The sequence below is a fragment of the Schistocerca piceifrons genome, chromosome 11 (genome assembly GCF_021461385.2).
Source record: "Schistocerca piceifrons isolate TAMUIC-IGC-003096 chromosome 11, iqSchPice1.1, whole genome shotgun sequence".
In the NCBI taxonomy this organism is placed as follows: domain Eukaryota; kingdom Metazoa; phylum Arthropoda; class Insecta; order Orthoptera; family Acrididae; genus Schistocerca; species Schistocerca piceifrons.
Genome location: NC_060148.1, coordinates 44,717,261 through 44,789,349, shown reverse-complemented (window position 1 = coordinate 44,789,349; position 72,089 = coordinate 44,717,261). Strand labels below are relative to the sequence as shown.

The 72,089-nt window shown below is 42.7% G+C and overlaps 1 protein-coding gene across 1 annotated transcript; it reads left to right on the top strand.

Moving 5' to 3' along the window:
* The first annotated feature begins 11,652 nt into the window (after nt 1–11,652).
* Nucleotides 11,653–65,017, top strand: LOC124720311 (ankyrin-3-like). The gene is made up of 4 exons (XM_047245618.1): nt 11,653–11,740; nt 52,097–52,670; nt 55,747–55,893; nt 64,609–65,017. Exons 2-4 carry the CDS (start codon nt 52,108–52,110, stop codon nt 64,994–64,996), a joined length of 1,098 nt encoding a protein of 365 aa, XP_047101574.1. The 5' UTR covers nt 11,653–11,740; nt 52,097–52,107; the 3' UTR covers nt 64,997–65,017.
* Nucleotides 65,018–72,089: the final 7,072 nt, after the last annotated feature.

Genomic DNA, 72,089 nt, shown 5'->3' with positions numbered 1-72,089 from the left:
TCTATCGCCACGAACTGTGACCTCTCTCGCAGAGGAAATCACGAATCCAATCACCCAACTGAGACGATACTCCATATGCACGCAATTTGATTAATACTCGCTTGTGAGGAACGGTATCAAGCCTTCTGGAAATCTAGGAATATGGAATCGATCTGACATCCCTTGTCGGCAGCACTCATTACTTCATCGGAATAAAGAGCTAGCTGTGTTGCACAAGAACTATATTATCAATAAGTCATTTTCTTCAAGGTGAGTCATAATGTTAAAGTACAGTATGTGCTCCAGAATCCTCCTGCAAATTGAGGTCAGTGATATGGGTCTGTAATTAAATGGATTACTCCTATTTCCTTCCTTGAGTATTGGTGTGACCTGTGCTACTTTCCAGTCTTCAGGAACAGACCTTTCGTCAAGTGAGCAGTTGTATGTGATTGCCAAGAAAGGCGGTATTGTATCTGCATACTCTGAAAGGAACCTGATTGGTATACCATCTGGACCGGAAGAATTGCCTTTAAGTGATTTGAGTTGTGTCGCAACACCTGCCGCTGGTGTACTTTACATGCGACCAGAATCTCTTTGGGTTTTCTACCATATTTTGAGACAGTATTTCATTGTGGAAACTATTAAAAGCATCTCGCATTGACGTCCGCACTAAATTTCGAGCTTCCGTGAAACTTAGCCAGTCTTGGGGATTTTGCGTTCTTCTGAATTTGGCATGCTTTTTTCGTTGCTTCTGCAACAGTGTTCTGATGTGTTTTGTGTACCATGATGGATCAGTCCCGTCTCTTATTAACTTAGACGGTATGAATCTATTGCTGTCGATACCTTATCTTTGAATTTGAGCCATATCTGGTCTACACTTACATAATTAGCTTGGGAGGAATGGAGACACTCTTAGGAAGGCATCAAGCGAATTTTTATCTGCTGTTTTAAATAGATATATTTTGCGTTTATTTTTAGTGGTTTTGGTTGAAATGGTTTTGAGCCATATATGGCAATTAAATTGTGCATCACCAATTTTAAGAAAAAATGCACATCTTGTAGTTTACAATTACATATCACACGAAAATTTCTGGTTTTCATTGCAAGTATACATTCTTAATTACAGATACATTATAAAAGATTGCAGAAGATGGTTGAAGATAAAACATTACGTGATTTAATTTTTTGGAGAAAAATTAAAAAGTACTCTGTTTGAATATGCCCATTGTTTTGTAGGACAGATGTGGTCTCACATGAGCCAGAGTGATAAATGTCGCAGAAAGATGGAAGACAATTTTCACGGCGTCGAGCACGCTGTACAAATGGATTATTTTTAGAGTTGTGGTCGTAACACTGCAGTCTGAACCCGGCAGAATTGATATGGAGCCAAGTTAAGGGATTTGTCGCGAGGAATAACAAGACACTACGCTGTCAAACGTACTGCAACTAATGCGCGAAGCTTTGTGACACGTCGCTGCCAAACGATGGCGAACTGCAGAACAGCACGTCACGAAAGAGTAGGAGGAGGAGGAAATGTGGACATTTTTCTGGCTTGGGGTTCTGTCTCTGATAGACTCGTCGTCAACGTAGCGGTACTGAAGTGTGTTCAGCGGTGTCCGATGTGGTAGGAGTTCAGAGATTACCAGACAACTGACTCCGATACCTTCAGTGGCTTAAGTATTTTACTACATTGCGCTACTACAGTGCGCTTTTACGCCACACGCAGCTCATGTAGAAAAATTACCCTCGTTAGTCACGAATTTTCATCACTCCTGCTTTTAATTAAAATACTATGTTCGCTAATATCGATGGCATGTTATACTTTCCGTCCGGTCACCTAAGGAGAAAATCACCCGAGTTTTACCATGTATTATTTCCTTCTGTTTAAAAATTCACATCCAAAGCAGTGTTGTCGTCTGCTCGTCTCTTTTTACGTCTGAACTGCCACTGCTGCACGTTAGCTGGACCACTTGCCCGGCCAACGCTGTCAAAGGTAAATGTGCCGGTAAAGCTGTTGCCCCGTATTACAGCGCAAGTCGATAGGCACAGCATAAAAGGAACCCTCATCATCGTACTTGATTGCACTTGTGACCGCTTGGTTTCCGCTCCACCTGAAACTAAATCCAATGAGGTTCCAGCAAACGCGGAAGAGTACATAGTGTAATGTTTACATGAAGTTTAATGTGATGAACGGACTATAGTCCGATTTCCACATTTGCGATATATTCAACGCACTTTGCCGTATATATCATGCCTTCCAAATTAAAATCTTAAACTGCTAGGGCACAACCACGTACCGTAAAACAAGACTCCCCACCGAGTGTCCTAGCTATGCCACACACTGGCTTTGACCTGTGCCGTAATTTCACGGGACTCTCTCTCTACTCCCAGTAAAGAGGCAGAACACAGCACTGACGTTTGTTTCCATCCCACATTGTTGCTTCAAAGGCAGGGTGTGCTGACACTTTTCCGCAGCTTAGACTGAAACGGGAGAGTTTGTGATCTGCGAACCGTATGAATGTGTTGTGATGGAAACAAATTAAATAGTCCTTGTTACTACACGTATTTTACGCATACTGCGTTTTCGTGAGTGGTTTATCCGGCACCTTCGTCGTCGGTCAAAGAAGATGGGCAGCGGTAGCAACAGGTGCGGTACTTTCTTATTCCTAGTGTGGTCACATCTTGTAGAGTACTGGTCCGTATTTCCTTTCACGAAATTCGTGCAGCAAGAATCGTCATGTGCTGTTAAATGTGCATTCACTCTGCGTCGGAAAACAATATCTTTACTATTCACTCATTAGGTGTTTCTTCTGATCATGTGATCTTCTGATGCAAACCTGTAAAGTGTTATATGGAACCGAGAATTCAAATGATGGTTCACTCACCAGTATAAAAATGAACAAACAGAAATAAATTTGTCATCTGGATGGAAATTTCATTTTTAGCTACGTAATGCATACGAAGTTGTACGGAGAATTTTCCCGTCATTTTCAATTAGCGGGAAGTCAGTGAATTCTCCCATGACTTCAGTTGTGTCGTGTTGTGGTTGGTGGGAAACAGCAGCCGCAGTAGACGCCAGGTTACATTCAGTTTCCGCGAAGCTTAAGTGGTGCATTTCGTAGTCCTTACTTACTAAATTGCACGCCACGAAACTCTTAGTGATACATTTTAGGGTACATAGGTATTGGAAAACGGAAACGTCCTTCGCAATTGTGCAGTCCAGGCATGCAGTACGGAGCATTGGACAGCGTCTCCAGTACTTGGAGCTGGAACAACGGTTCTGCTCGCTTGGTCGGCTGTGTTCCTGTGAAGACAAAGGAAATGGCGGAAGACCAGACTTGATGTGGGCCGTCAAGAATGGTTAAAAAAAGAAACTTATCACACTGTTACCCCGTGAGTTGACGACATTTGCACGTGACTGTTATAATTATTTATCCATCAAAAAAGTAGTCATTTGTCATGGCTGCTACTGGATATGAGGTCCTAAATTCCGTATTATGAAACCACACCGTTTCAGGGCAACTGTACATAACTGTACATGGAAGATTTTTTAAAACACGACACTTTCTTTCTGATGTGTTATAATCAGACGTCATGTAAGGACGGATCGGCTGCTAAAGCCTTCATTACTTTCAGTTTACGGTACGGAGGCTGATCTTCCAGCGGTTGATTGTGAGGCAGCGGTTGTAAGCGTTGAGTCACAGAGCAGAGGGTGGCTGCGGAGGTGACTCGCGTCCTACCATCTCACCTTCACGTTTGCAAAGGTTCTGGGACTTCTTTATTAAGTTAATTGCAGTTAGTTCTTAAATATTCGATATTGTGTACATATAGTAGTTCACTTTCTCTGCCGGCCGGAGTGGCCGTGCGGTTCTAGGCGCTTCAGTCTGGAACCGCGTGACCGCTGTGGTCGCAGGTTCGAATCCTGCCTCGGGCATGGGTGTCTGTGATGTCCTTAGGTTTGTTAGGTTTAAGTAGTTCTAAGTTATAGGGAACTGATGACCTCAGCAGTTAAGTCCCATAGTGCTCAGAGCCATTTGAATCATTCCCCCCTCTCTCCGGGCGTGTGCGTATCAGGTCTGCGTTGTCATTGTCAATAATTTACAAGCCTACATATTAAGTGTGAAACTCGGAAATGCGAATAAATATTCACACGTTGATCATCTGGCAAAGCTAATTACCATTCAAAATAAGCATAGAACTGACTGACACATTTGCAACAGAATAAAAAGGTGGCGTAGTCTCAGCTATACATAAAATGTAGCCATATGTGAAGTGTACAAAATACAATTTACGGGCTAGTTTTTCTAGGCCACTTCTTTCCCAGACAAAAATCTCCCATTAAAGTACCTCTTCAACCACTTATATTACGCTTTTCTTGATTTTATTACACCAAATGCTACAGATAGTGATGTGTTTTCGAGAGATGCTAGCTGTGTTGTTTCGAAACGGCTTTACTTACTGGACACAAGGTAAGTGAGCTGATGGTTTACCTCACTTGTTAGAATGGCTGCCCCCCCCCCCCCTTTTTTTTCTGACTACGGACCAACTCCACACATCAGTTTTCAGGTGTTTTAAAAATAAGTTTATTTTCTTGAGAAACTTGAATGAGCAGAATATTGGAATCTGTGCAGGCTGGCTTAAGATTCTTTTTGCTTGTAAATCAGTTATTGGTCTCACTTTTGGTGTTGATGAAGGCGTATTAGCAAAGGCAGTTGGCACAACTTTTTCAGTAAGTTTCGGAGCTAATTCTTGCCAACATTGTAATCTCTCCCTTATCCACAGCCCGGTCCACATGAATGCAAAACTTCTGTCGTCAAAATAACGTCACATTTGCAGAAACTCCTGTGAACTGTAGGTTGCCCTTAACACAGCTGCAAGACCACACTCTACGGAAGACGAAATACACTACTGGCCATTAAAATTGCTACACCAAGAAGAAATGCAGATGATAAACGGTTATTCATTGGACAAATATATTATACTACAACTGCTATGTGCTTATATTTTCACGCAATTTGGGTGCATAGATTCTGAGAAATCAGTACCCAGAACGACCACCTCTGGCCGTAATAACGGCCTTGATACGCCTGGGCATTGCATCAAACAGAGCTTGGATGGCGTGTACAGGTACAGCTGCCCATGCAGCTTCAACACGATACCACAGTTCATCAAGAGTAGTGACTGGCGTACTGTGACGAGCCAGTTGCTCGGCCACCATTGACCAGACCTTTTCAATTGGTGACAGATCTGGAGAATGTGCTGGCCAGTGCAGCAGTCGAACATTTTCTGTATGCAGAAAGGCCCGTAGAGGACCTGCAACATGCGGTCGTGCATTATCCTGCTGAAATGTAGGGTTTCACAGGGATCGAATGAAGGGTAGAGCCACGGGTCATAACACATCTAAAATGTAACGTCCACTGTTGAAAGTGCCGTCAATGCGAACATGGGGTGACAGACGTGTAACCGATGGCACCCCATACCATCACGCCGGGTGATACGACAGTACGGCTATAACGAATACACGCTTCCAATGTGCGTTCACCGCTATGTCGCTAAACACAAATGCTGTAAACAGAAACTGGATTCATCCGAAAAAATGTTCTGCCATTTGTGCATCCAGGTTCGTCGTTGAGTACACCATCGCAGGCGCTCCTGTCTGTGATGCAGCGTCAAGGGTAACTGCAGCCATGGTCTTCGAGCTGATAGTTCGTGCTGCTGCAAACGTCGTCGAACTGTTCGTGCAGATGGTTGTCTTGCAAACGTCCCCATCTGTTGACTCAGGGATCGAGACGTGGCTGCACGACCCGTTACAGCCGTGCGGATAAGATGCCTGTCACCTCGACTGCTAGTGATACGAGGCCGTTGGGATCCAGCACGGCGTTCCGTATTACCTAACTGAACCCACCGATTCCATTTTCTGCTAACAGTCATTAGATTTCGACCAACGCGAGCAGCAATGTCGCGATAGGATAAACCGCAATCGTGATAGGCTACAATCCGACCTTTATCAAAGTCGGAAACGTGACGGTACGCATTTCTCCTCCTTACACGAGGCATCACAACAACGTTTCACCAGGCAACGCCGGTCAACTGCTTTTTGTGTATGAGAAATCGGTTGGAAACTTCCCTCATGTCAGCACGTTGCAGGTGTCGCCACCGGCGCCAACCTTGTGTGAATGGTCTGAAAAACTAATTGTTTGCATATCACAGCATATTCCTGTTGGTTAAATTTCGCATCTGTAGCACGTCATCTTCGTGGTGTAGCAATTTTAATGGTCAGTAGTGTATTAATAATAATAGTAACCTCAGAGTTTTTCAGATGATCCAGTTATCTGTAATGTATTGTCTGCAAGAAGCTGCATAAATATTCAGTCAGATCTTGATAAGAATTCAAAGCGGTGGAAAAACGGCAAATTGATTTAAATGTTCATAAATGTAAGACTGCCTCCACAAAACGAAAAAAATTGTATTCTATGACTATAATATCAACGAGTCACTGTTGGAATCGTCCGACACATAAGAAGTATCTGGTATGGGATGGAATGAAGACATACGCTTAGTTGTGGGTAAAGCTGGTGACAGACTTCCGTTTACTGGAAGAATACTGGCGGAGATCAGTCAGCCTGCAAAGGACTTTGCTTACAAACCACTCGTACCACCGGTTCTAGAATGTTGCTCAAGTATGTGGGACCCGCACCAAATAACACTAACAAGGGATACTGAACGTATACAGAGAAGGGCAGCACGAATTGTCATGGATTTGTTTGACCCATGGGAGTGTAACCGAAGTACCCAAGTAACTGAATTTCCAGACTCAGACAGACCCAAACTATCCCGAGAAAGTCTATTAACAAAGTTTCAAAAACCGCCTTTAGATGGTAATGCTAGGAATATACTTACAACCCTCTACATAGCGCTCACATAGAGATCGTGAGGATAAGATTACAATAAGTACTAAGCGTACAAAGGCATTCAGTCATTCTTCCCGCGCTCCATACGTGAATGGAACAGGAAGAAACCCTGACAACTGGTACTGTGGGACGCACTCTCTGCCACGGTCGTTTGCAGAGCATGTAGATGTAGATGCAGATGCAGATGTAGATGTAGATGCAGATGTAGATGTAGATGCAGATGCAGATGCAAATGTAGAAGATGCTGTTTAGCATCGTATTATCACAGCGTCTTCCGAAGTTTCGGGCAATTCGCGTTGTCATTTTCTTTTCTTTTTTCATCGCAGTGCCTCTTATTTTTCGTTTCATCACAGACACAGGAATTCTGCTGTAGATTTCTTCTGCACTTTCTCGAGCTGGCCTATTCATCCACAGTTGTTCCTACGTGTACTTCGGTCGATTACAAGTTGAGCTCCCATTTTCTCTTTCAAAATTACCTAATGTTGTTTCTCATTTCAGCTCGCAAATACTGTGGATTCCTATAAAATGTTAAAGATTCCAGTGTAAGTGGATTGGCTGTAGCTATTTGTTATGATTTGCCTAAGGCTTCTGTGCATCTACTGTATCTGCAACATCGAGCGTTTCCTCAGCTGTACTTTCCAGTTGCAAAACTCCTGCTGTTTGTTCGCTCCCAAGTGTCTCGATAATGTCCGTACTTGGCTTACATACAGGGTGGCGCACGAAATGTTACCATTTTGTTTTTGAATATAAACTGTGTCAATACAGTCTGAAAGGAACATATACTACAATGACGAACCGTCCATGGAGATTTGTTCTGAGCACATGCTCAATATGTCCGCCATTGGGGAGCCAATTTTGTCCGTAATTGAAGCGACCTGGAAGCCTGAGTGAAATGGTCTGCACGTCGAAATGCTCGTGTAAAAACTCATAGTCCAGACCTCAATCCATGTGACTTTCTTCTTTCTGGGTACCTAAAGGAAAAAATTTCCCCGAAACGTCCACTTGATTTAATGGAGCTCAGAAAACTTATTTTTCAAGCTTGCAGTGAAATTACGGACGACATGTGCCGTAGGGTAATCACTAACTTCAGTATTCGTTTGAAGGAAGGTCAGAAACGAAATGGCGGACATATTCAGTATGCGCTGAGTTAGAACAAATCTCCATGGGCGGCTCTTCATTGTAGTATATGTTCCTGTCAGATCGTATTGACAGTAAAGTTCACATTCAAAAACAAAATGGTAGCACATTTCGTGCGCCACCCTGTATGTTGCCAGTGAACATCGGCATTCGTTTTAGTAGATTAAAGAATTCCCTATGATCACCATTAGTCACATCCCCCATGCTCCTGTTCTAGCCACCTGGCAACCAGCCTTTCCCGCTCACTCTTTCCTGTTCTCCTTCTATCCCACTTAACCTGTTTCCTGCCTCTCCAAGTGCCGCGAGGTTTGAGGCGCCGTGTCACGGATTGCGCGGCCCCACCCGCCGGAGGCTCGAGTCTTCCCACGGGCATGGGTGTGTGTGTGTGTTGTTCTTAGCATAAATTAGTTTACATTAGTTTAAGTAGTGTGTAAGTCTAGAGATCGATGACCTTAGCTTCTTCAAATTGCGCAGTGTCGTCCTTGATTTTAAGTTCTGAACTTTTCTTGCATATCATCATCAATTTCTGAGCTCAGTGATTCTACTGTAGTCGTTAAGGGGCCATATTCGGCAACTAAATCTCAGTTTAGCTCCTCCTTTGACGCCAGCAAGTCTGCAGTCTGCCTTTAACTCTTCGCTGTGTGCTTATTTTTTTTATCAGCGTGGCCAAATTGGCCAATCATGTTCTGCTCAGAGCTACATGCACTGCAGCCCTCTGTTCACTTCTCGTTGCTTCAGCCTCGCCCGCACTCACTTTGTAAATTCTGCACTCGACCTGAAACACTGCTAGCTGTGATGGAACAGGCTGTGCACACCCTAAATCTAAACATCTCCGCTGCACCCCTGAAGTCTGGCTCACTCATTTGTCTCGAATCGGAGGAACCTACTGTTTCATTTTGCACATTTTCGTGGCTAAAAGTGGGGAGAATATGTCCCTACACTTCTCTGTACCTTCGAAGTCTCTTTTCTAGGCATTTCGTCTACTCACCACTTTTTTCTTTTCTCCTCGTACTGCTTTTGGAGCGACTACACGTAACTATTTTCGAATAACGCAAATGAAAATCTTATACAGAAAAAACACTATCTGAAACACTCACTTAAATAACATGCTAAATTTTTACTAAGTTCATCACACTGGCTAAACAAGAGTATTCATCACAAGCAACCTAGTAGAATGAAAATGAGCTTCACACGCAATTCCCAACGCAAAATTATCGTCACGCGAGCATTAATTACATTTAAAAAACTCCCCAATGAAAAGGATTACGACGAAAAGCTCCCAAAGTACCATAAACACACTTCACACAAAATTCAAAACAGACATCAAAGACGACACTGTTTCATAAAGCAAGCAACAACGCTGATCAACCACAATGAAGAAATTGTGTGAGATCTGTAGAAAATAAAATTTACATGTTAGTACACCCTAACAATGTCACAACATCAACATAAGATCCCTGGGGTGACCGAAATCCTGTGCAAAAGGGTCTCGCCATTATGAAGGCTACCTGTTCTCCGCAAAATTCAGATTTAATGGCAATGTCGGTGTTCCGAATGAAACCTGTTCCTGACTTCAAATACCAACAGCCACCAGGCAAACAGAGGTTGTTTTCGTTTTATTGAGCACGCACCAGACACACAAACTTAGATTGTGGCTGAAATTCGTTCATGTACTGGAAAAATAGCAGAGAAAACCACCACCTGTCAGGCTGTTGTATGAGCTAAGGAATGAAATATCCTCGTACTGGATACACAAGACAACATATTACAATTTTATAGATCGCTATTAAGGGAGGATAAGAACTGAATGATTTTAGGGAGCTTGACTAGGAAGCAGAGTGGCTCTATGAGGTGGTATGTAAAGAGCCACTCGACATTTATGTCTGAATTAAAACACACGAAAATATTAAATGGTGCTTAAACTTCGACATATGGTACGTGTCTCTCGAATGCAGCCTCCAAATGTGGAACCCAATCTGCCAAATATGGGGTAGGATTTACTTGATGCAGACACTGACCATCCATACATTATATAGTTTTGAAGAATGCTTGCTTATTCTGCTTTTAAGTACACTGGGACAGAGAGCAACTACTTTCGGCAGTCAACTTCCGAGGACAAAGGCCCGTTGCAAGAATTCACTATAAATCCAATAATTAGACAGTACAGTTACCGAGTAAGAGCACCTCTACTCTGTACATGACAAAGAATTTTATGTTCGTTTTTGGCCTCTAATATGAGACACACAACACCTGTGGGGGAATGAAGTGGTTTTGGCGCTACACATTCCACCCTCCAAAGGGACTTCACAGTTGAAAATATTCTTTCCACAACAATATTTGTGTATAGTACAGCAGGAGCAAAACTCACAAGCGTGTCTATATTTTTACATGAAGTACCTGTACTTTTAAGTTTATTGAAGACATCGCACAGTCTCATCTGTTTCCAAATTAGCTTTTTCCAATTCCTCAAGTTTCTGGGATACAATGTTGTTCACGCATCCTTCTCGTCTGAAATATTGCACATGTCTACAGCCTTAAGAATTATCAGAAAATTTAAAAGTTCAGCCCAAGAAACAGTACTTTTTTTTTTTTTTTTGGTGTTATCCAAGGAGATGATTTCAGAGGTTGAGGTGGAGAACTGTACTCTTCCAAACAAGTCACAAAAGTGTAGAAGTGTCTTAGAATTGGTAAAAGGCTCGTATTTTGACCGAGTGAAAGTACCTTCCTTTCCCAAGTTAATTAAAATGGTATTGATTACTACTTGAAGCAAGCTGAAACCGTGGTTATTTCCAACTTCTGGATTGAATTAAAAAAAAAAAAAAATCTTCAATGGGCATTGTGTGAAATGAAGCCAAGAAGTGACTGTGGGTTCTCGAAAATTTGTTTCAGCAACGTGGGACATGTATTCTGAGATAGAAAACAAGATTTCAAAGGTTCATACATATCAATAACTTTTGTAACTCCTGGCAACAATGACAACCATCTAGTTTTAATACTACCAAGAACTTTCCCGTATCCAGTATCAACGAAATCACAGAATGATTTCAGTTGGTCCACACGATGAGGGTAAATGTGTGTCGTGCTCAGTGTAACTTATTTTAAGTTAAAGTAGTACGTGAGCCCAGGCACCGATGACCTCAGCATTGATATCCCTGTAACGTTCTTTAACGAAAACTTGTCACACTCGTCCGTCATTTCTGGAGTAGCAAATGATCGATACGAATCGCGAAGCTCGCGCGTAAGTCAGTGGCACTCAGCACGATGACGGAAGATGTTGTGTTCACACCTCTCCTCATCCCGTGACCAAAATGCAGCGTCTTTGTTCCATCTTTGCGTTCACCAAAAGCGGTGCTGGGAAATCGGTTGACGAAATCCGGTTTTTGGGGCGCCAGGCGAAGGGGGCGTGTGTTGCCAGCTGTATAGCGCGGTTCGAGATAACGGACTGTGGCGTGGATGGGACGCAGGCGGTCCGGCAGTGCCGACACCGACGTAGACGCCCCGCTGGCACTGCTGCAGCAGTTCCCTCGCCTGCCGCGGCAGCTGGCAACGCCGCCCCGTGACGTCAGCGCTGGGGGTGGGGGGGAGGGGGCAGCCGGCTGTCTGTGCGGCCCAGTTGTGACGCAGCAGCCTGGAGGGAAGCAGCGTGCCACGTTGTCCTGCCTACCCAGACAGAGCTTGTGTATCTTGTGTCTGCACGGGAATACCACAGAAAGGTAAGGCAGGCAGCTGGCGTCTACTGGAATTTATGGGAGCGGCGGGTGTTCTGCACCCTTTTGTGTGCCGTTTGTCGCGTAACACACTTACTGCTCTTGTCAAATACTTTGTCTTACTTTGAAAAATTACGACCGCTACGAACAAAGGGGGTGGCAAACAGTGTGTTAAATTACCGTCTTGAGTGTTCAGTGATTTATTGGTCGTTACTTATTGCCTTGCTCCAGTCTATGAAAAGTTGAGCGAGAAGAACGTGGAACGAATGGAAAATAACGCCACATTCAGTCGGCTAGTGTTTTGATGTGCCAGTGTATATTTCCACAGAATTCACGTACAACAGGCATTTAAAATGAAAACCTCGCGTTCTTGTTTATGTTCGTAGGACGCAAGTTTACGAAAACCATCAAACGCAGAACTTTGCAGTAAGCGAGTTTTAGTGAGACAAGGCGTGTAGCGGCTTGCAGGCGTGGCAGAAATTTATTTTTTAATGTTTCGCGTAATGTGGCCGAATTCAGACATCTAAAATGTTGTCGTGATGTACTCATTCAGAAGTATAATCTTAAATTACGGCTTTCACACAGTAAGAGAAGTACCGCAGTTGGAAACATTGCGCGTCGCGAGGTAACGTGACTAAGGGCGCCGAAATACGCGGACTTTAGTCAGACAGTATTTCAGAATGAGGGCAGTTACCGACTTCCAAGAAACTGCACGCAAGTCTACGAGAACTGAAGAGATTTTTTCGCTCCCTCCCCCGGCCACGTTGTCACTGTTCATGGAGTCAACTTAGGCATCAGACGTATCGTTGTAGTTCATCAGTAGCTAGCTATTCGCGACGCAGTTTACAGACAGTATCCCCACACCCCGTAGGGTATCTGCAAAATTACATAGTCGTACGGCCCACACTTCAGTAGACATGACGTGTCAAAAATTTAGACGCGCGATAAACGGGATTTTCTTTAAAAAGCAGCGCAAATTAGCCAGACTGTGTTCACCCAGTATTTCAGAATGAGCACTTGCTTTCGAGCACACATTAAGAACAATTTCAAACCGTTTGTAAACTTTATCTCGCTTACATGCTTAACGTCAGATGTTACACACGTAAACTCGTCTGCAAAGTAATGAGACGTCGGAAGCTGTTTCGTGCGCGGGCGTTGCGGATCCTGAAATCCGTTCGCGAATCACAACTCGTGGCGTCACGCCGACACGCTTGTGGCGATGAGACGCAGGACTCGCGTTCATTTCCGTATTTTCACAATTTCCTGGAATTAAGGTTATGGTCAACGAGCAATCTGTAGCTTTCCCCAACACCCTCATTACAAACAGGCGACCATTTGCGTAGTAGTTGGCGAATTCTTGAGAATTTATCGTAATGTTTGTGCTTCACGAAATAAACATTTCGAATTTTTAATGCTCTGTCACGTCTCCTCGTTTGTGATTTGCTGATGAAATTATTTTTAGCACTCTACAACGCTGCATCGCTTTGTTTGGATGTTCTCGTGTTACTATTTGTCTGATGAGAGAGCCCGGTGTGTCGACAAAGCAACGCGTCAGCGATCTGTGAGACTCGCCGTGTTCTGTGCGGCCTGCGCTTCAGTCGCATATTATGTGAGGGAGGAATGAATGTCGGTGATTCTGACGCCGTCACTTACCAGCTTCATTTCACGTTCAAATTACACGATTAAAGTGCAGTGTAGATGTCTATGAGCAGGCACTAATGGCGGCAGAACCTAGATTTAATTTGTGCCATTTTCAGTCCAACAGTTGCGAGAATCGAGATAGATTTGTTGTTAGTTTCCGTCAGAGGGCTGAATCACGTCAAAATTATAACATTTGTGGGGGCATTTGGTAATTATGTTTGACAGAAACCTACAGTAAACATTATTTCGTTTAGCCAGATACTGTTACAGAAGCCTTACCCGTTATTGATGGTAAGTCACAGTTTCGGAATCGTGGGTGGCCACTGACGTCGCATTTACAGACACTTCGGCATGACAAAGTACTGAAGACGACCCGTCTTGAAGAGTTCAAAAATGCCATGTGGCAGTTAGACTGCACATCGTCGTAAAACCCAAATTTGAATACCAAAATCATGAAATTGACAATTTTTTCTTCGGAAACAGGTAGATCAACACGACGACTGTTCAGTGTGCTCCCCTCATCCGATGGCAGCACAGAACGTGTGACGTCACGGAAAAGTGACTGTCGTCGCACGTGAGGGACAGGATGATTTGATAAAAGTTGAACGAATTTTATGTATAAAAAGCAACCCGGAATCAGTGCTGTAAATGCCCTTCACTTCTGTGACGTGGAACTGTGTGGTGGTTTTCGTATTTATACTCGCCTATCACAAAATGTACAACGCAATTCATGCACTCCATATTAAAGACCTGTTCAAAACGTATAGATAAGATTTGCTGAATTGTAGAAAACTGTGGCGTTCACGGATGAACAGCAGCGGCAGCCAAAACAGTTTCCTAAAAAGGCCTCCATTTAATCGCGATTGTGTGGAATCAGCTCTTTAGGTCACACACAGATATCCAGTAATAAGGGAGTAAGGTCACTCGTGACTTGGGAATGTGTACAGAGTTTCCGGGTGCTTTCAGTTCATTAGGTGTTCTGTCCACCAGTAAAATATGTGATAGCTGCATAAAATTTCTCACTGTGGTGTCTCACATGATACTTGGGCTGGCAGTAAACGTGACTCAACGTGGAGACGGTGGCGAGGGTGTCGCCCTGACACGTGGCTGAGGGTGACCTGCGTGCAGGAGGAACCGTGCTGTGCCGGTGTGCGGACATTTGCCACGACTTTAGCTGCTCCGAAGGGCTGGGTCCCTTGTCTCCCCCTCCTCCTCACCCCCCCCCCCCCCCCCCCCCCCGCGTAGTAAAGGTACTTACTGAGCCTTTCCGCTGGAATCTCTTTCGAGTTTCCGCCACATTTGTGTAACATGGGGTGTCAGTTCCGTCTCTTATTAATTTATTTGGTACGAATCTCTCGAGTGCTGTTGATAACATTTCTTTGAACTTTAAGCCTCATATGGTCTTCACTTACTTAGTTTGCAAGGATTGGGGAGTGTCTCTTAGAAAGAAGTCTACCGAATTTTTAGCAGCTTTTATAAATAGATATATTTCGCGTTTAGTTTTGGTGAATTTCTTTTTTACGGAATTGAGCCTCGCTACGACTGTGTGTTCACTAATCCCCGTATCCGTCGGGATGCTCGGGATTATTTGTGGCTAAGAGGTCAAGTGTGTTTTCGTAACCATTTCCAATATGAATGGTCTCGTGAACTAATTGTTCAAAATAATTTAAAGAGACCATTTAGAACAATTACAAAAGTTGTTTTGTATAGGGTCTGAAAATGAACTTTTGACAACATATGGAAGGTAGATTGAAGTCGCTACCAACTATAATTGTATGAGTAGCGTACCTATTTGTGATGAGGCTCAAGTTGTCTTTGAACTGTCCAGCAACTGTTTCATATGAGACAGGGGGTCGGCAAAAGGAGCCAGTTATTAATTTATTCAGGTTGTCGAATATAACCGCTGCCCACCCTAAGTGACAGGAACTATCTGCTTCAATGTCACTTGTGAGTTGGAACAGGCATTACATTATTTTTCCTTACGTTGTGCTTCTTGTTTCTGTTTTAGTGGAGATCATTACAATTACGGTTTTTCCCTCCAAAACCTAGGATGTTTTCTGTGACTCTGTAAATACCAGAGCTAAACAATGTAGAACAACGTACGTTACAAGCATAGCATTCTGTATTACCACAGTTCCTTATCTCTAGCATTTTTAAAAATGTACGTAGACTTTGGATGACATGTCAATCATAGAAGTTCTTATCTCTATTTAGTAGCGTATTTTCAGTCATGTTTTGAACATTGTCCCGCTACACTTTATTAACTAATGTTTCGCCGCAAGAGATACCGGATTTTAGAGAGTAAATTAATATGGAGTATGTCGTTCTTCTTTTCAAACGTTCACATACCCATTTCTTCTTTCCTTATTGTCTTTTGGGCATGCAGTTGTAGTAATTAAAGTAGGCACATTGCAGTGACCAAAAAGAAATGATTAGCGTACATTCGCACTCTCTCTTACATCTTTCCGTTCTTGTTGTTCCCATGGCAATAGACAGTTTCTATCTCAATAAGTAATCGTGAAAGGAAGCTACCGTACAGACAAAAAAAAATGGTTCAAATGGCTCTGAGCACTATGGGACTTAACATCTGTGGTCATCAGTCCCCTAGAAGTTAGAACTAATTGAACCTAACTAACCTAAGGACATCACACACATCCATGCCCGAGGCAGGATTCGAACCTGCGACCGTAGCGGTTACGCGGTTCCAGACTGGAGCGCCTTTAACCGCACGGCCACACCGGCCGGCCCGTACAGATAGAGGGATCTGTATTTATACTTGGCACAACTAATCACATACTGACTTAGTCGTCGGTATTGCTTTCGTTTCCCAAATGTTATAAATGTTTCGATTTCGGAGAAGCAGCTCTGTATTTGCCCCTTACGTACTGGTTGCATCGAGTAAGATGTGAATACGGCGGTTCGAAAGCGGACAGAAGTAGTACGAGGAAGGGCGTCCCTAACCTGAGGGATCGCTAGTCAAGCTACCTGGCGAAGGGGCAAGTGTGGCAAATGTCCAGCGTGGCAAATGTCCGTCATTCGCTGTACCACTGTGTGCTTGTAATCTGAAGAGCCACTCACAGAGGTCCATCGTGGGCTGTAACTGCTGTATGGCGGCGAAACTTGGTATGCTAATGCGCCCTTGCGGAACCGATTTACACTGGAAAGAAATGTTCCGATATCTAATGCATTGGGAACGGAATGTGGACAGGAAGGCACAAACAAGTGAGAAAGGCAGAATGTCGATATTATTAACCGCCACTTGCTGAACTTGTTCAGTGTGAGCACCGGAGACTCCCGCGAGGTGTTGCACAGTGGCAGATTCGCACCTGCTAACCAACATTGGAATTGATTTCCTCCGGCGCCAAGTGGTTTCGCGTTAACGCATTAGCATGTCTACAGTGTTTCGCTGCCTTACCATACTCACAGACCACAGTGGACTTGGGTCAGTAGCTGCATTTTACTTATGAGCACCCGGTACTTCAGTGTCTCAGATGAAGAAAAAAAAAAAACGGTTCGCGAAAATTTCGCTGTCGCCTTGGTGGTCCATTTGGTGATGCACCATTCAGTAGTTAATCAGTTAAAAAAATCTGCAGTTTTCTCAGACTTCCGTCGTGTGTTTCACTTTTCTCAAAGCATCAAGGCTCTGCAAGTACCCGTATTTCCAGTACAGGCGGCTGCCTAAACTGGAGCAGCTCGCAGCTGCTGATAGCGGCCGTCGACATTGACCCGTGGCGCAATGGTGTGCTGCGTGACGTCACACACACTCGCGGATACAGCAGAACGCGTGGCTGCTATATTATTTTCTGTAAAGTGAGTTGTGGTGGAAAAGTGATCCGTTGCATAGCCAGAGTTCTGGTACACGTTGTCAGGTTACAGTATGGTTGTCACTCGGCGGAGGCAAAGAAATGGAATGCTACAGTAACAATTTTTGTGTGGCACGTACTTCACGCATGTTAGCTTTCGAAGAGTGTCGTACGTCCGTGTTGGTGAGGCACAGTTGGAATCGGCGGGTTCAGTGCTGGGCGCCGCTTGCCCCTGGTGTGGGGGCAGGTCAGGTCCACACCTGTGCAGCCGGCCGGCCAGCCGACACGTGAGCACGGCAGACAGCGGCAGCCCCCACTCTCCGGACGGGCGCAGACCGCGCTCTCTCCCGTCCACGGTTTTTTTTTGTCTGTTTTTTGTACTGCGTCTCACTGTTACGTTCCTGTGTCTCGCGCCCTTTCAAATTTTCGCAAGCCCATTGGCCGACTGGTCTAAAAAGAAACAAAATGGCTCTGAAGATCATCGTGCATACATACCTGTGACGCGAGTTCTCGGTAACATCCAGTATGGCCTCTACTTTGTGTAGTCAGTGATCGAGTGGCCTTCTGCTATTATTTAAAGTTCATTTGAGTCAGCCACAGTGCAATGAAACCCTATTTTAATCGCTAGATTTTCGAAAATAAACATTTAGAGAAATAGGGCTGTAGTAGAATTATAAACATTATAACTTCAATATAGGAGCCAACCGCAATTACGACACACACACACACACAGTTTAATTACACAAACCCGTGACCAGTTTCAGATTTTCAAGCATCCATTGTTAAGTGCTTTTGCAAGCTGATCAGTACTTGCGTTAACCGCCTACGGCCAATCCAGCGATGCGAAATTTCGTCGTTTAGGTAGCAACAAACATCGATGCTCCCTGAAGGAATGAGTAGTCGAAACAACCACAACTGCAACATATCGAGGTAAGATGTACCCGCCACAGTTGTCTCACAGTATTAAAACGGCCCATTCAGCTTCGCCTGTCACACAGCCCAGGATACATTAACCCTCGGCGAATCTCCTTCATGCGCCGAAATCACGTGAGGTTTTTCAGTACGGCACACTCTCACATTGCGGAGATAAACTTTTTCAGAAAAGTGTTAGTTGCTTTGTCGCTGAATATCAGCGTGGTGGCGAAATGTCCATCCTCAATTGATGCCTCCAATGTGTTGCAAATGTGGAGGCGCCTGCCGTAACAGTCCGCTTTTAATTGTTGTAAGGGATCCGGACGGTACGGTTTGGAGTGTGACCGCCGACGCACTGTCTTCCACACACTTTGCTGCGGTGTTCCGAGTTCGTGGCTTCTGCGTGCTGTTGACTTGTGTGGACTGCGTACAGAAATCTCGTTCAGCCCCCCCCCCCCCCCCCCCACCCCTTACACGGTTTTTTGCAGCTGCCATATTTGGTCAAATACCTCGCATGTTCCAACACATGAAAAGTCTTGCCTTGTCGGCATTTTGGCAAGGCGCTGAATTCGTAATGGCATGCAATCATATTCGTACATCTAATACTGCGGAAAAATTCGAATTCTGGAAACGAGTGAATCGTCTGTTCCGCCTCTTACCCGTCGTCCTTAGTTCCTGCACCAGTACGGTGCTGAGCAGCCCAACTCATGATCTCGATCCCCTTGCTCATTTTACACAAGGCATGGAATTCTTTAAATTCTTAGTCAGTCTGGTTGACAGCATTGCATTTACGGATTATTTCAATAACGTACATAATATCTGTACACGTAATGTGCCTCCAAGAACACGTGCGAAATGTTAACCATCAAAGTACTTCTGTGCCCTTACAATTAATCACTGCAGCGCCTAATATTTAATTCACAGAATCTGGTACTTTCTGAACACGCTTGGTTACACTTCAAGTGCTGACTTTAATCCCAGTACATACACTGTGTACCTTAGTGTCGCGAATCTTTCCGTAAGCAGTGAAAGATAATGTACGTAAATGATGAGTATATGCCTACTTCTACTGAACCCATATTACTCCTCTGTGGTACACAAGTTAATTATGTACGTACATGTTACCGATGCAGTTCCGCGTGTAACTGACGTATACAAAGACGCAGGTATCGTTAATACGTCGAGTGTAAGTGTTTGAATTCTAAAATTGGATGTAGAAGTTCGTTATGTGGAGAGCCAAGTACGGAAAACCACTGCACCAATGGCTTTATTCTTCTTTCAAAATAATGCTGAGAATTTTATACACAAGTGCTTTCTAACGCGTAAATACCTAGTGTATGGTGAGCTATCAGTGTTGCTGGTCATTAACTTGTAATTCACGCCCTACCTACCCTTAGTTCATTTATAGTACCACTGAAGCGTCGTTCCTTTCCGTACGTAAAACTGCGATTACAAGTTACGAAATGCCACAGTAGGTGAAGTAACGCCCTCTATAAAGCACTGCAGGACCTTTGCTTGTCTCTGAGTTGCACAGCTGATACAATGAATTTTCGTTACCACTCACGAATAATTCCGTCTCTCGTTTATTTACGATTAAAATGCTTAATACTTGGGCAAATCTGCTGATAGCAAATGTCGTTCTCCTTACTGTTTATCAAAATATGCCACCGACCTTCATGCCTTCTTTCTTCTGTCGTGTAAATTTTGCAAACTCCAAGGAAACAAGACGACCGGCAAGTCAGGGATTTTTGTCTCCTTATCTATGAGTTTCAAACAGCTGTTTCTCTTTCTTTTTCTCCTACAGAAATTAATGTTGCGTATTTCTTTATACTTACCGCGTATACAAATGATTTCCTCTTTGTTACTTATTTACATAAAAATATGCAGATAATCGTTACCACCTCGACGGACGTAAAACATGAAAAATATATCTATGGACGGTTAGTCTCTAAATTGGCTAAAAGAGAATTACTACCATCTTTGTAGCCTCTTTCATGTAGGTGCTTTAAAAATATATTCATTACATGATGAACGGTACAGTTTTTTATAAACTCACGCAAAACTTTATTAACGTGACTTTTCTCGACCGAAATATTTCAGACAGGACTAAAGAAAACGATGGCGTCAACTCTTGACAGTTTTTGTGTGGTGATCCACAGTGCGGACCTTACTGTAGTTAGTTTCTTACTGTGCTTAGTTTGAAGCGTGAGAAATTAAACTTGGTATTTGAACCTAAAGTAAGTGCAGCTTGCGGGGATGACGTCATACAGCGATATTTTGCGCGGTTATATTGTAAGAATTCGTATATTTAACTAAGGGATTTCGAGGGATTTTTTTCCTTGCTCTTTGTTCAATACAAAGCCACAAAATGGGGCACCAGTGCTCCGTTAGTATAAAACCGAATACGGCGACCGGTCAGTCTCCTCTGCATCAACGAATCGGAGCGCAGACAACAGCCACTTACTGGGAACTGTTAAAAGTGACCAGCCCAAATATACAAGGGTTACTGCAAAAAAACAGCCGCCACAAAATAAGTTCCGGCCATCGTACTCGGCGCAGCACAAGGGAACAGGCAGGAAAAATTTAGGTTCCTCTTCCGCCCACGAATGGCGCGTGGGCAGGGTGATCCTCGGTAAGGCGTCTGTATTGGCCGCACTTTCTCGATTTTTCTCGTCGTCGTCGTCATTTCGCTGCAAGCCTGGAAGCTCCGAGGAGACGCGCTGGCGCTGCGGAACAGCGGTTTCTGGGCAGGAAGCGGGCGTCCGCGCAGTGCAGACAACTCCCGAGTCGCCAGTCCAGGGTCAGCGGGTGACGTCACGCGGCGAGGCTGGTGGAAACCGGCTGCAGTGAGAAACACAGAGGTAGGAAGGGGGGGGGGGGGGCAGCAGCGAGACTGACGTCACGGCGCAGCGAAGAACGGCTTCGGTGAACAAAGTACCTTCCTCCATATTCCGCAAAGTCGTCTCAGGTTTGGATCTGTACGTGGTTACGTAGTTTTACTGCATGCCCCATCACGATATTAATTTTGTGGTGCTTTAGGTTTAGATTTGATTGATACACGAGAAGTCTGTTGAACAAGAGCACCGTAACGTATTACGGTTATGGAGGGTATACAGGTACATTCATGACGGTGCATTTTGTGTGCTTCATATCGTTTGAAAGATGTTTCACGCTGAGCCGGAAAACATTGCCGCGTAAAAAATCTGTACGCCACAGGAAGATTTTAGGCAGAAGAACGTTTCCTTCAGCTTGGCCGATCTGCTCGGCGGTGGAGATGACCCGAAGTTACGCGGGCGGCGCAAACACCCAGACCCCAAGAGAAGGAAATTAGCGACTCTGTCGGGGATCGAACCTGGGACGCTAACCACGGACTGCGGACACTGCTGCAGAGACCGTGAACACGAGTCGGTCTGGGATACGCTGTGTGGGGCTCACCACCTCTCCTCCCTGCTAGAAGCAGTCAGTGTTCCGAAATTCTTCCGTTCATTACCGCCTTAGCAACGTCGCGTTTTATCTCTGTGGTGGCGGGGGGGGGGGGCCAAGGGGGGGATGTGAAGATTTTCTACAAAACAAAAATCTACTCGCATTTTGACCTAGAACATGCGAATTTCTTCTCAGATGGGTCTCTGATAAGAGCCGTGCTGTCCGTTCAACGGAAAGAACGATTGTGTTTTGCGGCACGGAATATCCGCTGACAAACTTCGGGGTCACGTTATTCTGTTTACACTTGTTAATAAATGAAATGGCCATGCTAGTACTTGAAATTATGTAGGAAAATATTACGAATCGCCTACTTTCAAAAAGAAATTCATAGCTCAGATCCTCAATAACAGAATTGTGGTTGTGGAATTGCATACAAAGAAAGATTAATTAAACGAGAAAGCTTATTTGTTGTATCTTGAAATATTGATGCACTATTCGAAGTCTTCCAATTATCAAATAGATGATTTTTGGGCACAGGCCACTGATGTCATTGCCAAACAGAAAGGAGAAACACGCTACAAGGCATGCGAAAAAACGTCAAATTTGTCCAAGGGTGTTATCAGAGGTAACCAACAAGGATGTTCCAATAACACAGTTCTAAACCCACGTTCTGTGAACGTGTTATTAGTAAAACTTGTATAATGTTTTCAACAGCTAATACGCAGTTACTGTCCAAAGCGCTGAAATTCAATATCGCACCTGCGATTAAAGAACCACACTTGGTAGACAATTTCACAGTAGGCCTTAAATTAGGTTTGGAGTGTACCAAAACGCCAAAGAATGTTCAAACGCGGTTTGGCTAATAATCCTGTAAAATCTTAGAAAATGAATGATCTGTCGCTCAATCAAAGCTTTACGTTATAGAACCGTGAAAAGTATTAATCGTAAACTGGAGAATAATAGCGCCCTAATTACGAAAGCCGATAACGGGAACTCGTTAATTATAGCTTCCAAAGCGGATTACATAGATAAAACAGCCATTTTTCGATCAAAATGGCATTACTTCCATCGAATCAGATCCTACTCAAGCGTTACATAAAGAGATAAGAACAGGTTTGCAGAACACTAATAAAGTAATAGGAGTGTTTCAAAAGTAATGACTCCTGAATATGAAACCGAAGCCGCCCATACTAACGAGTCAATTCGTATTTCACAAAAACTTCCATCCGATACGTCCGATCGTGGACACTACAAACAGTACGTACCATAAGCTGGCTGTCTGTTTACATTACAAAATTAAGGACAACTTCGCTTTCCAGAAAAATTACTTTCAGAAATTCTGTCGAATGGTAAATAAACTGAATAATGTAATCTGCCATGCCACATCCGAGCTGGCCCCCTTTGAGGTTTCCAGCCTCCGTACCAACGTACCTGTAGATCGGACTTACACTTCCATAAGAAATTGTCAGATATTGAAATTGATGTGCTCATGAATCTCCTACGCATTGTTTTGAAATAGTCATTTTTGTTTTAATGACAAAATTGACTCACAACCGTACGGGTTAGCAATGGGTAGCCCTCTAGCAGGGATTCTTTCCGATATATTCATGGATACGATAGAATCTAAATTTTTTGTTAGTAATTTAGAGATAGCGGAGAAAAAGTTAATGCAAGATACGTGGATGATATTCTCTTGGTAATCGACTCGTCCCAAGAAGACATAGATCAGATACTTGTGCTGTTTAACGATCTCCACGAGAAAATTATTTTTAGTCTTGAAAACACGTCACCCAGTAGGACGTTGAACTACTTATATCTTACGTTATCTATAGTAGATGATCACTTTGAATGACATCTTCATCTCCAGGAAGCATAGGCTGAAAAAATTGTCATACCTGCCGATTCTGCACACCCGCTGGCGCATAAAATGGCACTTTTTCACTCTAGTATGCATAGAGCGATATCCATTCCCCTATCCGCAGAAGCCTTGGAACACGAACTGGCAAACCTGGAAACAACAGCGCGAAATAACGGTTACGAGCTTGAAATGAAGAGACGGCTCTAAGACAGGAAAGTAAATAATAATGGAACTAAAAGTTGCACATTAGGTATCATGCCAGAAGTTGGCCCCTTCATAAAGTTTCATATTAAATAGGGCGTCTTCTAAAGAACCCGGAGTTAGAGACAATTTTGCCTACTAATACTAGGCTGCAGAAGAACCTGATTGACATTTTAAAAAAGCCTAAATTGTCATTATCTGGAGTTTACAAGATTGCATGTGGCAATTGTCCGAAATTTTACATCGGCCAAACAGGAAGAGCCTTACTAACGAGATACAAGGAGCCTATCCCTACTAAAGTTGCGGATGGGAAGCGTGGTTCGACATTCGCTGAACACTTGGTGCAAACGGCTCACGCACCCAACCCTCCGAATAATACTCAGCTCTTGCATTGCGAAGTTCACGTACTACATGACAAAAAATAACCTTCTTAACGACGAGCTGCAGCTGCGAAGCAGAAACTTTTTTGAAGGTGTTCAACCGTTATTCCTTCCATCCGCCATAATCGTAGGGAGTAATCAACATGTTTTAGCACTCCCGTTTTGCCGAATAGCTGGGATCATCCGGTATTTCAAACCCGTAGTTATCCCCATGCGGTCAAGTTCGATGTTTAGCTCAAATATGCTAGGTTGGCTTAAAATAGTAAACGCATTGGTCCCTTCACTTCTGACGTCCAACAAATTATTACAAATGTTAAGACAGTCGGTATATCTGTGCTCCTTACAGGACAACGTGTACTTCAATTTCGTTAGCCGCACCTGGCTGTTCATAAAACTTTAAGTTCAGGAGTACACGTTGGTAGAGTGTCAACACACAGTGTCGCGCATGCGCTCTCGAGGCTGTGGACAGTACCAGCACAACGTCCGTTGCTGCCGTACTGCGGTCGCGGAGTGGGGGCGTGGCTGTTTCCCGGGTAAGTTATTACAACGTGGCGACGTATTTCTGTATTATAGTTTTTAGTTTCTGACGTTGCCCTGTATGGACAAATCGTAGTTCCTTTTATTCTGAAGATGGTTGGGTTGTCCCAACTGAAACCTAGGTAAATCTACGTAAACATTGCAACTGAGGCTGTTGTTAATTTCAAATTAATATTTATGCAGTTGCTGACAGAGCCACGAAATGTTGAAAATGTTGCAATAACCTCATCTCCTCTTCATTACTGCTCATACATAAGCAGCTTATTTTCTGGAGTTGGGCTTTAAGAGCGTCGTTGGTGGCTGCTCTACGCGCCGTGCAGGGCGGCGTGAGGCGCACACAGGTTGTCCCTGCAGCTGAAAGCAGCGCCGTGCCGTATTCGCGGGGCGCACTAAAGGCTGCCGACACAGACTGCCGCATATCGGCGGCCATATTTGTCTGCACGACATGCAGCCCGTCTTGTTCTCTGGAGTGCGTTAGCTTTTTTCACAAAAACATAACTGGTTTTCGTAGTTATATGCGGACATCAGTTTGAAGAGGTACGGGCACAGACAAATTTCGAAATTACCGATATCGGCTGTGTTTTACGTATAAGGACGACGTCGTTTTGAGACCTCGTGATACCAGAAGACAGGAATGTGCTGCAGGAAACTCTCGTGCCGACGTCACTCGCTATTGCAGTTCGCTGCTGAGCTCGGAATAGAAGTGAAAGAAAACTACAGGTTCCCTTAGAAACGTCCTTTCGTGCAAGAAATATAACTGCGTCTTTGCAAAACAAAACGGAAGCTAATCCTGCCGCTGATGAAGAACAGAGCATACTTTTAAAGTGGGCCAAGCCAAAGCTCCAGTCGCGTGTGTACGCCGTGACAACAGTATTGTGGGAAATCGTAACCCATTAGTCTCCGTCAATGCACGATAATTCCAATTGCATATTCCAGTGTACTCAACGAGATTCTAAATCGAAATACAGTGATACGTAGTTCTGAAATTCAATTCCATGTTTGCAATCTACGTGTTAATCTCATCTCCGGATCACACTTCAGTGCCCTTGAGAGGTGCAGACACTCTCTTGTCACGAGTACAGCTGTGGTAAACATTACCAAATGGTTTCGCGTTTTACGAACCCGGATTGACGTGAGCTTGTAACCTCCCCACAAAAATTTTAAAAGAAAGGACAATATTTAATACAAATCGGAGCCAAGTGTAACCTCCCGTAATGAAATTTACTGACAATGACAATTAAACAAAAATTAGCAATCTGACTCACAAATAAAAAATGAAAAACAATTCAGTGCTAATGAAATCAGTGGCAGTGAAAATTCAATTAAACCGAAATATCGGTCTTTGGCCCTGTGCATAAATCAGAATTAAACTCTTACCTCATTGTAACTGCTAGTCACATTTCTGCTCTTATTGTTCCGCACTGCTTGGAGGAACTGCATTGCAAATAATAATATTCCTTTTTTTTTTGTAATTTAACTGAAATTTGTCTTTAAGGGAAGTGGAATGAATTTTTTTTGTAAAATGCTTTGAAATCAAAATTATTATTGCGGCGCTTGTTGGAAATTAATTACAATAAATAAACTTTACATTATCTGATGATTACCTTAATTAGCAATGTACCTCATTCAGCATCTTGACCAGTGTTGCCGACAGACCACATCACACAACCGCACTGGGCTGCTACTACTGACCGACCGCTCTGCATGACGACTACTCCATAACTGCTCTCAACGACAACAAACTGAGTACTGCTCTCAACTAGACAGAGCTGCAGACTCGCAACGACATACTGACCGACTGAGAAGCGCTCGCAACACTCGCGCGGTCAAGCGCATACTCTCTGGTCACAGATGCTACAATGCCTCGCCATCGCTGCTATGTTACATACGTGTTTCATAACCCTCCACTGGGGGGGCAAAAATTTGGCAGCGATGGTGAGTCATTTGGACTTGCCATCGCAAGAAATTTTTTACAATTTACAGAATATTCAAATGTAGTACATAAATTAAATTTTGTGCACACGCACTAAGTACAAAATATATCAGACAAAGACAGGATGTGAGTACAAAACATAGTAGTACATCAGAAAAATGTATATACAAATTATTTGACAGATAACAAAGTGCACAGGCACTAAAAAAATTCTTTAGCATATTCAGAACAAATAGACAGACTGGCAAAAATATTATGTTGACAAGTGGCATGAGTGCACATGCACTGCAGTTGAGAACATATCAGTAACAAATGACATAAGTGCATACGCACTGAAGTACTGAATATACAGAATGAGTACAAATCATATTGAAAAATGGGAAAAGTGCACAGGCACTGAAGTTCAGTAGAAAATATATTAACACACAACATAAGTGCACATGCACTGTAATTCAGAACATATCATTAAAATAAATTACTAAAAAAATGTATATACAATATAAAAGACAAGAGTGCACATACTGTACTTGAAAACAAATCGAAAAAATGTCTTAGGTATTTTTGCAATAAATAAACATAATGGTAAAAATCATATCGACAAGTGACATAACTGTATTCGCACTGGAGTTCAGCGAATCAAAAATATGTATAGTCATGAACATAAATAATGTTAGCAAAAAATTATTTTCACTATGTGACAAGAATTAGGATAGGAAAGGGAAGGATTGCATCATGGTTGTAGCACTTTAGATTGCACACAGCTGTTCTGAAAGTCCATATCTTTCCACAGAAGTACAACACCAAGTGACACAATTTGCAGTTCTTTTCCCATCAGAATTCATCAGTGTAGCCAAGACACTGAACTCTTGTAGTAATATTTCATGTTCTCATTTTGGCAGTACATTAGGTACACCAAACAGTGGGACCATAATAACGTCTTCATCGCTCATGGTGGTGGACAGCATGTCGTGTCAACACCACGCTTTACAAGGCACACCAACGTAGAAGTAGTGCAAACCCAAAGGTAGTGCTCCATGATCACTAGGATGGACAGGACAAATGGACATTGCAGTAATTCAGGGTAGTTAGCTCATGAGGTGAAGGACATTAAGTCACATAATATTGATAATTACAGTTTACATTTGGGGCATTCATGGCCCCGTGTTGAACATTTCTGTACCATGAATGTAGTATTACAGAAACTGTTCACAAAATTAAATTATTGGCATCATGGGTAATCGTATTACAATATTTAGTATGACAGAATTGAATATTACAGAACATTACACTCATTCTTGGCACTTGGTGGCCAGCAAGTACTGAATAGTACACAACATTACACTTATTATTGGCACTCGGCATAATACATTGAGTTATACAAATTATTGGCATCTAGTGGCCAGCAAGTACTGAATAGTAAAAAATATTACACTAATTGTTGGCACTTGGCATAATATATTGAGTTATACAAATTATTGGCACTCATTGGCCAGTGACCAAAACATGAAAAGTCATAATTGAAAACAGAAGCTAATTAATGGCATAATTAATAACCTAATTCATTGATTGACATAAATTATTGGCACTCAGTGGCCATCAAGTATCGAATAGTATAAAACATTGTTAATCATTCAGTATTATTCAGATCATTAAGAAGTAATAACAATTCATTGAGTGACATTCAGATCATTACAAAGTCATTATTAAAAATCAGCTAATTATAGTCATAGCATTAATAACCATGGGCATTATAAGTAGTCTCATTACAATAAACAGTGGCAGTTATTAGCCAGTTACAAGGCATTATTGGGGACTGGTAATATATATTTTGTTTGTTTTTGTGCTAGCAACGCATTGCTTTGGGTAATTACAAGAGAAAGCAAGAAGAGAAAAAAGAGAAAAAAAATGGTACTGGGTTGTTTCTGTGTAACGTCATTCGTCATGAGTCAGCTGTAGCAAGGTTATGTAACAAGGCAGTATATGTGATCACATTTATAAATGATAAACACAAATGGGTTAAAAAAAAATGCAAGTACTAGAACAGGTATAATAAGTAACAGGTTTAGTAAGTATCATGAAAAACTTCTCCTGGAAAAAATACAAAATGGATTATTGACCTGAAAGAAGAAACGCACACTATGCTGAAAAGTAGTGAACTTCGAATTAACAAGTAGTGAAATGTGTATAAAATGTGCTTCATAGCTGTCCTTTCCAAAACTTTCCGTCATCCTACTATGCAATATAACACCTGCTGTCAAAACAAACCGCAACAAATACTTAAATAACTACGTAGCATAAATACATGACTTCAACATTATCCTCATCTGTAAAGAAAAAATTTCATTGTCAATCACTTCATTATTCATAACTCCATCATTATCATTACCTGTAAAGAAAAACTTCATTATTCATAATAGCATATTCTTCATCATTATTCATCAGTATTCATCATCATCTGCAAAAATATCACTTCATTACTCATTATACAATTATTCCTTATCTCTAGCATATTTCATCACTAAAACTAAGACGTGTAGTTCAGTCTGACAGCCTGCATCAATCACCTCGTATTCTGAAAGAAAATTAGTTAAGACTGCTATTCTACGATAAGTATAGTATATTCTTGTTAATGCTTGTTAATCCTGATCCATTTACTCTTCCTCATAAAGTTATTGCATCTTCTATCGTTTATTCCGTAGGTGAAATTCTCATTTCTGTTTAATTTATTTTCTTTACACGTTATTTCTTTCTGAAAATGATGAACAAAGATTAATGTCTTGCATTCAAATCATATACCCACTAAATAATTACTGATTAACGGTAACAGAATCAAGCATACAGCATAACATAACAGAAAACGTAATATGTCAAAAGCATAGACAGTGTTCAAAGACAAAATGTACACGGAATATCACAATGCAGCAGCAAAAAAAAAAGAAAAAGAAAAACGTAAAATAGTCACGATGTTGAGACATCATAGGGCAAAAATGTCAAAGTCAACTGGTGTTTGCTATATCTTAACTAATTCACAGTGCATACAAACAAAACAGGAAAACAATCATACACAAAAAAAAAATGGAAAATGTGCACGGTCTGACGTGTAACGACAAGAAAAGCGACCTGCTAACCTTACCTTGCCGGGCACTTGCCAAGAAAAAATACGACACTCATCAGTAGGTAATCATATAATTGCATAAGTGGTTATAAAATGTGTAAGTTCGTCTGGAAAAAATATGCACGGTCTGATGTGTAACGACAAGAAAAGCGACCTGCTAACCTTACCTTGCCGGGCACTTGCCAAGAAAAAATACGACACTCATCAGTAGGTAAACATATAATTGCATAAGGGAATGGCATCATAGCATGTTACATCATAAAGTGATTTCATTCAATGAACGGTTTAATGTTTGAGATATGGTGATTGCCTTTCGATTTTCTGGTTCTCAAAGTTTCGACGTGTACAACATTGGGGTGAGGGATGCTGCGAATCCGATATGGACCTGCGTATATAAGTTCAAATTTACTGCACTTACCTTTTAATTTACTGGATAAGTAGTGTGTACGTACTAATATTTTCTGTCCAACGTGAAAGTCGCGGCGTGTACAAACCTGTTTTTGCTGTCTTCTCCGGCGCTCTGCGGCACGTTTGATGTTGTTCAGTGCAATGTCGATTATTTCGTGGTGTCGTAAGCGACGAGATGTAGGAAAATTTACAAGTTCCTTAATTTTGTTTGGTGGTTCAACGTTTTTCAATATAACAGACGGAGATAGCATAGTAGATTCATTTGGAATTGAATTAATTACATCTTGGAATGAGAGTATGTGTGTGTCCCAATCAATATGTCTTTTGTGGCAGTATATTCTACACAGTTTACCAATTTCTTTCATTAATCGTTCACAAGGGTTCGAAGAAGCATGATATTTGGATATATAGATCGGAGAAATGTTTCTGGCTCGTAACATGCGTGTCCATACGCCACTACGAAATTGAGATCCATTGTCAGAAATTACTCTCATCACATGCCCTACATGAAATAGAAAATGTTTTATAAATGCTTTCGAAACAGTTTTAGCAGTAGCTTTGCGTAACGGAGTGAAAGTAACAAATTTTGAAGTGAGCTCAACAGCGACAAAGATGTAGCAAAAACCTCTGTTAGTTCTCGGAATCGGACCAAAAATATCTACTGCGGCCATGTGTCTTAATTTAACAGGTACAATGGGATATAAAGGAGGAATATGTGAAGTGGTGTCTGATTTAGCTTTCTGGCAAATTTTACATGACGCTAAAACTCGTCGTATACGTTTCTCCATGTTGTTAAAATAACAGTTCTGTCTCAATATAAGAAAACATTTTCGTGTTCCGTAATGTGCGTAACTTAAATGAGTGTACCAAATTAATTTGTTAACCAGTTCCTCAGGGATGCATAATAACCAATTGTTGCTGTCAGGATGAGAGCGGCGAAACAGAATGTTATTGCGTACAGTGTAATGGTTTCTAATGGTAACATTATTCCTATCTTGCCAAAGCTGTTTAATTTCTTTCCACACGTTATCTTTACTTTGCTCTTGTGCTATGTCCTGTAATGACGACGAAATAAAGTTTTCAAATGCTACTTGCTGAATGTACATGACACTGAAATTTGTTTTGCAGAAGTTGGTTGCTATGTCTTGCTGATTGTTGCTGAGAGAACGCGATAGTGCGTCTGCTATAACATTTTGCGTACCGGGAATATGAACAATTGTAAAATTAAATTCCTGTAAATAAAGTTTCCATCTGCTTAACCTGTCGTGAGTGAATTTAGCTGAAAGTAAAAACTGTATTGCTCTGTGGTCTGTGTAAACGGTAGTGTGTCTTCCATAAAGAAAATGTCTAAATCTCGTAAAAGCCCATACAACACATAATGTTTCCAGTTCTGTAACGGAATAATTTCGTTCAGCAGGTGACAAAATGCGGCTTGCAAATGCGATGTTTTTAATTACTGTAGAACCATCTTCTTCAATTTCCTGAAAAATATGTACGCCTAAAGCTGTGTTGGAACTGTCGGTAGCGATGGAAAAATTTCTGGTAAGATCCGGGTGCGATAAAAGTGGAGCATTCAACAAAGCATGTTTCAGGTTCACAAATTCAGAATGTGCTTCCTTTTCCCAAGACCAAATACTGTTTTTACCTGTTAATTGGCATAATCTGGGTGTGTCTAAAGCAGAGTGATGAATAAATTTACGAAAAAAGTTAATTAAGCCCAAAAAACTGCGTAGTTGCTTTTTTGTCGTAGGAACAGTAATGTCACGTAGAGCTTGAAGTTTTTCCGGATCAGGTGCAATGCCTTCCGCTGAAATTACGTGTCCAAGAAATTTTATAGAAGTTTTGCCAAAGTGCGATTTACTAAGATTAACTGTGAGTCCTTGTGCATGGAAAGTTTGTAACAGTTGTTCAAGAATCAGATTGTGATCAGACCAGTTAGCTTCTGCGATAAGAATGTCGTCTACGTACGTCGTAATTCTGTCCTTAAGTTCTGTCGGAAGTATTGTGTTCAAACCGCGAATAAAAGCTGCAGAAGAAATAGTTAAGCCGAATGGTAATTTACAAAATTGATAACAGTCGCCGAAACAAAGAAAAGCTGTATATTTTCTGCAATTTGGATGAAGTTGAATTTGCCAAAATCCCGATTTCAAATCTAATGTGGAATAAATGGCAGTACCGTGAAATTTCTGTAGAAGTTCCTCTAGCGTCTGTGGTCGATCTGTTTCATTAATAATAATGTCATTAATGTGACGTGAATCAAGTACAAGGCGAAGCGAGCCATCTTTTTTCTTAACAATATGTAGCGGGTTTATGTACCGACTAACTGCTGGTTCTATAATTCCTTGGTCAAGCATATCCTGCAATTCTTTCTTAACTTGTTCTCTGTGGATATATGGAATAGGATAATGCTTTGCCTTAAATGTATCGTGCTGTTTGACTTGAAATTCATACATAAATCCGGACATAGTACCAGGAATGTTGTCAAAAACTGGAGCTTGCTGTAAAAGAATTTTGTGTAGTTGCATTCGTTCGTCGTCTGTAGTTACACTGCTTTGTCTAACTTTATCTGAAATCATTTGCATTACGTCGTAGTCAGCTTCGTCTGGAGTATTATCGTTGTGTACGTACGTATTCGTGAACAATGTGGGATTACAGTCTATGTTACGTGTTGCGGAAATGACCTCTGTGCGGTTAATTGTTTGTTCTTCCGCAGATAAAGAGTGCTGAAATTCTAAAGCAAGTTGTACATTTTCATCCTTTAGCATTAAATAAGAATTTTGAAAATCGATAACTGCGTCGTGTTGTACCAGAAAATTCGTACCTAAAATTACGTCTGTTGTCAACAAAGGAACAATCCAAAAATTAGAGTGGAAAGTATGACCTCCAATACAAAATGATAAATGTGTCTGCAATTTAACGTCTACTCCTTTACTTGATACTGCTCCTTTCACTTTTGTTTTGCCTAAAGGTAATGTCGGATAAGTATACTCTTTGTTGCACTCGTTAAAAGTCTCCTCATTTATTACTGATATAGGTGATCCGGAATCAATTACTGCTGAGAATTTTGATGAACCAATTTTAATTTCGATGACAGGATGTAAAATAGTTTTCTGAACAAATGGTCTTTCCTGCAAGAGAGTGTCTCTGATATCGTCAAAAGTAATTACATTCTCGTGAACAACATTTTTCGTGTCAAACGTAGCGCTTGTGTTATTGGAAGATGCGTCCTGTACAGTATCTAGTCAGATTCTGTCTGTTGTGTTATTATTATTAGGAGGATTCTGTGGCATTTCGACTATTTGCACTGTCCTATTACTTCTTCCAGACGTATTACGCTCTGGATGGTACCTACTGTCGGGTTCATTCATGAGAATATGTTCCTGTTGATTACTTTGTTGCTGGTAAGACCGACTGTTATTATATGTACGCTGATAATTGTGCTCATCGTTTTTACGTCTGTCGTGATAGTCATTCCTATACGGTACATTGCGATAGGAATTGAAATATTGTCTTCTTTGTACATAGTTGTTTCCTTGCTGTCGTACGTTACTATTTGTTGGATCTGTGACTATATGTGCACGCGGCGTAACATTAAAGCCTGGTTGACCTTGTGCATTACATTGTTGGTTACGTATGCTAACCGGTTGACTTTCATGCTGTTGCGGTGGAAAACTTCTATTGTTACCAAAATGTGCTCCCTGTTGCTGAAAATTTTGACGATATTGATAATCTGAGTTTTGTCTGTGATTTAAGTTCTGGTAGTTGTCGTTCCTAAAGCGTCTGTTATTTTTCCTATTGAAATTACGTCCCTCATCATAATTACTGTAGGTTTGTTGACCTTGGTTATTATACGAAAAGTTTTTGTTTACGAAAGAATAATCAGATTGCTGTACTTCTAAAAGCTGCAAAAGATCCCTGAATGCTGAAATGTTTTCTTTTTGTTGGCCTGTTAGAAGTGACACTCGTAATGACCTTGGTAATTTAGAGATGCATAATTGAATAAGTGCTGATTCACTGTACGGTTCACTTAGGTACTGGTTTTGTTGCACCATGTGTTCAAAAAATTGCGTGACACTGGGAAAATTTGTGTTCTCATAATTTGGTAAGCTAATTAACTGATCTTTAATTCCACGCTGTGTCGTCTTCGACCAGTACGCTGACAGAAAAGCATTCTGGAATTCTTCTACCGAGTAACATTGCCTCGCGATCGGTCTCATACGAGTTGCCGGCTCGCCTTCCAAAAAACTACAAATAAATTCAAGTTTGTGCGTTACAGGCCAAGTCGGTGGAAGAGCAAAGCTAAATTGTTGAATCCAATCTAGTGGGTGAATCTGCGTTCTATCGTTTTTAAAAACTTTAAACTTTCTCACTGACAGAAAATGTTTGTAATCGAAATTATCATCTCTGTATGATGCAACAGGTTCAGGATCGTAGGAGTATCTATTGAACTGTGGTTGTTCGGCATCTAAGTCCCGTACTCTCTGTAGATTACTCAAATTATACGCGTTGCGTGAGTCTGGCAAATGTTCGAAAAGTGGCGTCTGTTGTGGTATGTTATTAATTGAAATGTTTTTAATTTCTGTTACTTCTTGTTGTAAATTTGACAACTTCCTACGTAACGTGTTGTTAGATGAATCGATCTCATTAATTGTCTGCTGTAAATTCTGAAATTCTGGTGTTTGGTTAAAGGAAACCGGCGCAGTATCGTCTGATTTATTCTCATTAGCACTTTCGATAGCATCAATACGACTGGCCAATTCATCATATTTTTCAGTCAGTATTTTTGCCTGATCATCAGTTTTAGAATCGGACGCATTAACCTGTTTCTGCAACTTACGCGTAGTTTCGCTCAGTTTTCTAACATCAGCTTTGATAACATCGCAATCCTGCGTTAGTTCTAATTGTTCGAATCTGTCTGTTACTGTTTGAATATCTACTGTGTGTGTATCTGTTTTTGATTTAAGATCAGAAATTTCATCCCGTAATTCCGCGTTCAACTGTTCTATGTTATTAATTTTGTCGGACACTGTAGTAATATTATTGTCTACATACGTCTTCGCTTTCGCGAACATTTTACGTTTGTCTTCCTGTCTCTGTGCAGTGATTGTTTCCATGACTTGACGTTTGACTTTATTTTGATCCTGAATAAATTTGCGGAAACGCGTATTACTGTTTTCTAGGTGGTGATTAAAACGCTCGTTAATCTGAGTGTTCTGCTGTTCGAATTTCGCATCTATCTTTTCATCCATTGTGCGCGAAAGTTCTGCTGTCATTGCTTTAAACTCGTCGCGTAATTGTGTAGCCTTATCAGAGCATTGTTTAGCGACTCCGCTAATTTCGTCTCTGAGTGTTTCTGTTGCGGCAGTTTGCATTTCCCTTAATTCCTGCGCAACAGACTTAATTTCTTCGCTATTTTTTCGTGAACAAGCCTCAATTTCCACGCGCAACTGTTCCTTAGTGTCATGACACTGCGCGGCAACAGCTCTAATTTGTTCACTAAGCTGTCTGGAATTGTCGTCTAATTTTTCATTTAACTGTCTGGAATTGTCGTCTAATTTTTCATTTAACTGTCTGGAATTGTCGTCTAATTTTTCATTTAACTGTCTGGAATTGTCGTCTAATTTTTCATTTAACCTGTTTTGTTTTTCGTTCTGTTGTTTGATCTGTTCACTAAGTTCTTTGTGATTTTTGTCTTGTCTTTCATTCTGTTGTTTGAAATCTTCCCTAAATTGTAGCAGTATTGCCAAAATTGGATCCGAGCCTAAATTAGCATTTCTATTATCTGTGCTGTTTAATGGTGGATCTGAAATTGTTTCGCTTTCTGTAACCATTTGGTTATTCTGAGACTCACAAAAAGGTTTGCCAGTCAAATGTACACTGTTGGACACTATTTCGGAATTAAATAGATCAGTCGTACTTTCAGTACACTGTCCATTTTCATTAGAAAAATTTCTCGGTACGTTACTTGAATTTTCCAAATCGGGTATGTTAGGCTGGGCATCGCTCATTACAATAGAGCGTTCCGCATCATCGATTGTCGTCAAATCAACAGAAGACACAATCGAGTTCGTTCGTTCATCATTAAGACAAAAGTCATCATTAGTGGTTGGAATACACTGATTGTTAGTGAACGCAGGATTGTCATCATGACACTGCGTGTCACAAGTCCTATCGGTAAAGTCGTTTGTGCCGGTAATTTCGTTCGTAATACCTCGCGATACACTATTCACAGTCTTTCGCGGCATTTTTACAATAGTCACAAATATTCACAAAACAAATAAGAACAAATGCAAAAACAACACACAAATACAACAGAGCAACGAATTGCCGTTGACCTGTAGAAAGAAAGTCACAAGATTAGTAAAAGCGTAGCGCCAAATCCTAATTATATCTAAGCAAATAAGAGCAGATATCTGACTGTTTTTCAAAAGACTCTCAACGAAATACGATCCTGGACTGGGTGTCGCCAAGTGTAACCTCCCCACAAAAATTTTAAAAGAAAGGACAATATTTAATACAAATCGGAGCCAAGTGTAACCTCCCGTAATGAAATTTACTGACAATGACAATTAAACAAAAATTAGCAATCTGACTCACAAATAAAAAATGAAAAACAATTCAGTGCTAATGAAATCAGTGGCAGTGAAAATTCAATTAAACCGAAATATCGGTCTTTGGCCCTGTGCATAAATCAGAATTAAACTCTTACCTCATTGTAACTGCTAGTCACATTTCTGCTCTTATTGTTCCGCACTGCTTGGAGGAACTGCATTGCAAATAATAATATTCCTTTTTTTTTTGTAATTTAACGGAAATTTGTCTTTAAGGGAAGTGGAATGAATTTTTTTTGTAAAATGCTTTGAAATCAAAATTATTATTGCGGCGCTTGTTGGAAATTAATTACAATAAATAAACTTTACATTATCTGATGATTACCTTAATTAGCAATGTACCTCATTCAGCATCTTGACCAGTGTTGCCGACAGACCACATCACACAACCGCACTGGGCTGCTACTACTGACCGACCGCTCTGCATGACGACTACTCCATAACTGCTCTCAACGACAACAAACTGAGTACTGCTCTCAACTAGACAGAGCTGCAGACTCGCAACGACATACTGACTGACTGAGAAGCGCTCGCAACACTCGCGCGGTCAAGCGCATACTCTCTGGTCACAGATGCTACAATGCCTCGCCATCGCTGCTATGTTACATACGTGTTTCAAGCTGTGGAAGTTTGTGCGGCATTCGGGTTAGAGTTCAGATCCGGCCCAAATTCTCGTGTTTCGCAAACAGCGGCGGTCAGTCCGGATTCGCAAAATTCGAATACAGTACCCAATAAATGTAAAACTGTTTCCCGTCTACACGAACCTACCGTTATATATAGGGATATGTTTGTCAAGCCCTAACAACTTGTATATCGGAAAAAAATCAGAATAAATGGCGATTTCGTAAGTTTTTCATTACTGTCAGATGTTACGCTTGCACATGTTCTGTAAAAAGGAGATAACTTAAAGTGAATCGTTACCACTGCCTGGTTGCTTATACTGTTGTAAAACTTGCTGACACTTTAGTTTTGTGAAGCACGATGGATGAAGCTTGCGTATCTAGACATGTTGAAATTTCTGCCGTAAGGCGTGGGCGGATACCTCAGCTGGCAAGAGTGAAGCATCCACGTTGGCAACCTCATGTGGGGCGTAAACGTCTCAACAGCCAGAATACGCGGGTGTGGTTGACGCTTTGCTGATGAGAGAGAGAGAGAGAGAGAGAGAGAGAGAGAGAGAGAGAGAGAGAGCGAGAGCGGTCTGCCACCGGGGAGCGGCCGCCCGCCGCGGCCAGCCCAGGCTCCACAGAGGCCGGGACTTCCCCGGGCAGCTGGCGCAGTGCGGCCACACCCGCGGAAAAAAAGGTACCTGTTGCTGTGGGGGAGAGGAGTGTGCGGCAGCGAGGCTGACGCGGCGACGGAGCGCAGAATGGCCTTCCTGCCCCAAGTACCCTCCGCCACACACCGTAAAGTGGCCGGAAGTAGGTGCTCTTTTTATTTTTGGATCGCACTCCAGCTCAGGACTCATTTTGTACTGCTAGATGTAGAATGTCGTATCAGAATCAAAGTTCATCGACGAAGCATGTTCGTCATAAACGATAGTGACATTTAGATATAGCTCTGTCATTGCTTAAGGAGCTATTTTTGTTTCAATTAAATCTTAAGGTAGCTTTAGTAGCTTGCTAACTGTTGACTTTGCTTTAAAGTGACTTCACATTTTTTTCAGTAATTACAAAAATGGTTCAAATGGCTCTGAGCACTATGTGACTTAGCTTCTGAGGTCCCTTAGAACTTAGAATTACTTAAACCTAACTAACCTAAGGACATCACACACATCCATGCCCGGGGCAGGATTCGAACTTGCGCGGTTCCAGACTGTAGCGCCTAGAACCCCTCGGCCACTCCGGCCGGCTTCAGTAATTACAGTTTTTAGGTAATTACAGTAATTACGTAACCCAAAACCTCAAGGACGGTAGCCATTGTGCTGAACATTACTTTCTATCCATCTGGTCATTTTACACTTTGCCCATAATTCCTTCATGTTCATCATATCGAAAATAAACGATGCACATTCATTGTCTTAAGATACTAACACCTGCTTAGCTACTCTTTCCATCGTAAATATTCTCCTAGACTTGGTGAAGGATGTATTGGCTTCAGTAACCATCGGCCCTACGTTGAAATCGTGATCATTAATCCCTGTGTCTGTAGTCTAATCAGTTCCCATTCTGTGTGGGTTCTCGAATTAGCGGTTCGAGACAGTTGTCGGAAAATGCGCAGTGGCGTTCTCTCCTGTGTGATTCCAGTTGCTTTTCTATCACATGGTCGCATCTTTCGATATCTGCCATTCTGATATTCCTCCGATGGTTAAAGCGGAACTAGGACTAACACCGTCAGTGAAACTGTTTTCGGAGAAGTTGGGGTCTCTCTCTGTAATCGCCGTTTTTATGCCATTGTGCTAGAATGTAATAACTCAGATTCCAAACAAAGTAGGTGCTGACAGGTGTGAATATTACCAAAATAGTATCAGTTTAATTAATAAGTCATGGTGACAAAATACTGATACGTAATATCTACAGAAGCTTGGAAAAACTGGAAGCCGTTGACCTCGGAAAAGATGAGTTTGTGCTGCAGAAAATTGTAGGGACGTGACAGTAGTGACCCTGTGACTGCTCTTAGAAGATAAAATTAAGCAAAGACAAACCTGTTTTTATAATGTTTTTAGACTTAAGAACACTTGGCAACGACTGGAATATTCTTTGTGAAGGCAATTTCCCTATATCGCGCCCACGGGAATGAAATATTTAGAACGTGCCTCATATCTCTTAAACCGCTACAGACATGGAAACGAAGTATTTGCGAATGATGGCACACAAGGAGGAGATGACTTTACCTTTACCGGTTTGTAAACACATCGAACTTTATCTGTGGCGATTTATATGAAGTTGTGTTTTCTATTTTAGTTTATAGATTCCAACGACTGTAAATCTTTAAGAGTTATCGCAGCTAGCGAAAGAAGACTTTCCTAGTATGAAAATAAACAGGAAATTTCTTCACTTATGCTAAAAGAAAAAGTGCGCGTCATTTACGATGGCGGCCGAGTTTAGGTTCGATCAGCGCATCTGACGTCACAAAACAGCCAGCCAATGAACAGAGAACGACGTTGCCAGAGTTACGCTGCAGTGCAGAGCACGGACGAGTGTCTTCAGTTTTAGAAACGTTCAGTCATAAATAAAGTAATAGAACAGAAGCAATGCCTTGATAGCAGACTTTCTATAAAAGAAAGTTTAAAAAAGAGCATTCTTTATACCAATTGCTTCATATTCTATTAATTACACCAAGCAGTAAGCCTCCTAATTCAGGCAGTAGCAAGGAAATTCTCACTAACCGCTTTTTCGCAATAAAGAACAGCAGTAATTGTTTATTTCCTATTGTTCAAAATGATTCAAATGGCTCTGAGCACTGTGGGTCTTAACTTCTGTAGGTTATCAGTCCCCTAGAACTTAGAACTATTTAAACCTAACTAACCTAAGGACATCACACACATCCATGCCTGAGGCAGGATTCGAACCTGCGACTGTAGCGCTCATGCGGTTCCAGGCTGTAGCGCCTATAACCGCTCGGCCACAACGGCCGGCTATTTCCTATTGTACTTCGACGAAACGTGAATAATTCATAGTCATACCAACAGTGTTCGTCGGTATTTTGCGTGATACTTTAAAGTCCTCCAGGAATTATGTTGAATGACGAGCTGCGTTAGCGTAATGGTGAAGGTGCTTGGCTGCTAAGCAAAAGGTTCTGAGTTCAAACATTGTGCGGTGTTTAATATTTTCTTTATTTAAAAACAATATCAAAGTGTCTTCATGAATTTCATTCGTTTGAATGTAATTATCTGAAATTTCTAGTGGCAACTAAAATCGACCATATGGAAAGTATACGCTACGGACTTTTACCTCTGCAAACTCTTCAAAATTTCGTGCAATGGTTTACTACACTTAATGCTGCACAATAACTGCGTTGAAAATCGAAACAAAATTGTCATTTGCGGGGGGAAGGTATCAGTGAAGATGATGTGTTAAAATCAAATTTTTGGGCCAGATAGATTATGTGAAATCGAATAAGTGTGTCAAAGCAGTGGGAACACCATGTGTCTGCACAGGCGAGCAGTGCAGTGATGACAAAATCGCACACAGCACGGAATGCGGGCAGCACGTCTCTGTAGCAGCGAAAGGGTTAATGCGGCCGTGGTGGCTTTACTTCGTGAACTGCGCGCTCCCCCCTAAACGTAAGTTTGCGAACTATACTGTACTATGGCGCTGCTTCTCTTGGTGCGTGCGTCGTGTGCAACTGGCAACGCAGCAATCTCCCGCGTCTGGGCGGGCATGCGCGAGCCGCCAAGATAAAAGAACTGAACTACATCACAAATCGACACAATGAGGTTCTTCGTAAGCTATTGAGCTCTCTGGTCGCCAATTACTTGTTTAATGAGACACTTTCAGAATTCTTTCACAGCTGTTCCAAAAATGAATGTTAAAATTTTAGTGTGTTTTGGCAAGAAGCACAATTAAACCGGTCAACAAGAGGAATATGGCAGTTACTCACAAAATAGTGATGCTTCATCAAATGAGAAAAGGTTAACAATTCACACAAAAATAAACCGGCAATGTTGTGGGAATTGTGATTGAATCCCATAACCCATCGTATTTTTAACACTGAGCGACTGGAATGGAAACTTAACAAAGAATTTTATTCCTTTCCTTCATCTGAGGAGTATTAAAATAATGACGAGCGTAGCCGTCGGGCAATACGAGACGCACATGCCATATACTGGTTACTGACTTACGGCTTGCAAACGGACAAAATGCGATTCGCGAATAAAACGGTTGTTACTGAGAAAAGTAAACAGTTGATAGGCGACACAACACATTGCTCAGTGAGCTGAGAATAATGCACGCGACAGGAATACGGCAGCTGGCCGTGTGTGCTTTGTGAGAGGAAGAGATCACGTCGTTGGAAAGACATCGCCATGTAATTAGATCTGCCTTCATTGGCAATACAGTTCAACAAGTTAAATACATCAAATCACCACAGACTTTGACGATACTCGTACTTTCGAAATAATACTACTTCATTTGTGTAGACTGTTGTCTAATTAGTTTATTAATGCTGTGTGTGTGTGTGTGTGTGTGTGTGTGTGTGTGTGTGTGTGTGTGTGTGTGAGAGAGAGAGAGAGAGAGAGAGAGAGAGAGAGAGAGAGAGAGAGAGAGAGAGAGAGATTGCAGAAGCTTAAATGGTCATGAGTAAGCTATCGTTAAAAGAAATATGTCCTATGTCATAGTCCCGCTTTCCTGTTTGACGATGACAATTACCTTTTATTTGTTTTTCCTAGTTCTTACGCTTGGAATTGTCGTAATGCATGCGATCTAATGCGTAGGATTTGGGTCTAAGAATGTAGTCGCTGTTATGTTCACGCCAGCTACACTCAGCTGTGTAATGTCGCTGAGCTGTCGAAGTCATTCCTAAAGCTGAAGACAGCGTCGCGTTTTATTTCGAGGCTCGTCTAAATGCGCTCGGACCTGCAGCCACAGAACATCGCGTATCCAGTGACATACGTACTGTTCTGTGAAGTGAGTAAGCTTTATTTTGCAGTTGTTGCCGGTAGCAATATCTTGAATTCAGTATAAAGAGCGGCAAAGTAGAGACTAGTATTGCAATTAAATAGCCGCCCAGAACAAGGTTGTAACAGACAAAACTAATTTCCTTTTTCAGGAAGAAGGAAACATTCTGTTGCACACAGGTTTATACCGCGAAAGACAAAGTTACAATGAAACAAGTGTACTGACCTCGTTATTTGACTAACCGGCACTTGTAAGGGTCACATGTAGATTAAAAAACAAGTGATTGTTTTTCAATTTTGCTCTACATACCTCATCTGGTGACTTTGCCACTATTAACACCCCTTCTTTGATACTTCTGTACACTACTGGCCATTAAAATTGCTACACCACGAAGATGACGTGCTACAGACCCGAAATTTAAGACAGGAAGAAGATGCTGTAATATGCAAATTATAAGCTTTCCAGATCATTCACACAAGGTTGGCGCCGGTGGCGACACCTACAACGTGCTGACATGAGGAAAGTTTCCAACCGATTTCTCATCCACAAACAGCAGTTGACCGGCGTTGCCTGGTGAAACGTTGTTGTGATGCCTCATGTAAGGAGGAGAAATGCGTACCATCACGTTTCCGACTTTGATAAAGGTCGGATTGTAGCCTGTCGCGATTGCGGTTTATCGTATCGCAACATTGCTGCTCGCGTTGGTAGAGATCCAATGACTGTTAGCAGAAAATGGAATCGGTGGGTTCAGGAGGGTAATACAGAGCGCCGTGCTGGCTCCCAACGGCCTCGTATCACTAGCAGTCGAGATGACAGGCATCTTATCCGCACGGCTGTAACGGGTCGTGCAGCCACGTCTCGATCCCTCAGTCAACAGATGGGGGCGTTTGCAAGACAACGACCATCTGCACGAACAGTTCGACGTTTGCAGCAGCACGGATTATCAGCTCGGAGACCGTGGCTGCGGTTACCTTTGATGCTGCATCCACAGACAGGAGCGCCTGCGATGGTGTACTCAACGACGAACCTGTGTGCACGAATGGCAAAACGTCATTTTTCGGATGAATCCAGGTTCTGTTTCGGCATCACGATGGTCGCATTCACGTTTGGCGACATCACGGTGAACGCAGGAAGCGTGTATTGGTCATCGCCGTACTGTCGCATCACCCGGCTTGATGGTATGGGGTGGCATTTGTTACACGACTCGGTCACCTCTTGTTCGCATTGACGGCTCCTTGAATAGTGGACGTTACATTTCAGATGTGTTATGACCCGTGGCTCTACCATTCATTCGATCCATGTGAAACCCTACATTTCAGCAGGATACTGCACGACCCCATGTTCCAGGTCCTGTACGGGCCTTTCTGGATACAGAAAATGTTCACTACTGCCCTGGCCAGCACATTCTCCAGATCTGTCACCAATTGAAAACGTCTGGTCATTGGTGGCCGAGCAACGGGCCTGTTACAATACGCCAGTCACTACTCTTGATGAACTGTGGTATCATGTTGAATCTGCATGGGCAGCTGTACCTGTACACGCCATCCAAGCTCTGTCTGATTCAATGCCCAGGCATATCGAGGCCCTTATTACGGCCATAGGCTGTTGTTCCTGGTACTGATTCCTCAGGATCTATGCACTCAAATTGCGTGAAAACATAAGCACATGTCAGTTCTAGTATAATATATTTGTCCAATCAATACCCGTTTATCATCTGCATTTCTTCTTTGTGTAGCAATTTTAGTGGCCAGTAGTGTATTGTTTTCCAGCAGCCGTGAGTCGTTTACGCTTCACGTAACGCCACCCACTCACACGTTGTTTACACTGTTTGCCTCTGTTCGTGTGTTCCTGACAGTGATCTCTGTACTTCCTCCATGATGAACTTCAGCTGTCAGGTCGTGCCAGCCGTAGGTGCTCGTATTTCGCTTCTTGCCAAACTGCAACATGGCTGCTAGGAAATGCCACTAGAACACGAAAAGAAAATACTTCCGGAGTCGGCTTCCACATCAGGCTATTAAATCACATGTTGACATCAAGTTCAAAACAAGAAATGGGTCTGCAATTCTTTATCACGTACGGACCGATGGAAATATGTTTGCCAAACTACAACATGGCGGACGATGCAAAACACATGAATCGGCAGACACGCTGCAGTTCCATACTCAAGAGACCAGACCTCTACAGTCATGTTGTATGGAAGTGACCGGTTTTTGAGCACTGACTGTAATAAGTGTACCGGTACTTGTTGTGTCCGCCATCTTGCGTATTGATACACCCTCGCTCTGTGCAACGCAAACTTGGCAATCTGACGCCAACAAAAGAATTGGTAGACAGTTCCAGTATCCCTACCTTGCGCCAGTTACTGTTAACAACCTTTTTCCATGCAAAACCGAATTTCTGTAAAAATGAAGCTTGCAACCTTGTTCTGGGCGACTATTCTATGTGCTCAGTTTAATCTCTGAACGAACGAGTTTCCTCGTTGTTTCGGTGATACCACAAGGCAGCGACATGCAGCTTTGACCTTTATACAGGTCATGATGTAGGTAGGATAGATTCAGCTTGCTATTAAGTGGCAGAACAGAAACGAGAGAGAATTACGGGTTCCCTCAGAAATGCTTTTTTACGAAACAGATGTTATTGTACGTTAAGAAGTCGAACTATGGCAGTGTTGACGATGAAATAGGTAACATAGTCTGGAGTACGTGCTGACTGAGTAAAATACCCTCGAATTTCTGGTCCTGCCGTAGAATGCAGCCGATGTAATACTGCAATAATTACCAACGGAGAGGGGACCCTGTCGGTTTCGGATAGTATCACAGCGGGCATTAGTGCCAACTAAAATACTGATCTCGACAAGATTTCTCTTGATATTATCTTTTCACTCCTGTTGCGCTCGCGAATGGCGCGTGGGTGGGGTGATCCACGGTAAGGCGTCTGTATTGGCCGCAGTTTCTCGATTTTTCTCGTCGTCGTAATTTCGCTGCAAGCCTGGAAGCTTCGAGGAGACGCGCTGGCTCTGCGGAACAGCGGTTTGTGGGCAGGAAGCGGGCGTCCGCGCAGTGCAGACAACTCCCGAGTCGCCAGTCCAGGGTCAGTGGGTGACGTCACGCGGCGAGGCTGGTGGAGACCGGCTGCTGCGAGCACAGTGAAGAGGCGTCCGCATCTCGCGGTCTTGCGGTAGCGTTCTCGTTTCCCGCGCACGGGGTCCCGGGTTCGATTCCCAGCGGGAATGTGTTTGTAAGGTGCAGTAGCTGCTGTTAATTTTTTCCAGAGGAAATCTGTTTCTCCCATGTAGAACACTCCAGAATGATTGCAGCTTGCCGTACTTCAGACATTTGGTGGGTGATTTGGTAAATGTAATCGATACCTCTTGACTTTTGACTGGCTTTTTCCACTCAACTGATAAGTCATTCGACGGCTCTTCACTGATAAGGGATCTGACTTTGAGCCACGAATAGGTTTTAAGCAGTCCTTTAAGGACTGCATGGTTTTCGGAGGTTGGTGGTTTGAGTGGGGAAGCAGAGCCACTTTGCCGGAGGACAGGAGAATCTCGCGTGTGTCTTTTTCAGCAGGAAGGTCGTCCTGGTTTTCAGCCGGGCGTAGTGTCTCATATGTTACCTACAATGCAATAGTGTTGCACAATCGCAGTTCCCCGGCTAAGTGCATAATGAAACTCATCGTATGTGTCAGTATGGGCACTGACTCTGTTGTGAGTAATTCTGCCCATTGGTCACTTCACGATGTCTGCATACAGGGAAAAAAACCAAATGACGAAAACCGATGTTTGATAGACACACAGCCGTCCGTTTATGTAGCCTCACAGTTGCATTTGTGTGCGCTGATGATGTGATGACGTTGAGAGGGAGCACATGGTCGTAATAAGGACTGAAAAAGCCACACACTATGGGTTTCTTCCAGTATTTAACGACCGTTAAGTTCTAAATGTTCCTTTCAGCTCTGCAGGAAGTTTCAGTACAGTAATGCAAAGTCTATAGTTACCGCGGATGGATGATGTATTGCTCATAATTACGGACTCGCTACGTATTATCAGAGTTGTTTACGTGAGAGAGCAGCAAGGTCCTTATATTTACTGGAGGAACCAATCAGTTGCAGTCCCTTAAAATATAGTGTGATTCTTCCTCCTCCCAAACTGAGTCTCACTTCTCTACACCCTTGTAACGACTGTGAATTGCATGGCAGTGGGTACATCCATCGCATCACTTACTAGGAGTTTCTCATGGTCCATTCACGTTCAGGGGTGTGTGAAGAATCATTAAAGTGCCTCTGTGTGTGTGCAGTAATCAGTCTAAACTTGTCTTCGTGATCTGTGCGAGAGCAATAAGAATCGAGTTGTGATATATTCGCAGAGTCAGGATTTGACGTTGGTTCTACAGACTTTCTAAATGTGGTTTTATGGAATATTGTCTCCTCCAGAAATCACCTGCATTGAGTGCAGTCCTTAGCTCCTCGAAAAGCATGCAGAATGGCAAAATTCTGGGCTGATTTAACAATTGCGGCATTCCAATAAACCTTGAAAACAAAAGTCAGTGAAATCACTCACCCAGACTCAGTATAGAAACATTCCTATAATGCATATAATGTCTCGTAATCTGCGCGAAACACGCCGCGCAGTGTTTGTGTACGAAATGAAATGTTCACATGCGAATATCTCCCAAAACAAATCACTCACAAATCTCAAGCTCTCACAAAATATTCAATACTGTAGCTGCTCTTTGTCAACGGCAAGAGAAGCAATAAAACGCGCAAATTTCTTTACTTTGGAATAAACATAGGCGTTTACCAGAAGATGGTTCCCGAATGATTTAATCGACTCCTAGATCGGAGGCACAAAGCCATACTGATACGCACGGGATATGCTTAACTCCTACTGGCTAATAAATTAAACAGCCAATCAGATCATTTGGAGCACTTGCATACTTCAGGTATTTTTAATGTCAGCCAATCAGATTACTGCAGGTAATTTAGACGAGAAATCACGTAATTCCGAAACTAAATAAAATTTAATGAAGACAAAATTAGATTCCATTCCGCAACATAAATTACTTACAAATTTAATACTCAACGCCCCTTCTGGCTGCCTTTTACAAAACCAAACAAAGTTGGACATACGTCACGAATTCCACTATTGTACAAGAAATGTTCACACGTAGATTTACTTAATTTCCATAAAATTTCAACGTATCTCCTCAAACCCTGCAAAACACTTACATAACCATAACACAAAGAAATAATTATTTTCCAAAGTAGTTTTTATTTAGTCAGAAATGTGTGATAATGAAACGAAAGAAAATTCCAGACAATTAGATCTTATGGACCTGTACTTCTGGTTGTAGTTTCAATTGATGCTATATATGAATCCATCACAGTCGTCCCTTAGGTAAAAATTTATATCTCCGAAAGTACTGAAGTTATTCATTCGAAATCAGTTGTGCCAGCGTGAGAACCAAAATTCTGCTCTCCTCCCGGCTCCGTGGTAAGCTACGCTTTCGATGTAAGATGACAATTCGTAATAATTAGCTACATTGAAAATCCAGAGAGTGGTTGAAAAAGTGTTCATATAGCTGACATGGCCAGTTTCATCTGGTTGTTTCATTCAACTGATAAAACTGACAGAGTGAGTAAACAGTTGATCAGCCACTCACGTCTTGCTGCATCAGTGACCTGCCGTCATCCGTGTACTGCTTGCCGTGGAGTGCATCCTTCGTTGGACCAAACAGACGGAAGTCGGAAGGTGCGAGATGCGGGTTGTTCAGCTCTGAGTGATTCACCGGTCACCCTGAATGAGAGCACGTTCCCACATCGTAGCAGTCACAGCCGTCTGCAGCTGACCGACACGTGGAGGTCGGCCAGATATGCACAGCCTTGCTGCGACGATGACGCTGCTAGGCCAGGCGTTGATCACCAGTAAGCTCTTCTGACGCTGACAGACACCTCCCACTATGATTCGCGCTGCTTCTGTTCACTACCAAATCTCCTCAGACATTCTGCAAGCGGATATGAAGATCTCCGATGCTATGGTTCTCACCCGAAAGAAACTCAGTGACAGCTCTGTGCTTGGGTCGCACCTGCTTTGCGGACGCCATTTTGGAGGCTACATACAGTGCTGTCAGCTGTTGGAATTTCATGAAGCTGTAGGGGAAGTGGGAATATTCCACGATGTCTCACAAATTTCGCATTTTTCCAACAGATATTGGCCGAGAAAAAAGTGTAGCGTTGCAGATCGAATGCCCCGTAATTTTATAAGTAGCTCAGTTGGACGATGATTGTGCTTATGTATTTTAATCTGGGTCCTTGATCTTGATATGGCTAGATTCTTCACAATGCCTGTCTTCTTTTCAGCATCTGGTAGTAAGAAATGCGTGTGTTTGAGAATAGCTCTTCCTTAGATTTCTCCCCGAGCTCACTGGAAATTTGTTTAATATCGTTCTCGACCGAAAACTCTAACATCTTATTGCTATCTGAGCTGCTATCAATTGCACAGTGAAGTCGTTACCACAGCCAGGACAGACACACAGCCAAACCAGTTACAGAAGTACTGGCTTGCACGTCAACTACCGAAAATGACGAAGAGATTAAGGAAATGCTTTTTGAGAGAAAAGAAATTCGTCAGATCGTTAAGCGAGATGAAAACTTGTGTTGGGGCACTCGAAATAGTCGGAATACGAAGTGGAAGAAAAGTTGGAGGAGAAAAGAACTGAAGTAAGGGAATGAAAGGGGAAGCTGCCTGGCAGAATTCTGCAGAGAGCACAATTTAACCACTGCTAACAGTTGGGTTGAATCATGAAAGACAATTGCGTACATGACAGGAGTTACAATGCACCTCACTATTTGAGACATACTATATACTCCTAATATTTACCATTACTTAACAAATGAAAATAATGTGCTCGGATCGAACCTTCTTCTCTCATAATGACTCTGGAAGTTGCTAATGTCCATTCCAATCAGCTGGAAATTTATTTCCTGAACCAGAGATTACGAGTTGCAATTTTCATTTTAATCAACAACGTGGAAAGAAGTCCCCTCTTACGAAAAACTAAGAAAGACATTGTTACCTAACAATCTATCCGGAGTACGATATATTGTCTTAGAAATATTGGACCATGGTTGGCTGTCTATTCAGAAAATACTGTCTGAAAAACTAGTTTCGTCGATCATTGGACTATTTCTGGACCAGTTGGTTGATAAAGACCAGATGCCATCAGATGTGTGGAATTACAGTGGAAGGCCCCCCATCACATCGAAAACACCTCTGAGGGGAGGAAGAAAGTGATACATTAGTATCAAAAGCTCAGTCAAATGTTTTCTCATTAATAAAAAACCTTCGAGAGGGTGTCGAGTGCTTTCGCTGATGAATTTCTAATTCGGATGGAAAAAGAATAAAAAAGTCTGCAATTCATACTGATGAGACGACTGTAAAGATTCCGAATGGATGGCAACGTGAAATCGTTTCTGACTTGTGTGACCCACACGCGGAAATTACACTGAAGAAGAAAACATCACCACCATTGGAAATTATATAAATATTGAAAAGTAGTTTAATGCACGTCGTACTCATTGGAAAGCTTGTAAACAACTTTAATGATGGACGAAATGAGACCACTTCCTCACGGTTTTCCTGGGAAACGACACACAGACAGCTAAATACCTGTTGCAATTTTTGGAACATTCGGTAATGAAGACCGGTAGGGCTACTTGAAAGGTCGTGCCTCTTCTAGGACACCATCACGGCACTCCTATTGAGAGAGACTCTATGAAGAAAAACCTGTGTGGGTGGACAGTAAACAGAAAACCGGTGCAGAAGACACAAATGACAAGCAGCCACGTCCACTCATTCGCCCTTCGTCTGCAGACCTGCTGCAGACCACTGCACGGTGTGTGGTCGAACCACTGTCCTCCCGAATGTGAGTCCAGAGTGTCTCACCGCCGCGCCCTGCATATCCAGTCCACTACTTGAGTTTCACACACGTTTCTCTGCCGGTTACACGGCGCAGACACGCACGAAGATTGTGTCTCCAAAATATGCTGAAGATGATCGGGACCATGGCTCTCTGTCTACTAATAATTCAGACGCGATCCCGCTCAGTATCTTGGAAAATTTGTGATTACCTAGAAAACCGTCTGAGTGAAAGAATATGCTAAAGCTCAGTGTAAACTACAGTCGCGTTGCGAGTGCCACAATAAAGTAGAATACTACACCACTGATCTCAGGATACATTAAAGATTTATAAGACAATGACGTCTGATTCTTAGACGAGGAACATGTCGATGCTCGAAGACTGTATGGAAATGTAAACGTCTTTACAGCTTTTACCACTTCGTTTATTGACATGCAGCAGCACTTGGATGTAGGGAAATACGGTAACAATACCTGTAAACAACAGTAAAAAGTCGTTCATTATGCGATTACAACGCCAGTGTCCAAAGTTTTGAGCCTATAACATTGAGTGCATACTTGGTATGGGGAGGCGAAAAAACCACAAAGCGATACAAAACGGAAGCAAATGTACAACTAACTAATGAGGGATGGGAAAGGAAGACTTGGGTTGGTCGGGTGGCTTCCAAAAAAATGCAGTGTACGTGTTGGCCTGCGACCCTGCGCTGACCTCCGGCGCTACGCTCTGTTCAGCACTGCCTCGGCGTCTCCATCCACGTCGAGCTAGTGTGACAGAAGCCTTGGGACGAATTCTTAGGCAGTCTGCTAGCACCGTAACGCTCCGGCGGACCTCTTACGCTGGTGGAATGGAGATGCTAATTCGGCACGATTCGAAAAAAGTGGACGCCGTTCTCGCGAAACCCACTTGTCTGAATTTAGGAAACCAGTTTACACTGTAGGGTGTGGAACTACTTCATTGACTCCGTCATTTGCACCTCATACGACCAGGAGAGTCAAGAGTGATGTCGGAGCTGTGATAGAGCTTACTTTGGTTTAGCCATGATGTATCTGTCGTCTAATAAGTATCCGAACGTTCTGTGGTGCAAACATGCTATACAAAGACGTCCACGCCAAAAGGAGATACAAATATATATTTGTGCGAAAGTTCCACAACACATGTTCTGGAAATGGAGGCAACGAGTTTCATTCCTAAACTGCTCAACCTGGAAATACGTGGGTACACCATAGCTTGCAACATCAGGATAAAATGGCGGCATGATTTATGATTGTATTATGCAGCATTCTTTACCACGGAGGTGGGTGCTGCATCTTTTTCTTAAGAAGGAAGACGCAGATATCAATCTGTTCAAAGGAGAGTTAAACATACCAATGAATTTAGACTCTTACAGTGGTTCAGAACGGTTCAAATGGTGCTGAGCACTATGGGACTTAACATCGGAGGTCATCAGTCCAATAGAAGCTAGAACTACTTAAACCTAACTAACCTAAGGACATCACACACATCGATTCCCAAGGCAGGATTCTAACCTGCGACTGTAGCAGGCGCGCAGTTCCGGATTGAAGCGACTAGAACGGCTCGGCCACGGTGGCCGGTCAAGTTTAATCATGCCTACCCTCAGACATTCACCGAGGAAACTGATTTCTGCATTACATGTACATTGCTTCTGATGTGTCACGGATCTGAGGAACCTGAGATAAGGAGGAAGAAAATTTTTCTCAGAGGTGCCACGAGCTTGGATTTAAATACAAGTCCTGTAACTTCAGTGCTCAAATAAGTTTGTTGCTTTGCCATTTTTTTGCTATGACATATATAAACCATCTTTTGACTGAGAGCGATAACATTTTTAGAAGGTGAAAGCAGTCTATCGTAGCACCGCACTGGTAGTTACAAACGTTAGGTGATCGCGAAGCAGTACGGACCCTTGTCGTTTTAAGGAAACTGGTGACGTTGCAATTGATTTAGGGTGGACAACACTTTCACAGCTGTTGTTTCGTACAGGTATGCATGCGCCTCGTACAAGTGTTGAGGGTGCAGTGTGAGGGCTGCTCAGTGGCACTGTGTTTCAGGACCACCCACCATGTCGGCAGTTGCGGAGGTTCAGAACACCACAACCGAGGCCCTGGCCGCCCTGCTAGACGGGGGTGACGGCGCCCTGGTGACGCTCGTGGCGGGCGAGACGAGGGTGGCGGCTCACAGGGCCGTGTTGGCAGCCGCGAGCCCCGTGTTCGAAGCGATGCTCGCGCACGACGTGCTGGAGGCCAGCTGCGGCCAGGTGAGCATCGACGACGTGGAGGGCCCGGCGCTGAGGCTCCTGGTGGCCTACACGTATACCCTGCAGGCCCCCCAGCTGCCCGACACGGCCCCCCAGCTGCTGGCAGCGGCCGAGAAGTATGGCTTGTCGGACCTCAAGGCTGCCTGCGAGCGGCAGCTGATCTCGCAGTTGGCCGTGGAGACCGCAGCGGCGACGGCCGTCAGGGCAGTGAGGCACTCGTGCCCGGACGCCACGAGGGCTGCCGTCGCGTTCATAAAGGACCACCTGCAGGTGATGGCCACGCGGGGCTGGGCGGACGCTGTGCTCGAGTACCCGCAAGAAGTCATTGAAGTCTGCAGTATGCTCGGTGAGCCACCAGCAGAAGCCAGGTAAGCACGATTCCCTTTTTGGCAATGCTAGTGTGAATTTGACGTCTTCCTTGCTTTGTTCGTCATGGGTTTCTTTGCTGCCTACGTTGCATAGCATCTTAACGTCATCTACTTACTGATCGTCAGTCACGATGCTAAGTCTCTCGCTGTTTACACTTCTTCTGCTTCTTATCAATTTCGTCTTTCTTTGATTTTCTCTCATTCCATATTCTGTACTCATTAGACTGCCCATTGCATTCAGCAAACCCTGTAATTCTTCTTCACTGTCACTGAGGGAATCAGTCATCAGCAAATCTTACATCATTTCACCCTGAATTTTAATTCCACTCTTCAATCTTTCCATTATTTCCGTCATCGCTTCTTCGGTATATAAATTGAACAGTAGAGGCGAAAGATTACATCCCTGTCTGACACCCTTGGTCTTCCACTCTTAATTTACCTTCTTGCCTCTTGTACATATTGCAAATTACTCGACTTCTCCTATAGCTTACATGTATTTTTGTCTGAATTTCTAACATCTTGCACCACTTGATATTGCCGAACGCTTTCTCCAGGATCACAAATCCTATGAACGTCACGGAACTTCAATTTTCTTTTCCATTCTCCTGTGTATTATCCTTGTCAGAAACGTGGATGCTTCAGCTGTTAACCTGATTGTGCGATAATTCTCACACTTCTCCGCTCTTGCAGTCTTCCGAATCGTGCAGATTATATTTCTCTCAAAGTCAGATTGTATATTGCCAGACTCATACATTCTACACACCAGTGAGAATAGACCTTTTGCTACCTCCCCCAATGATTTTAGAACTTCTGATTGATTGTTCTCTATACCTTATGCCTTCTTTGATCTTATATTTTCCAAAGCGCTTCTAAAATCTGATTCTAATCACCAATATTTTCCATACCGACTCCTGCTTGTTCTTCTGTCACGCCATCAGACAAGTTGTTCCAATCAGAGAGGCCTTCAGTGTACTCTTTCCAACTATCAGATCTCGCCTCTGTATTTAACACTCGAATTCCCATTGTGCTCTTAATGTTACCACGCTTGCTTTTAATTCCGTGGAAGATTGCTTTGACTTTTCTATATGCTTTTCCCTTTCATTTTCCCTTTCCTTTTCCCCTTCCTTTCCCCTTTCCCCTTTCCCCTTTCCCCTTTCCCCTTTCCCCTTTCCCCTTTCCCCTTTCCGCATCACTGACACCCACTACAGCTAGATACGTCCTCAGCATTTCCCTTTTCTTATTTTCTAGCTTCTCAACCACATACAAATTCCTTACTTTCCACATGACAACTCGTAGAACGTTATCCTTTTGTTGATTACTCAACTTTTTTCTCATGGTCACCTCCCTCTTGGGCCACCTCGCCTGGAGGTTTGAATGGGGGACTAGTCTTTTGCTAGTGGAGAGACCGTTATGGCTCTTATTGAATCACATGCCACATGTCATGTTGATGCACGTTATGTATCTTTAAGCAGTGGTTTACATTGCCTTCTGTATCCTCACGTTGTTGATCATTGCCAATTTTTCCTCATTTAGGACCAGTTTCAGGCCTCAAGGGAAAGAGAGTGCCCTGAACCTCTGTCGGCCCCTCCTCCCTCTTTGGAAAGGCTGTTGGCTGAAAAAGGGTGACACCTGATGCTGGAAGTCTTCAGACACCAATGCTGATTATTCTTATTCAAAATTCAAATGATGGTGAGGTTCAAACCTGGGACTCTGGACTTCCCTGATTACTAAAGAAGACGCTACCCCTGGGTGACTGGCCCCAAAGAGCAGGGTATGACTCCCTGAGATATCCTGTAAAGCAGGAGCTATGAGCACTAGGGCTAGTCGTGCACACTGGGGGCAAACAAGAAGAGAATGCTCCAGCCAGCACAGTAACATTGTCACACTCAAGGCTGTGCCTTACAATCACCTTTCCTTCTCGTCTCTGTTCAGCTATCACCCCGAATTTTTTCCGTGCATTCCCTTTTACAAAGCAGACAGGAAATCTCTGCCCCCCCCCCTGTCGTGTTTGAAGTTCCCTATGACGTTACCAGAGGTCGTCCACGGAATCCTATGAGGTTTTCCGCTACTGGGATACAGCAGATTGTATTCGATGTCCACCTACAGGTGTACGACATATCTCCCACAACATCAGTATTCATGTGACGTTTCCATCCAGCTATCATTTGTTGCCTCTGTCTCTCGGATACATATGCTCCATACAAGTCTATTTTGTTTCCTTTCCAATTTAAAAAAAAATCCATATTCAATAGACTACAGGTTACTTCACAAGTTGTAAACGTTGTCCATCAGATAAAATTGCATACACTGCGTAACCCATATTTTTTCTTTTAATGGTGGCCTCTACTGCAAACTGCTCAACACGAAAATTGTTGTTTAAGAAACACATCACCACTGCTGTCTTTTCAGTGAATCGAATTGTGGAGACATTACATGCATATATACAGTTCTATTTGCTTTACTCAAATGCAGATTTTGCATATACTCTTGATAACTTTTATAGCATAGCTCTTGTAATTCTTGTCCATCTTCTTCATTCCCTTGGGCTTCACATCAAACAGCGCCTGCATATCCATGACCATATAGTTTCAACAGTAAGTTGATACCCCAACTTATCAGTTTTTCTCTCTCTCTCTCTCTCTCTCTCTCTCTCTCTCTCTCTCTCTCTTTTCTCTCTCTCTCTCTCTTCCTCCAGTGATATAATTCAGCATCCATATATCAGTTTTCAGAAAACCTCACAACCAAAAGTAGCAGCCAGTTGACTTTAACTGCTTCTAAATTCTGTCTGATAGTTGTTCTGTCAGGGCAGCAAAATTGTTGGCCCTTATGTTTGGGATTTGGTTAATGCTTCATTGTGAACAATTTGTTGTTTTGCATCTTAGGCTACGCCAATGGGGAATATAGCAGAAGTAGTGTAGAAAAAGATCAGTTAATTGGTGGCACAGTCACGTTAAGTGACAGGCTGGTGTTGTTGGCACGGAGTGTTCTGTTGCCCTGGTGGACAGTCCCTCAGCTGTACCGCCTGCAGTGAGCCCCTGTGTGAACACGCCCACCCACACAGTGTTTCTCTGTGCAGCTCGCCGACCGCCACAGGGGGCGGATCCACCCCCAACTCTGACCGTCAACCCCGCAGCGACCACAGCCGGACTCCTGCTGCAGCTGCGCCTCCCGCGTCTGCCCGACACACCCCTCCACCTGATGACGCAGCCGTCTCTCGCTTCCGGTGAGTTGTGTTGCCACACGTGCCCAAGTCTTACCCTCACAGTACTGCTTATTTTGGCATTAACCAGCCGATATAGTAAATAAAATAAAATACAGATTCCTTCAGTTTTTGGATAGAAGTTACAGTTGCCATTAAACATTACTCCTTTCTCACTTTTTTGGCTATGATATTTTGAAGATTGAGCACATATGCAGAAGATTTCTCGTTCTCTGTATTTGCAGTGAGAATTACGTTCAGTTCACTCACTCATCTGTAGTTACGTAGGAAGTGTCCCATACAAATCATACCGATTCCCAAAGATTCTTTGTATATTGATGTGTTGAATCTAGATTTTGTTTTTAGTGACGATTGTATGTCTTACAAATTGATTCTGAATTAAATGGGTGTGGAAACAGGATTTTTCACACAATTCCTCTCAACAAAACCTATGTGAATGGTTGTAGATATAAGTTGTTGAAGACACTGAGTAAGAAATGGCGAAAATAAGGTAAACAGAAATACAAGTAATAATGACAAAAAGTTAATATTTAGTACAGTAATGAGGATACAGATTGTTTTGGGTATGTCTCAAAATGTAATTCGAATATTCCTTAAATGGTTCTCTGGTCAGTTACATCTGTAGTGCCTATTGGAAATCTGTGCCGCACTGTAACAGGAACCCAGATTAGCTGCTTATTGCAGGCAGTCTCCTTGAGCAGTCGGTTGCCTGAGTACACCTCCACTTCTGACTCAGCTTCTCATCGACACTTACACTAGAGTTTATCCCGGGGGACTTGTGGGAAGAGCAGCAAAAGGGAAATCGAATCGGTGGGTGTTACCCTACTGCAGAGGATGTACATGAGAACCTCTGGCGGTAGTGTTTGCAAACCATGGGTAAAAAACATCATCCACAATGGTAATTCCATCTACGCCAGCAAACTCACTCAGCTGGTCTAATGGTTGAGGTATCTGCTCTCGAGAAGTGAGAAATGCTGTGGGTGTGGCTGGGTGGAGATGCGTACAGCACTGTATGGCTCGTCACTCGTAAACAAACTCCTGTATTCGATGGATGATGGAGGTCACCAGGTGTGATGAGTAGTGGATTTGATTCACCGAGGAGAAGTTTTGCATAATTCCATGGTATAGTTAACCTTTATTTTTAGAAATGAGCAACCGACGTGGGCAAAGATAGTTGGACCTACTGAAAAAAAATTATATATATATATAAAACCAACAGCAGAGTTTCCACAATGATGATGGTGCCACTACAGTTGAGTTACTAAATACAGTTTTCCTTAATTCCTTCACGAAAAAAGACAAAGTAACTATTAAAGAATTCGAAACCAGAACAGCTGTTAGCGTGAGTGACATAAAAGTATATATTTTAGGTGTTGTGAAACAACTCAAATCACTTAAGAAAGGCAAGTCTTCTGGTCCAGATGGAATACGAATCAGGTTCCTTTCAGAGTATGCAGACACAATAGTGCCTTTCTTAGCAATCATATACAACCGTTCACTTGGCAAAAGGTCTGTTCCTAAAGACCGGAAAGTAGCACAGGTCACACCAATACTCAAGAAAGGAAATAGGAGTAACCTATTGAATTACAGAGACATATTACTGACCTCAATTTGCAGTAGGATTTTGGAGAATATACTGTACTCGAACATTATGACTCACCTCGAAGAAAATGACTTATCGATACATAACCGACACGGATTCAGAAAATATCGTTCTTGTGCAACACAGCCACCATCTAACCGTCTAGTATTTCCCTGCTACGAAATATCATAGATCCAGGGTTGATGCGCAGATCAGGTTGACTTGTAGTGGGGAGGGGGGGGGGGGTGATCTGTGTTCACATTTAGTGACTTTGCTGTTTCCTCTTTGTTCACTGCTTTCATGTCAAATGAAAGAGAGTGGTTTCTGTGGCTGGGAGATATCAAGTGAATTAAAATACATTCACACAATTACGGAAGATTAAAATATGTCATTAGTTCCAGCTTTCAATACAATTTCCACCTTTCTGACAGTCAAGCATTAATTATCTTGCAGAACAATGAAGTTACTTTTGTCGCTTTGCTGAAGTAATTCGGCTTTTATTGATCTTTTCCGCTGAGGCAGCCAGTTTGTTTGAAACAAAGTGTTCAATTCCACACTATTGGCTAGTTTCAACTGTTCGCTGCATTTCAAGGGCACGTTTTCGTCTTCTACAGGTTGTATACGACCCGGGAGATCTGGGAAAAACCCGGGAACTTTTTCATCCGGGAGAAACCAGGAAAAACCCGGGAATTTTTTAGAATTCTGGGAATTTTTCATTGTTTTAGTTTTCAGTTAAATTTTTGTAATTTTGACTGGCAAGAACCGTTACTCTAACAAATGATATTACTGTATCCCGCAACTGCAGAATAATACTGCAACAATGAAACTTAACGAGAAAAAAAAAACAAAATAACTTAAAATGCAAACGAAATGCGCCATATACGACGACGACACAGTCCTCATGCAAGCGTCTGCCAACAGCAAAACGTGTCAAAGGCTTTAGGAAGACTGTGCAATACTTCATAACAACAAATTCCTTCCGATGACCGTGAAGTCACAACTGTTAACATTACATTCGTGTTAGCAGTTACGAGCGAGCTCATGCGCATGCGCATGCGCAGTTGAGTCGTGTTTGAGAAGCAGATTCTCCCGCTTCTGGCTACAGGAATGTGGCTCTCCGCTGTGCAAGCAGTCGCAGCAAGCAGCTAGATGGTACCGGCAAAAGGGGGCGCCAAATTCATATTCTCAAGGAAAAAAACTTGTTTCACAAAGCGCCTAGCATCCAGCGCACGTTGATCTATCGATTATTTATATGATTTTGAAACGCATCCTTGTTGGTTTCTGAACACATTTTAAGTTTATTTCTGAATGAATCGTAAGTTGATTTTTGAATGCGTGCGTAGTGTACATGATGTCTCTGTCAGGAGAATCCTAATCGCATCTAGAAAATAAACTTTCTGCAGACAAAAGGGGATGGGGCCGTACAAGCTGAGCGGAGTAAAGCCGAACGGATAAATGCCAGTCGCTGTCTGATTGGGTTTTCGAACGATCAGCTTTGTTATAATTAGTAGCGAAATCCATAGATTCAGCCTACCAGAATGGAAATAAACGACTGCAGGAATAACAAGTGGGTAAGATTACGTATTATCTTCTCGTTGTATCCAAGAAAATGAAATTTTGACAGAAACTTTCTGGCCAGATCGCTACACTAGTAAGGACCAGTTGTACAGTCCCCGGCTAGCAGCCGCTGAAGTTGTGATTCGGAAGTAACGCAGAAAACGTTTTGTACGAATTTGTAACAACGCCTAATGGCAGAACAATCGCGGGGTAACTAGACCAGTGATTTCTGGCAGGGTTACTGAAGTTGATCGGCGAACAAATTTTGACAGTGGCAGGAATGTCCACAGAATTGGTGATGACAAGATTGTTAGAACGAGGAAGCAGAATAAACGGGGACATCACACAAATCATGGAAGGACGAGACTATTCCTAATTTATATAAGAATTTCGTAATACTACTTTCCGATCTCATGCTTGAGAAACTGGTGCGTATGAATGAAATGTGAAACTATTTCCTAACATAAAGCTTTTTGCTTGTTGTAGGCCTAATAGGCATTTGATATATGTACTTAGTGAATTATATTCTATCGTGTATTAAAAATGACTATCTGTGCCAATACAGTCTCGCTAATTTGGTGTGTGTGTGTGTGTGTGTGTGTGTGTGTGTGTGTGTGTGTGTGTGTGTGTGTGTTATAAAATTTGCTACAATATTAGAAAGGCCTGTTTTGTTTTATTTAACATACATCGACAAAATAGATGTAATCAGATCCAGAAACCACACCAGTCTTGGGTATTATTTGTATCAACAGCTTTTTCAGTATTAGATAACGAAATTTCGAATTTTCATGCAGCAAAAAGTTTGACCAACTTTGGTGAGGTAATAGATTCTTGTGCAGAAAGCAAAAGCACGCCATTTAAAGCTGTAGCAAGATTAGAGAGAAAAAATGCTAGGAGGTAAGTATTGAAATATGTACTTTCTTGCTTGTCTCTTGTCTATATTGGTTTTATGCATCCTATATTTTACTTTTGTCACACAAAACAGGAAGTTATTAGCTATCAGGCAATAAAGAGTCCAAATTTTCTGAAGAGATCTTGTTCTCCTGATTACAAATAATCCCATCCGCTATTAATGGCAAGTTTTTTAAAAAAATAAAGAGGGGCAGGCTGTCAAACTGGCTGACTGGGAGCAGGAGAGGCAGCACAGGACATTTCAACTTCAACTGTTCCGAATAAAGTTTGATGGCATCCAGTACAAAATATACACGTTTCAATTCCACAGAGCGAAATACAGTGACGTGCGATACGAGAACGCTGTACGAAGAGGCGTGGCACTGCACTTCGGCACACTTAAGGCCAAATAACATGTCTCGTATTTTCTTGAACACGTATGTTTTTGTTTCAAATTTTTCAGAATGATGTGTTTTACAAGATGCACATAGGGTACTTTTCAAAATTCGATTTTTTTTTAGTATTGACCCGGTTTGCAAATATCATAGATGCGAGGCTGATGCGCAGAGAAGTCTGAACTACAGCGGGCAGTCTCCACGTGACCCGTGTTAACGTTCAGTGGTTTTGCTGTTTCTCCTTCGTTTACTCTCGCGTCACATGAAAGCAAAACGGATCTCTTCGGCCGGGAGGTATCAAGTGAATTAAAATACATTTACATAATCACCGAAGGCTGATACACGTTATTAGTTTCAGACTTTATTTTATTTTCACCTTTCTGACAGTCAAGCACCAATCGCCTTGCAGAACAATGAAGTTATTTTTGTCTGTTTGCTAAAGAAATTTGGCTTTCGTTAACCTTTTCCGCAGAGGCATCTAATGTATTTGAAACGAAATGTTTAATTCCACAGTACTGGCTAGTTTCAACTGTTCGCTGCATTTCAAGTGCAAGTTTTCATCTTCTAGCACGTACGGCATTATGCCATACTAATGAACCAAACATGAGATACTGCAGTACTGGTACTCCAAGAAAATTTACATCTGAATCTGGACATACGAACGTGTGCTTTAAGTTGCAGTTTAAATGTGCACATTTTAGTATGGTTCACGAAATTCTGATCTCTTGGAGTACCCTGTGACGTCTTACTGCTTTTACAACGTAATGTAATATCTTTTAATGTTTTACATGTACGTACATACGGGCTTCCTACGTAATGATAGCTGCGCAAGTGCGGGCGCCTCTTACCTGACGTTCTCCGGCAGCTGCTGGAACGAGCCTGTTTCCAGCAGGTCGTGGAAAAATATTGTGAATGTTGGTTTGAAAAGCGTTAATTTCAAAGTAAATATCCTTTAACGTAAGTTGGACTATGCGCGAGGATGTACCATGAAATTCTTAAATCACAGAGTGTTTGACTCCATTTAAAAATCAACTCTTTGATGACAAGCCATTTAGAAGAATTTCGAACCCTGGAGATCAGACATTTATGTCGTTATTAAACATTTTCCTGCCACATTTGTGTGATGTATCGTAAAGTGTAACATGCGCAAAAATCAACATTATATCGAAAGACTAGCTTCTCTTGCAGCTTATTAACCTTTGTGACCAATATTATATGTGGAAGCTTTGCTTTTCTTGTAGCAACACTATGTATATTAATGTAAGCCCTCAACTTGTGTGTTACCGCTGCTTAGCAGGGATGTTGCTATTGGCTGACTACATCACGCGTCCTATGCTCTGAATACTCGCTGTCATGAGCTGGCGAGATCACGTGACATGAGCTGTGACTGGCTTACAAAAGCGCATCGCAATCTCGATTTCAGTGATTCGGAAAGTAACATGAGGTGTTTGGTGGAATTCCAATGTGTGCTGTCGTAATACGAAAATACGCAACGTACATGTTGCTGCACGTCAAAGATATTTCCAAAACGTGTCTTTATCCCTGAGTTTCGTTTTCTAAAGTGTCGGGAAATTCTACGCCCATGTCCAAAACCATAACCATTAAAAGGATTGATAAGTTTTGCACTTCCGAGGGAAAATATACTGTCACTGAAGACGGAAAAAGTGTTTTCACGCGGGAGAAAGTGTATTTTTAAGCGGGAAATCCGGGAAAAATCCGGGAATTTTTTTCCTTGTCCACGTATACATCCAGTATTAATCAAATTTGATACATATGAAGTATCGTCTCTGTTGTGTGACTGGATTCTTGATTTCCTCGCAGAGATGTCACAGTTCATACTGATAGACGGCAAATCATCGAGTAGAATAGAAGTCATATATGGCGTTCTGCAAGGTAGTGTCATAGGCCCTCTGCTGTTCCTGATTTACATAAATGATCTAGGTGATGATCTGAGCTGCCCCCTTAGATTGTTTGCAGATGATGCTGTAATTTACCGTCTAGTAAAATCATCAGACGATCAATTCCAATTACAAAATGATCTAGAGAGAATTTCTTTATGATGCGGGAAGTGGCAGTTGACACCAAACAAAGAAAAGTGCGAGGTCATCGACAAGCGTACTAAGAGAAATCCGCTAAATTTTGGGTATACGATAAATCGCACAAATTTAAGGGCTGTCAATTCGACTAAATAATTAGGGATTACAATTACAAGCAACTTAAATTGGAATGACCACATAGATAATGTTGTGGGAAAGGCGAAACAGACTGCGCTTTGTTGGCAGAAACTTGGAAGATGCGACAAACCTACCAAAGAGAGCCTACATTACACTTGTACGTCCTCTGCTGGAATATTGCTGCACAGTGTGGGATCCTTACCAGGTACGATTGGCGAAGGACAGCTAAAAAGTGCAAAGAAAGGCAGTTCGTTTCGCGTTATCGCGCAATATGGGTGAGAGTGTCACTGATATACGTGAGTTGGTGTGGCAGTCTCTGAAACGAAGGCGGTTTTCTTTGCGACGAGATCTGTTCACGAAATTTCAATTGCCAGCTTTCTCTTCCGATGGAAAATATGTTCTTGACATCCACGTATGTAGGACGAAATTATCAACATAATAAAATAAGAGAAATCAAAGCTCCAATGGAAAGATTGAGGTGTTCCTTTTTGCTACGCGCCATTTGAGAGTGGAATGGTAGAGAAATAGTATGAAACAGGTTCATTGAACCCTCTGCCAGGCACTTCAGTGTGAATTGCAGAGTAACCATGTAGATGTAGATGTTGATTCCCTCCTGTATAGAGATTAAAGTACTTTCTGCTTTGATTGACCAAGATAATCAGCTGCAGATTTGATCGACTTTGGAATCCAGTGAACATTCAAAACCCTCCTGCACCTCAGGCAGGCAACAGAAGCACACCCATTTCGACTGGCAGTCATGGAAGACACGGAGAATTAGTGCTGAAATTATATCAGGAGCAGGCAACAAACAGAAATTTTTCAATTTTCGTGCAAACAAATCATGCGGGTAATAACGCGTAATTTGGCGAATTTTTAAAAACGCTCCATATAAGATGACACACACCTACATGTGCTACATGCACACTGAAAACATCATCGATAGTGTCGAATTGTATACTTAGTGTCCAGGATAATAGTATTAATTGTGCAGCACTTGCTGATATCAAAATCAGTATGCTCCGTAGAGAATGTGAAACAAAGTGGAAAAAAATAGAACGCCAGGATGAGATGCAAGACCTGCAAAGGTAAGAAGTGGGGAAATGTTTGGGATGCAAACACAACAGGTTATGTTACAACGAAAAAAGTGAGAAACTTACTGGTAGAGAAGGAAGCAATGGACTTACAGCACACACAATAACAAAGTAGGACAATGAAAAACAAAGAATAAAGTTTTGGGGGATGAATCGGTAGCTTTCAGAGAAGGTAGAAAAAGATCAAATAGGTAAAAAACAGGGCCAAATAGAAATCCTTGGTTAATGCAAGAGATACTGAATTCAACTGTTAAAAGAAGAAACTATATAAATTCAGCAAATAAAGCAGGCAAAAGGAAATATGAATGTCTAACAAATTATTGACAAGAAGTGGAAAATGGCTAAGGAGGAATGTCTGTAAGGTGTGTGTGTGTGTGTGTGTGTGTGTGTGTGTGTGTGTGTGTGTGTGTGTGTCAGGGAGAGTCGACCTGGTGCCCTTGTTGTATTTGAAATATGTCTACCAACTTATTGTGTACCAAGCAGTGACTTTTATATCTTTTGTCGGTATGTCAGGAAATTTCCATGTTACTGGTCTGAATCACTTACATGTTACTGGTCTGAATCACTTAGCTGTCTGGTGAGGAAATTGTATTTCAGTACTTACGGATGTGTATGGTTTCTAGTGTTTTCTTCCTAAGTGACAGAAGGAATTGGTACCCAGAGAAGGTAGTTTTAGGGGTCTGTTTGAATGTAGATGAAGGATTGGGTAGCAACTGCATGCCGAGGTGAAAGGAGGCGGATCTGTGGAGTGAATTATGAGGAAATGTGCCAAATTAATTTGTTACGGGATGGAGTGCACCTATTTTTAATGGCAGATGGCTGAAGTTTTTGACTATGGGCTAGTTCTGTGGATCTGTCTGTAATACGCTGGTTAACACGTATCGCAGAAGCGAGATTTCTAGATTTGTGACTTGTCGCTCGCAAGAAGTGTATTCAGAATTGTTGGCAGTTTTGCGGCTGTGACAGTTTCTTTCATTTGGTGTGTGTGTCTCGATAGTAGAGAGTAAGTGTGTCGATGTTTTGTGCAGGAGCCTTTCTGAGGAGGAGCGAGGCAGGAGGCTGATAGAGGCGGCTGTGGAGGGGGCGGTGGAGGAGGTGCGGGCGTTGCTGGCGGCTGGGGCGGACGTGGGGGCGAGGGGCGTGGACAGGGAGACCGCCCTGCACTGGGCTGCACGGAGAGGCGACGCGGCTGTGGTGCGGCTGCTGCTCTCTGCGGCGTCCGACCCCAACGCCAGGAATCGGTACGGGCTGACGCCGCTGCACTGGGCGGCATGGTATGGCCACGCAGAAGCGGCGGCTGCGTTGCTGCAGGCCGGAGCCGACAGGGGGGTGAGGACTGATAGTGGGAGGACCCCCCTGGACGTCGCCAGGCGGTACAATTATCAGGAGATCGTCGAGATGCTAACACAGAGTTAATACGTGCCACTAGAGCAAATGACATCCTGTACTTCATTGTACAGGATATTAAAATAAAAAATTGAAAAAAAAAAAATCGCTTTCTCTATTCATTTCTACCTTTTGCAGTCCACACAATTACTCCAGTAACACGACAACTACTGCAACAACAGGAGATATCTGTAAACCAACGTGACAAACCTTCCTTTTGAGAATTCACTATGTAAAACATTTCGCAAGCAATTTCTGCAAAAGCTCAGCAACAATTGACACTCAATCATTAATAAACTCCACTTCTCACTCCCTCTCTGTCTTGTGTTTCTCGTCCCACATACAGTATTCAAACAGCTAATTACTGCAAACCATTTGCTAGCAGTGTCTATGTTGCTACATTACATCACTGCGAACTGCACCATTCTCATATTACTGCCACATAAGCTGTTCAGTTAGAATGTATCTTCACTTCCGACTTCACACTGAATTCACTTCTCTGCGTGCACTGCACAAGTACTTTTCGTGTTTAACTGTAATGTTACATTGGTAGCAGTGCTCACACCACATCATGCTCACACCATCTGCAGCCTTCTTGCCAGCTCACCTTCAAATAAAGAGAATTGAAGAACCACCTAAAATCATTCCTCTCCCACACACCTCCCTTGCTGCTCTTACAGAACAAACTGCCATCTCTCAGGGAATTATACTCAATCACGTGAGACATGGAGCGATCACTGGAATTATACGGCAGTTTCCCAAAGTACACTTTTGCGTCTCTGTAGACGTTTTGGAAGCAGACCACATTTGGAACATTCATTCCCCTGTCTGCTGTGATAGAATTAAACTTGCCATCCCCGTGCATGCATGTCTGAACAAGAGCTTCTGTGGCCCTCATGTGGCGGCGTTACAGAGGGGAGCTCCTTAACATTCTCTATGAGGAAGCAGCGACGCCAGAAGAAAGTATTCACTTGGCGAGTGACCTCCACGGCATATACTGTGCATACACAGCAAAAGAAATCCACTACTGTACAACTACACTGCTGATCACAAATTGCTGGAAACAGTAAGTCACCTACCGTAAAATATCTAGCAGTAACTATCCAGAGCGACGCTACGTGCAATGACCAAAAATACCAATTGGTAACAAACTGCAGTACATCTTTTCTCAGCGATTCCATAATCACATGTTTTGGGCTCCTAAATCCAAATTTCGTGCTTCCTGCCCTGTAGTATGTCGACTTCACAACGAAAGCCTCAAAATTTTCCAACTTTTCTCAGATTTTCATTTATTTCACAAAGACTACGTGTTTCTCAAAGTTGAAAATCCAACACAAAATTAAATTGGACAAACTCTTCTACAACATGCAGCAATCAGCAGTGATTTTCTGACGGCGAGTGGTGACCGCGCTAGAGCGTCCTAAAAAAACGGCGACTCCCCAAAATTCGCATCGCGCCTAACGCCATTCACCTGTTGCACTCTGCTATTACGGCACTTTGGAACGGTACGGCACGCGTCAGCAGACGGAAAACAGCCCAGAACTCCATCTGCGTTCTTCGCATCGTCAAAACACAATAGCACTCACGGCAGACATCCGCTGTCGAAACGGACGTCATATATTTTGAAATGTGTTCGCATTTATTTAAACTAGTGCTTCTAAGTGTGTGGTTGGTATCTGAGAAATGGCTAAAATTTATTTTGATATCGAAATACGAAAATATCAGTCCAGTGCGACAGAAAAGTCTACAAATAAAATTTTGTACCGAAGTATGCGAAGCACACGCTACACGATGCGAAATCCAGGCTAGCCGGTACATCAAACGATTCGCCTGCGAGAGAGGAGGTCGTTTTCAATGTAACTTATACATACCATTTATCTGCAAAACAAATAACTCAATTTAAAATATTGGTCCTGAATATCGTAAATCCTTATCTTCAGACTTGTAAACAATAACTGCACCAGATCTGATGTCGTGTGTATTGTGCAAATGAAGATAAAATGTAACGCATCCCGCATTGTGTCAAAACTGCTCCAAAATTCACAAGATAACGCCTTTCTGAAATAATTTAGGGATTCGGAAAGTCTGAAATGATAATTTCACAGATACATTGTGGTGTGTGGCGGAGGAAAGTTTGAGTACCACAGCTGTTCCGGCCTTTTCCTGTTGCAGTCGCGATGCTAGAAATATCTTTGGACTACCCGTCTATGAAGAGCTCTGAATGGAAAGTAAGAAACCCGGAGAACATCTGGGGTGCATTTCCTCGCCATGTTACAGTTTTAGGTGGAACCTTTAACCTGCCACCTCTGCAGTGGGCGACATAGGTGGCTGAGACTGAAGGCAGGGCCAGGGAATCGTGAGAAACTGATCCAAGTGCTTCACTCAAAAACTACCTCGGGCCATTAATCTGAGAAACGGGTCGTGAAGACAGCATCTTAGGCTCGCAAGTCACAAATAGACCCGAACTTTTCGAATCTGTTAGGGTAGAACGGGGAATCAGCTATGACAATACCGTTACAGTGTTACTGAATACGACCGTAACCATAAATAGAAAATAAGTTGGGAATATTATTGTGCTTAGCAAGAGCGACGAGAAACAGGCTTCAGCTTTCCTTTCCTCTGCAGCAGCAACAGCGCGGGTATCAGCGGAAGGAGTGGAAGAGCATTGTGAAATACGCTTCAGACAGGTGTGTACCGACCAAATGCGTTTCAAGCCCAGTTTCACAGCATGAGTTTACAGCACTTGTTTTCGTTTAAGTGCGCGTCTGCGCACGGCAGATCACGAGACAACAAAGAAATTTCCGAGATCCGAATTTCATCGATAAAAATGACGCCAAAGAAACAGTTGTTTCTGGAAAGAGCACCATATCTGTAACATGTTGCATTACTCTCTACGTAACGAAAGCCTGTGTAAACATTCGGTCTTGTCTGTAAGGCAGAAACGCTTACGACACTTATTCACGTGCAAACAGCAACAGGTGGCGTCAGACTGCCCGCGCAGTCGCCGAGGGGAAACTCGCAGGTGGGGGCGCGACGCAGAATGCGGGCAGCGAATCCGGCAGAGGGCCGCGCATGCGCAGAAGCTGCGGCGGGGCGGGAGCAGGCGGTAGGGGCGTTCCAACCACGGCGGCGGAGAAAAGACCGGCCACACGAAAGGGGGGCCGAAACTAAATCAGGACGATCACTTCCCACATAAAATGTGTAATACTGTATAGCGATTACTGCTCCAGTTGTACTCAACAATTTCAAAGTCGGTGATGATCGCAGACACCAGTGTCCGGCTGCCATTTAATGTCCCAGTATTACACAGATATTTTCACCCACTCTCGTAGCAATTTCGCAGTTACGTCACAGCACGCTACATGTGTCTAATGGCAGTCCACTATGTACTAAAACTAAACATTATTTCGATAACAACCTCTGTTAAAATTAGTGCTCTGGATGATTTAATACATGTAATGTTTTATTTTTGCAGCAAGTCTCAATGACAGGTGTAGGAACATCCGCTGACTTTCAAGCTGTCATTACTATCGATCCAGAAATCGACAGCGCAACGGCAGTTCTTTTAAGGGGTGGGTTTACACTTGAAAACGTCCAACTTTATCCCAGCAGACGTGCAATTGCATGTTCTGTCGCTGAGACATTCCGCTTAAATATTTACTCGCCATGCGGGACTGACGTTACACATGCACGGTCGGACTATTTTTTAATCAGGATGTCCCACATCTTTTGGCAAATACGTGCATTTGAAGCACACGCTACACGATGCGAATTAGAGGCTAGTCAGTACATTGAACAATTCGCCTGCGAGAGAGCTGGCCGATTTCAGTGTAATTTGTATATGTCATTTGTCTCAAAACAAATGACTCTGATTACAATGTTGGCCCTGAATATTGTTCATCTTCATGTTTAGACTTCATTTACCTGTTTGAAACATCTAAAATAATATATTTTCACAGATAGATTGTGACAGTCGCTGTACCTTGCGGTGGACATGAACATTGATGGTGATTAAATTTGTTGGCCTAGCTGTGTGAACGGAACGTTCCTCTGTTCTGGAACCAGTTACTATTAAGAGAGTGACGGAACTGTCAAAAACGTACGGCACAGGTCCAGCGCGACAGCCGTCTGGAGGCAGAAAGGGTGCCAGCATCGCAGAATCAGCAGACGGATTCGATACGCCCGCACATGCGCAGAAGTACGCCTTCTGCTTCTCGCTCGGGTGGCCACCGGCCAAGTGCAGAGTTTCGTAATGCAGATTTTGCGCCTTTTGCGGTGAGTAACTCTTCACGAACACAGTAACTAAAAGATGTAGAAAAAGAGCCGGGAGGACGCATTGTGACAGGCGTTGTGAATGCGGTCACCTCTCTAAACCTCTGCACTCCCTCCACATCAGATAAGAGAGCTCCAAGGGAAAGATTTTTCAGCCGTCGAGTCCCGTATTTTCTGAGACAGGCAAAAGGCGACTTCGTCAGCGCAGGACATTTTAATTGTATTTTAAGGGAGACTGACTCAGAAGGCGCGACACCCTTCTGTGGCGCCCTGCAAAATCTGACTGCAGGTCTGGACACGGGAGCCGCAGCTGAGCGGCGCGCCGCCACACGCACTCACTGCACGCTCGCCTCGCCAGTGTCGGCTTCGAGGCCTGACAGACTCCACACCACAGCGGGCTGTGGGTAACTGTGCAGGATGACGAAGCAGCCCCTGTCAGCTTTTCCGACCACCACCCTGTAATTGTTACTGCAAAATGTCTACACAGTCCCAAAATAATTCGCAGAGGATACTGGAAATTAAATTGTAACCTCCTCCACATAACATGGGTGAATATGGATTTCATTGCTCTCTACAAATTGTGCGTTAACTGGAAACATTTCTTCCGTAAAGCAATTGAGTGGTGGGTGAATCTCGTAAAACTCGGTGTCCGGAAATTATTTACAAATGTCGCGTATAGGATTGAAGTAAAGCGTGAATTTCATTTTGAATTGTTTGAAAGTTGTAAGAATAATTAGTAATTGCCACTACATCACTCAAAAAAATAATTCGTTAACGTGACATATCAGACTGTAAATAATACTGCACAGGCAACCATGTCCTGCAGATAAACTCATGTGTGATAACTGGAGAAACACTGGCCACGATAGCAGGAAAGGAACAAGTAGGGGCGGACCCTTCGACTGCAGGCGACAGACTAACTGGCCGACATTTTGGAAAACAATTTCCTCCAACTGACAGCAAAGCGAGGCCGTGGAGATGGTGTAAAGCGTGTGGTGACAAAGCTAAAAAAGAAACTGGAGTGTGGGAAAGGAAAGAAACAACATACTGTTGTCCAGTGTGTCATGTTGCGCTGTGCGAGGCAGAATGCTTTGAACTATTTCACACGAAAGCCAATTACGTATACAAATTATTTGTAAAAAATTGTAATTTAATTTAGTTGTGTATTAAGATATTTTTTAGTAAATGCCTTTCAGTTTGTTTGTTCCCAGACTTCAAAGTGTTGACTTGTTGTTCCGGTGAGAGGCAACGGGGCCAGCGTGTGTGGCGGTGGTGTTGTGACGTCACCACAGTGTGTCAGCAAGAGGCGCCTGCCGCGGCCTTCAGTTGATGACAGACTCAGGCAAAGAAACAGCAGAGACACTCACCGAGGTCTTGGTAATACGACATTAGATAACAACCTTTTTCTTTTCCGTTACTATCACGAAATTTTAACACTGTTAATGTAGTAAAAATTGTGGTATCGATAGCTAGGCTGCCACGGCGTAGGTGCAAGTTCCCAAGGTGGCGGCACGCCGGGCAGCGGCCTCTAGCCGGCCGGCGCTGTGCGGCTCTGCTCTGCGAGCTCCGCTGCGCTGCGCGTTCAGCCCACTTGATCAAAGGGCAGGCGGCCGGGACACAGCGCCCCCTGTCGGCACTCCGCTCTGCTTACGACGGGTCTAAGGCTTCGCACCCACGTACAGAGTTAGGCATGCCTCTGTATATATTCATGCACCAGTAAACCACTTTTACTTATTTGCAGTACTGACAAGTTTTCCCTTTTCCTGCTCCTACTCACTTCCTTCATTCGTCCAACCTTTCAGCCACGCGCCGCCTTCCAGGCGGGATAGGAAAAAAAAAATATTAACCAGATGTAATTTCTTACCAAAAGAAAGAGGGAGGTACTGATTTGTGTACGTTTAAAAGCGTGCTTCCGGGCAGGGCGTCTTCACTTTGCAAATAAAACGCAGTCGACATCAGAGTACACGGTGGCAGCGAGGAAATGCTCGTTAACCCCATGATAAAGAACTGCACAACGATTCTGTTACTATTGTTTACATACGAACGTCTATATAGAATTTGAAGCGGCAGAATGTAATGTTGAAAATGTTAACCAGATGCAATTACTTATCAAACGAAACAGATTCTCATTTTCCGTCATCTCAAGTCCAGCTTTCGACCACTGCATCTTCCCGTTGCAGATAAAACGCACTCGATGGCAGAGTAAATGGTGGCAGCCACAATATGGTCGTTAACCTGCTGACATAGAACAGCTCTATTACTGAATTTCATATAGGAATCAGGACATAGCATTTGAGGTAGCAGAATATAAAATTAAAAATGTTAACCAGGTATGATGACTCACCAGCAACCGGCATTACAGTTTCAGCCGAGCTTTTCAATGGACGAACGAGAAATTAAGACTAGAGCTTTTTTCGCGCACAACAATACTCAATGGTGTACACAATTTTCCACTGACACGTCTTTTGCTACCGACAATGAAGATGAATAATCAAAGACAACGTTGACAGCTTTCAAGCATCAACAGACGGTCCAAACAACACACTGAGTGGGACAGATTTTCCAGCACACCGTTAATACACTTCCTACTGATTCAACTTTGCTCTCGCCACATTTAGTTTTGAAGAATAAAAATCCGCCGGTCAAAATAAAAGAACTTGTTTATTTCCCCAAGTCACAGCGTCCACGTCATCGTGAACTGATTGACATTGCAATGGCTAATACAAAAGAGGCAGCTGAGAAGAGGAAATGCTACAAAAGAACGAAAGTCACACTGAAAAATCTCAAGTTCGACAAACAGTTTTAGTTCGAGCACATCCATTATCTGGTAAAGCAAAGAACAGGTGTCACA

Excerpts from the sequence above, each read along its gene's own strand:
- LOC124720311 (XM_047245618.1), top strand. The coding sequence starts at position 52,108 with ATGTCGGCAGTTGCGGAGGTTCAGAACACCACAACCGAGGCCCTGGCC. Across the intron at positions 52,671-55,746 it reads GAGCCACCAGCAGAAGCCAG|CTCGCCGACCGCCACAGGGG; the intron begins GTAAGCACGATT and ends TTCTCTGTGCAG. Across the intron at positions 55,894-64,608 it reads GCAGCCGTCTCTCGCTTCCG|GAGCCTTTCTGAGGAGGAGC; the intron begins GTGAGTTGTGTT and ends TGTTTTGTGCAG.